Source organism: Adiantum capillus-veneris, chromosome 8, assembly GCF_014529385.1.
Source record: "Adiantum capillus-veneris isolate H3 chromosome 8, ASM1452938v2, whole genome shotgun sequence".
Lineage (NCBI taxonomy): Eukaryota > Viridiplantae > Streptophyta > Polypodiopsida > Polypodiales > Pteridaceae > Adiantum > Adiantum capillus-veneris.
In genome coordinates this window covers 31,639,006-31,711,094 of record NC_140938.1, presented here as the reverse complement: position 1 = coordinate 31,711,094, position 72,089 = coordinate 31,639,006, and the positions used below count along the sequence as shown (strand labels likewise).

At 40.5% G+C, this 72,089-nt stretch overlaps 1 protein-coding gene across 4 annotated transcripts; it reads right to left on the bottom strand.

Moving 5' to 3' along the window:
- Positions 1-14,824: 14,824 nt before the first annotated feature.
- Positions 14,825-52,664, bottom strand: LOC147451907 (MADS-box transcription factor 23-like). Of its 4 annotated transcripts, XR_015188851.1 has the most exons (9): positions 52,279-52,661; positions 47,409-47,487; positions 34,781-34,842; positions 34,599-34,698; positions 34,469-34,510; positions 33,780-33,821; positions 33,635-33,663; positions 25,416-25,537; positions 14,825-15,155 (listed from the first exon to the last, which is right to left on the bottom strand). XR_015188851.1 is itself a non-coding variant. In XM_086517792.1 (8 exons), the coding sequence occupies exons 1-8, from the start codon at positions 52,488-52,490 to the stop codon at positions 15,128-15,130; spliced, it is 687 nt and encodes a 228-aa protein (XP_086373918.1). In that variant the 5' UTR covers positions 52,491-52,654; the 3' UTR covers positions 14,825-15,127. The 4 variants fall into 4 exon arrangements, 2 of the variants coding, with proteins under 2 accessions (XP_086373918.1, XP_086373919.1); XM_086517792.1 differs by lacking the exon at positions 33,635-33,663 and having other exon boundaries at positions 52,279-52,654; XR_015188852.1 differs by lacking the exons at positions 14,825-15,155; positions 33,635-33,663 and adding an exon at positions 26,087-26,166.
- Between the last annotated feature and the right edge of the window lie 19,425 nt (positions 52,665-72,089).

Below are 72,089 nucleotides of genomic sequence, written 5' to 3'. Positions count from 1 at the left end.
CATGCAACATGCACAGCAAGCCAGTCATAACCGGATTAAAGGAGTACTCGAGACCTTTCAAACCCTGGTTATAATATTTTGCGGATCATCAAGCTGGAGGGTACTTCGGATGCTTGCCGACATGATGAGCACTCTCAAAGATCAGATATTATGTGCGATCAACCGATAACAGAGGTCTGTTCTAATACAGGTACCTACGCTACCAACCAGGATCAAAAGAATAGTCAAAGAGTAGAAGCAAAAGCTAATTTTTTTTAACCCACATAATGAGATTCGATGCTGGAGAAGCCGAAGAACAAGGACTACGAAGTAATGGCAGTTTTGGAGAAAGTATACCAATATGTCAACACCTATTAGCATCCAACAGCAGTTCAAAGTGCTGACCATTCAACAACTGGGTGGGATAGCGAAAACTTTACAGCAGACAATATGGCCACTATTGCGGCTTGTAAAGAGCTTCTCTTGCTAAACCGCGTGCAGGCGGTAGCCAATGCGGGTGCAGTTGAGATTAGCAACAACAATATACTGTAGTGTTGCTCTTCAGCAGCTACATACGAAGCAGGGAATGCTGGTGGTGTGGATTTGAATGCACAACAGTTACTGCTTCGGAGCTCCCTTCTTGCCAATAACCACGATTCAGTGGCGGATCCTATGAGCAAAGGTAATTGTACACAGTAGCTCTCGGATCAAGTTCAGATGGCTGTTGCAGATGGTAGACATCAATTTGGTATGCTATTCTAGGGTGGGCACTGAAAATCTATTATCTTCTCAAAGGTCTTTTGTGCACCAGGCGGTCAAGGTAGAAACTCCATATAGCAGCTATAGTATACCGAACGGGGCGAGTGCAATTATTGCCAACAACGACTTAACATTCCATAGCGTAGGGCATGCTACTCGCGATATATTGTTTGAGTATGGAACCAATTTCAGTGTCAAGAAGACACAGTTTGTCTACTGTTGAATGCATTTTGCAACCTCAAGATTCAAACATTATTTTATTCAGTTATACACTCAATATATCACAAATGTTTCGTGCCAAGCGTCCTCTTGTGCAAATACATTCCTCATGATGTTGCATCTTATCTTGATTTTCTTGTAGAGATGAGACAGCTTTCTTTGCATCTCTTATTGGCTTAGCATATAAGATCCATTACATTGAATTCGAGGAGGGTTGACTCGGGTGCTACGGATTGGAGGACCGCCAGGGCTTGAGAAGGAGAGTTGGCTGCATGGGGTGGCGGCGGGTGACATCAATTGGACTGAACATATGGAATCTAGTTTTATGCAAAAAAAGGGCTAGATTTTTGGCACGCTTCATACCGCCACCTCAATTGCATCATTAACAGAACTACTAGTACCTTTGTCATAAGCACTGGCTTCTTCATCTTTTGGAGGGATCGCACCTAAACAACCTTCAAGTTGCATCCTTTGACTAGAGATGGGGACACCGACCTCAAGATGCCCATTATCATGTGCAGTTAGGAAGCATGACACATAACACAAGTTAGTCAGCAAGGAGGCAAGAAGACATAATTGTTGAGCGAAACAACTTAGAGAGAGAGAGAAGGTAATATTGATTAGAGGACATAGAACATAAAGTTACATTTGCGTGTTTTGTGTATGGCAGGGAGGACATATATTCACAACACTGCATGTTCCAATTGCACAAGCGCAACTCCAGCTCGACAACACTGCAAGGTCCATTATCTGCATCCAATTTTCCATGCGCATGTGTCTGCTTAGTGCAACACATAAACACTACGGGGCAGGGTACGGCTTCCGTTTCTTATAATTTTTTGGAGAGACCACAGTGCCAGCTCTCCACCATACTTTTGTATGGCACCTCTGTATGACGTGCACTGTATACTTTGCACTTTCAGTCTGTGACGTTTTATTGCAAGATGATATGTTTAACTATTCACATTGGTTTTTTATAGCTTGACTCAAATATAGGCCTATAGATTGGACAGTCAAAAAGCAACAATACAACATTACAGGTCAGTAAAGCACCTCATTTATTGTTGCAGTTCATTCATGCTTTATCTATTTGCTTGTTTTAGAATTTTCTGTATTACTTCCTTTGCTTCGGTTTATTTGGATCTTGTTTTCAAAACTATACACCGATCAACATCTGCACATGTTAGTTACATACGCAACTCTTTGCATACGATTGCTAGCCAATGCATTTGATGTATTACAATAGTGAATACACAAGTATTGATGCATGTGGTGTATCATAGTAGTGAATTTACCTTGTGTATCTTTACTTTAGCTCTAAATAATTGATACCATACTAGATGTCTAAATAATTGATACCATACTATATATGTCCTCGTTTCTCCAAAACTAGGTGTCAGTATGAAGTTCTGAAGACCTAGAAGATTACGGTCCAAGCGTCGATAAGCTAGGGCGCAAACTGCAGCCAACTTGAAACAAGCTTATCGTCCATATGCTAGGTCATGTTTGAAATTACTGTATTGTATAAAGATTGGAGCATGCTATATGACATCTTTGCTCACAATCTAGAAATATGTCCTTCCTGCACGATGACATACCTCACATATATAGAGATAAATGAGATCGACAAACAAATGAAATAGACACTCCTGCTGTCCCCACTTCTGTATTATTGTTGGGTGCTTTGCCATCAGAACTCAACAACAAGACTTAGTAGCATTGCATCTACAATCCATTACTAGTTCAAGATACCAACCACAAATCAATAGTATCCCCTCTCTATTCATGAAACTAATGAGTGATATTATAATTATAGACGAGCTAGTTCATGTTAACCCAAATGACTTTTGACCTTATCGTAAGAAAAAATGTCAACTAACAAGCAGTACATTGGCAGATCCCTTCAGCAACAAATGTGTTCTCTTGCTCTGTGATCTTGTGAACTACCCCTAGTTTGTAGTCACACCGCACGGGAGCTTTGTAACACATGCCATATCACAAGCTCAGTCCACTCACTACAAACAATTTTGTACAATATGTCACGCTCTGTAAGACATGCAACGAACGCTGATTTGCTTCAGTTCTTGGCCATTATTCATGAAAGAAAACCATCCATATATGAGATCAATTGTACCTTGGGTGCATGTATTATAGATGAATCTCATGTGCAGGACTACATCAACAACTCTACTACAATAATTAATATGTACTCACAAATGAGACATCCAACACTATAACACCCTTGCCTTGAATAATTTGTACAATCAAATTGACATTACAAAAGTTAAAATGAAGACAAAAGCAGGTAACAATATAAATGTCCTTCAGTATTGGCTTCTAATGTCCTTCAATAGTGGCTTCTAGACCCTAAGTTCGATGAGCTAAATTCAATCGCAATTGGCATGTGCTACATGATTATTCTATAGATGTTATATAGCAAGGCCCGCCAAGCAAGACTAGTTATGAATCAAGAGCACTTTTGTTTTTTGTGTACTTTGCAGGCTACGTGTGGAAGTCTAGCAATTGTGTCAACTATATACCTTATGTTATATCTATATAATTGGACAATCAAACACATAGTTACTTTGCCATTACTTGTTAGTCATACCTCTAGCTACATTATTGCATGCATGTATGTGATTATTAAGGTCATATGCTAGTTATAGAAGGAGAAAGACATGAAGTACAAAGCTTGCCTTAAGGCTAAATAGTACATTTGAGACTGATGCCACGTCATGTATGCTACATGAAAGGATTAGTTGTCACATTTCTTGTTACATTGTGCAATGCTATAGTAATATAAACCGGTAATGTTGTAGATTTCTTTATCTTGGTGCCACACAAATCTTGAGAAGGAATGTGGGCACTCCCAACTTTGTGCTGGGTTAAAAATTGAGTCTTACTGCATGGGCCAAAATGCCTTTATGGCCCTCCCTCCCTATGTACCTAAGGGATTTGGCTCTAAAGTTTAGATATATTCAATCACATTTGTTCCAACCATTAAGCTTTCTTACAAACCATGGTTTGAGCTTCTCAAATGATCTCTGTTCTATCTGAATATGTTGGTTGGCCTCTTGAAACTTGGTGAAGTGCTCTCATTATTTAGGAAGCAAATGGGATGTAGGAGAGCCTCTTTATTTGCCATGGGATTCAATATGGGATTTAGAAATGAGGAAATGGGGGTCTTCCATGTGGACTGAAATGGTGGGTGTGGCAGGTCCTAAAAGTGAGTGGTCAAACTTATAGGCCTAGAGGTGGAGGGGTCTTTTCTTTACTAATAAAATAAAAACTAAAAAATTTTGAATCATTTTCCACAAAGTTGGGGTAAAAACCCTCTCTTTTTCTCTAGAGGCCACTGACTCCCCCCTACCACCCAAGGGGGTCTTTCAAAAACATGTTGACATTATCTCTCCCCTATTTACTCTCTCCAAGGCTACTACATTCTGTCCTCTCTCCCCTCTAGCTATGAAACCTACATATCCTTCATCAAGCCCACTTTTCCCTCCAAATACCTCTTGCAATAGAGGTTTGAAGCCTCTCTTCTCCATTGATCACTCAACCTCACCTGTATCTCCTTCTTAAAGGGCTCTACATAAAGCTGTAGATTTGCAGCACTAGCTACTTCTAGAGTATCTTCATCAACACCTTCCTTGGTCCTTCCTACTCATCTAGTTGTGAGGGAGAGGTTGATCACTCAACCTCACCTTCACACCTCTACATAAATCTATAGATCTAAAGCATTGGATGCTTCTAGAGTATCTTTATCAACCTTGCTGTCTGATGCAAAAAGCTCCCAAATATGTTCAAAATTTGTCGAGACTTTCTTTTCCAAAGTCATGGGGCACAAAAAATTGGTCAGGAACATGGATACAACATAAAAAGCCGCTTCTAAGTGGGTGAGAATAGATCTACAAAAATCTGTTGATGTGTATCCACGACATGCAAACAACCAAAAAAATCTATAACAAAATTGGTAATGAATTTGAGAAAATTTTCTTTTGCAAATTGTAGATTGAATGGAGGGGTACCATGGGCATAATTTTTGGATTTGCAATCTACAAGGAGTTTTTTTTTTCAAAATAGTGCTACCGCACACACATTTTTTAGGGAACCTTCATCTACACACTATCTTCCGCACTCTCTTCTAAGATTCCACAAGAGCATACATCACTCTCGACTAAGTTCACATGATGCCATCGCATTTTCACAAAGATTCCAAGATTTCTTGATCCTTTCACAAGCAAGCTATCACCTTGGAGCTCTCAACACCGCCATTTTCCCTGCCATCGTTAAGTCGTAGCTCTAGTACCAATTGAAGGGTGCGCAATTGTGGTGCATGTGCAAAGAGAGAGAGAGAGAGAGAGAGAGAGAGAGAGAGAGAGAGAGAGAGAGAGAGAGAGAGAGAGAGAGAGGTAGGAGACATAGGATGTGGGCGGAGCTCCTCACCACAATTTAAGAGAGCCTCTTATTTTTCTATCTAGTAAAACATAAGGTGTGTATATAAATGATGGGTAGCTAGATGCCTTTGCCACATGTAGCTGGGGTAAGAGGCACACCACCTTTACCTCAACAAGTAGTAAATTTCTCCTCCTATCCATTAGGAGGAAACTACTTCATTGGATGTGGTACCATCATCTTTCACCACTGCACTCAAGACAGAATAACCAATGCAAATTGATCATGCCTCATATGTGTTGAACACCCTAAAGAGTACAAAGAAAAGCAGCAAAGTCTCCTATCTTGGACCCCCCAAAGCTTTGACAAGGATTGCATACCACGTTGTGGGCATGGCAAGAATATTTTGATTACACTTGACCAAAATGCGTTTCTCATAGCCAGTGTGAATAATGAGAAGGAAGAAGAGGAAGAGGGCAAGATAGCTAAATTCCCTCCTACCCACTCTAAAAGAAAGCTAATGGAACCTTCTAAATATAAGGACAAAGAGGAAGGTGATAAAGAACCTAAAGATGAAGGATTAGACAATGTTAGGTATAAATCCCCAAGTGGAACCAGATGAAGGCACCCCAAGGACCCTAGAACATGAAGAAAGAGAAAGGCCACTAAGGGAAAGAAAAAAATGGGTGAGTGTAGCAGCAAGCGTATCAAAGTGCCACCTCATATTCAAGTCAAGGAGCCATCACAGCAAGCTACCCGACTCAAGAGAGAAAGGGAAGCATTTGAAATAGAAAGAGGCCTCCAAGGAGACTTTGAAGAGTTTTGGCAACCCAAATCCTAAGAAACTCAAAATGAAGACCCCAATGTTTTACCAAGAAGAAGATCCGCTAGCAGGGTTGGAGTTTTTGTATGGACTAAAAAAGAAGGAAAGAGCCCAAGAAGATGATGTTGAGAAAGGAAAATCCCAAGTTGACACACAGAGGTAGGGGGAACCACACCTACTATTTAGGATTCTAGCAGGGTTAGAGTTTTTATATGGACTAGAAGAGAAGAAAGAGCCTAGGAAGGTGATGCTAAGAAACAAAAATCCAAAGTTGACACAGAGGTAGTGGGAACCACACCTACTATTCAAGATTCTACAACCTAACATAAATCATTATCACATAAGGCTTGAAAAACCTCAACCCTCAAAAACAACACAAAAGGTGCATTAGTCTATAGCACGTAGCAACGGGCAATGACAAAGCACGTAGATTTGTAACATTATTAGCTGGGAAGGATGGATACAACATAGAGAGAGAGAGAGAGAGAGAGAGAGAGAGAGAGAGAGAGAGAGGAAGGACGCTTAAAAGAGAAGAAAACACTTAAAAAAAAGGGAGAAGAGAAACACCTCTTTATATAGACACAAAAGGTCTTTTGACTTTCCATCTTTATATGTATTTGGGTATTACACCTTCGATTGTGTTTTCATTTACTAAACTCATCCTTCACTTATGCACTTAATATCTTTTGATTTTTTATTTTACTTTTTTGAGATTGGGGAGACCTAATAATTGCAACGTTTATTCTAATGTGTGCAGTGAAATGGAAGGGAAAAACCTCTATTCCTATACCATTATCAATTATCTATGCATGACCTAATGCTTAAAATAGAGCAAAATTATATATGTCCAAACTAAGGTCATATCTAATGAGAGACAAAATCGAAAGATTTACCAAAGCATTTATTTTGGCAAACCTAAGAGGACGTAAAATTCTACGAATTACACTTTGAAATTGCAACTTAGTACTTACAATGATGTGTACCTTTTGCCTTGCAATTGGGATGAAAATATCATACAGATTTTTGCGATTCATGCAAATCACTTGATTACTCTAAAGGATGAGTATTCACAACAACGTACAAAAGCCCTCCTCCGTGAGGGGACCAAAATTGAAGCGGTTCCGAGCGGGCAATAAGAGAGGTGACCTCTAAACACCCCTCAAGATTCCTATGCTACTCAATTGGGACTGGGCAACCACAAGCAAGAAAAAAAAACAACCAACCCACATCCAAATAAGTGAAGGGACACCACCTAGTTATGGGATGCAAACTAGAATGCAAGAGACATTTTTTTACGACCAAGAAGAGGTGCAACAAAACACATACAAACAATCTCATACCAAGACACACATCAAATGGAGCAAGAGAGAGCTAGATGAAAGGAAAAGAGAGAGGAATGAAACTTGCGTATTACCTCATTTGTGGCTTGCAAATGGAGATGGTTTGTTATGAAGCTATCGCAGAGTTTGCACAAAACTAACCCAATGCTTAGTGAATGCTAAACATCGATATCACACACACACACACACACACAGTCTTAGGGTTGTAGGAAACCTCTCACCATCATACCCTCCTACAATGAGCAAGAACTTGGCATTGAAAACACACTAATCTCTTTCTCAAACAACCTCAAATGACAGAACTTAAAAGGTACAAGTCACCTCGCATTTGCCAAAGAACTTTACACAAGTAAAAGGACGAAGATTCTAAAGCCAAGAACACCTTCGAAGCACCAAAATCTCAATTGTTGATAGTGGAAGAGAATATATAATAATGGTTTCAAGTAGGGCACTCACACTCTCTCACTTTGCAATGTACAGCATCAAAGCTTCTCTTACACCAAGAGTGAAACTCACAAGGTGATGACTACACTTAAATCTCTCCTCGCATACAGAGTGTTGGGTTGTTTTGTGAGATATTGGAGATGATTTACAAGAAGGATATGGGCCTACTTATAGGTTGAAGACCCCTCATTAAGATTATCGAAAATCCTACTTTATAAGTTAATCAAATTGAGATCTTGTTTGTCTCCATGAGTCATGAATGTGGGCTCAAGAGAAAGGCATTATTGATGGTAGATACGGTGAAATTTAAGAGTTAAGGGGGGGGGAGGAGAGAGAGAGAGAGAGAGAGAGAGAGAGTTTTACTATATGTAGATATCTTGAGGTGATGTGATTTTTAAATTTAGATCAAAGTTAGTGTTAGCAATCACTAAAAAGTTAATGATATCTTTAAAATGCGTAGAATGAGGTGGATGGTTGAAGGAAGATGAGTGAAATAAGTGAGGAAATCTTTGTGATAGTGAAGCTTTGAAGAATTTTTGGACTTACTTGTGTAGCTTCTCAAAAATGAATGCCGATCTAGGATGACTTGTGCGAAAAAATTGGCAGACTTAGGTCAACCAAAAAAATCATACCTCACCGATTTTGTCTCCCACAAAAGTCTTCAGTGGTCCTCCGTTTGTTGAATTTGCATAATCCTCCAAGAGTGAGCCCCTCCTTGCTTCAGAGCATGACCTAATAGATTCTTGAGGGTTTGAAAATATGCATGGATTATGACTATTCACAAATATGATATATAGATATGATGGAAAAAAACAAGGTTAGTCTATAAACAGTTCATGGAATATAAAATAGTGTCACATATATATATAATAAAATATATAAAAATATAGAAAATCAAATAAGAGGGACTCTCATTTGTTTTCATTGATGTAGTACTATTTATAAAAAGTAAGTAAAGACGTATGTAGACAATGGTAATTTACTAAAAGGGAATAATATGGTAAAATGTATTTTTGTGATTTTTCCTTGAAGTGGATTCACGCCAGAATTTAGAGAGGCTTGGATGAAAAGGTTTATTTATGGAATAGAAAGAATGTAATATAGTAAGAGAATTACGATAATGGTGAGTCAATGTACATAACATGCTTAACCAAATAACGTATGCCTAAATAAATTTATTTAAATAAATATCAAATTAATTATAATAAAAATCCATATATTTAGGTCCTATATACAATGAAATATTTACACACAAATAGACCATGATATATTTTTATTTTTATTTAATTTTTGACTCAATTAGCCTAATGACTAGCTAGCTGAGGGTTTTAAGAAAAATTTTTGAGTAGCTAGCTACACTATTGTATCAATGTTAGGCTCCTTATTTCTTCCCTGGAACGATTGTAGCACAATTAGTTTCTCCAAAACACAACCAAATAAGTAAATCATTGGTTAAGAGGGCAATTGTGAATATCAAAGATAAAAACAACAATTAAAGAAACTCCAATAGACATCATACTAAGTGCTCTTCCCCTCCATCAATTTGATTGAGTATTTTCCTATGTCTTTATTCACCCAATTAATTAGGATATTAACAAGAGAGAGAATATGGGTAAATTCTTCAAGGAACTGATAGCGAAATTTAGTATATAAGAACAAAGATCAACAATTGCCCTGCCCCCCTGCGCGCACCAAAATAAAAAATAGAGGGTACCTAGAATATAAGTAGATACAATTTTTTTCATAAGAAAAAAAAGAGAGCATATAAACACTCCATACTTTGCCTGAAGCAAATACACCCATGCATCATTAGAGTAATCATCAATAAAAGTCACTAAGTACAAATAATTCCCAAAAGATGGAGTATGCATCCAACCGCAAAAGTCACTATGCGCAAGCTACAATTTTTAAGTAGCCCACACATAACCATCCTTGGGAAACTTGGAACGCTACATTTTGCCCAAAATATAGCCTTCATAGACATGTTTCGATGAAAGCTTAATAGATAGTGCAATCAATGCATGAGTTTGTGCATCTGTAGCATCCCTGCTCTGCACTAGGAAAAGAGATTCTAAAAGTAGAATTGATAGAATCACACCATTACCCATAGACCCCGTATGTGTAGAACCACGCATAATGTTCCAAACGTCCTTTGTACCAAGGACATGTTGCCTCATGTATGCCCAAAGTGGATAGTTGTCCCCATCGAGTTTGTCCTCAATAAACAACATATAGAAATCATCATTGTTGTTAGCCATGGCCGGTGACTGCACCTAATGCAAAAGTTTCTTGCATTGAAGGAAAATCACACAAATCCAACCTATTTAGATAGGACAACCCAATGCACACTGCAAAATGCCTATTTTACAAAAACCTGCATTGTCAAAAGATCTGCACAAAAGGAATAACTACCTGCACAATGTTGCTAGTAGTGGAAACAAAGGTTGAAATGAGCTTGAATCCGAACCTTGACAACCCCCAGATCAAACATCTTCCCCAAAGATAATGTCACCTTATGAATGCTTATAATAATTATCACAATATGAGAACGTGAGCCAAGAGGGTCTTGCTGATGGTGCTCAAGATGCCAAAGCCTACTCTGATACTAGTTGTTCAAAATATGGTTGTATGAATTCACATTAAGATGGATAAAATGAAGAAAAAGCTCAAGAACTCACAACACACAAAGTAGGTTTATTGAGTGTGGCAATACAAAGATAAAGCTTGCCTTCGAATGATGGGAATATATATAAGTTGGGGGTTTGAAAACCTCCTAATGGGGGTGGGAATGTCCTTGCAATCCCTTTTTTTTTTGGCAAAACTCACAATTGTGAGTGAATTATATTCATCACCCAAAAATTACAAGATCTTGCCATGCTCATGCCGAACCATGACATCATCGAGAGACCATAATCACATTGGCTAATTGGAAAGCCACCCCTAACGACCCAGCCCCTTATCCTTGATAGACAAGGTCAATTATCATGTTTCAGTCTTCAGAGATCTTCTGTTTTTCGATGGCCAATATTTTTTTCCCTCTTCCTAAGCACTCCGTCTGCTGACAACAAGGCATAGGTAATCCTAGACCAATCGTCCGAATTTTGCTTGCGCCCGAGCATCCATATTAGGACTTTGCTTTCTTGTATAATTTTTGTGAAGCTTGCCACCTCAGGATCTCCTTCAAACACACGGTGGTTCCTTGTCTGCCATACATTATGTAAGAAGAAGTACCTGACAATTTGAGTGCTGATGAGGAGGGTAGGACTTCCCAAATTCTTACCTCCAAGTAATAAATCAGTCTTGGAAAAACCAATTTTCCATGTCCTTTGGACCCACTTGCATATTTTCCCTGTGAGGCCTCTGATAGCTAGGCATTCCATGAATAGGTGAGCTAGATCCTCACTAGCCATCCTGCACCCCAAGCATCGATCTGTGCCAATCTCTCTCTCCTGAATCTTCACCCCCGTCTCGATAGAGCACCCCAAATTACCTTCCATGAAAATACCTTCATGTGTTGCGGAACCTTTAGCTTCCAGATGTTCTCCATTACTTGCTCCCACCTTTCCTCCTGCCATTGTTTTTTCCATATCTTGTCCTTGCAATCCTAGGCGTGTTCACACACATAACTACCATGATATGGTAACAAAAAACAATTGACCTAAAGACCCCAATGAGGCTATTCATACATAGTCAATCAAGGATGGCTACAATGTCAAGGAAGAATGTAGACGTAATGTCATCAATTTTTCTCCTTAATACTTTTGATACCTTTTAAAACAACTATAAGAGAAATGGTTATGATGTTGAGTTATTATCTTTGCAAAGTCAAAATGAATAACATATCAAAATTCTTAAAGAAATTAAAGTTTTTATAACCTTAAGTTTTTCCTTTGGTTGATAACTATTTTATATCGAAGGTTTTCCTTTTATAGCTAATAAGCACATCTCTTGTAGTAAAACTTGGTTGGGGTTTTCCCTTTCAATAGCCTAGAATACAATTACTATTTTGATTTTGATTGTATTTTGTAATGTGGGTTGCACTACAATTTTCAATTTTGATTGTATTTTCTAATATGGGTTGCATTTACATTTACAATTTTCCTCTTTTCCTAATATAATAATGAAGAGAATGGAATTCCATCTAGCTACTTTACTTGATTCAGGTTGTATTGTGTGGATGCCGAAATACCATATTTTTTGTTCAATTTTGCATGAAGGTACCAATACGATAGTAATGACAACCATTAATTCTTTTTCAACAATGGCTTCTGGAATATTATCTCTTCATGATTCTATAAAATCCCTCTATAAGATGTCTAGGATTAGTGGAGATGGATAAATTTTCTCAATTTCACCTCTATTTTCATTTACTGGCAATTGGTGTGGCCTATTAATAACCCTACAAGAGGATTTTGTGCATATAAAAGTGAAAAATGCAAAGAAATTAGAGTTACTTCATTTCATTTCAAGGTGCGTGTTTGAGGCAAAACAAAACTCTTGACGTTGGAAGTTCTTCCCTACTCACACATTTCGAGAGCTACTTTGGGATCATGCCTCCTCAAAGACTTGTATTGCTTGTGAGTTCATGGCACCTAATACAAGTATGTTCATCATTTATTCTCCCTTCTCTTTCTTTCTTCTATTGTAAGAATGCATCCTTGTAGATTTAGTAATTAAGTTTGTGACTAAAGTGCTTAACCTTTCTGCTTAATACTCAAGTTTCCCAATGATTGTTGTGTGTTGTTGGTCAAAATTGAAGCTTAAGTGTTTCGAGTGTAAGGATTACTAGGGAAGCAACTCATGCCTTGAGTGGGTGCTACATCTCCTCATCTAAGTACAGATTAGAGCTTCCATCAACTTTCTCATGATTTGCCTTGGTAAAAGATTAGGTAGAGATAGGGAGATTCAAAGTAGAGTGACAAAACTAGTGAGTGGTAATAGGGAGATGTTAAGCACAGTAGCTTCTTACACACTTCTCAATTTTAGAGGAAAGGACTTACCATAGCTATTCCTTGGGCCATTGACCTCAAACTGACATTTTGAAGGATATGCATGATAGCCATTAGTGATATGCTAGTCCTGTGGAAAACCCACTTATTTTTGGTGCCATTGTCAAGGAATGGTGCCCTTGAACTAGAAGGTTTGAGTTACTCCCTCCTCATCATGCCTCTCATATGTACCATTTCCATTGGCATCATTGTGTGTTCAAAAAAAACAATGCTTCTATGCTTGGTTGATTGGCAATAGATAGTTGTGAAGAGTTAGGCTGGAGTAAAATTAGGGTTTGTGAAGAGTTGTAGGTTCAATTGGAAATGCACACACATTAACAAATTCCCTAGTCATAACATTAATCAGTGGGTTCTCTTGAGAAAAATCATTCCCCCTTAAAACCTGTGTAAAGTGTGTAACTAAAGTTTTGGCCTTTGATAATCAAGTGTTTTCGCGGTTTAATCATCAAAATGCTTCTCCAAATGGTTGTCTTATGATTTGTTGCTCAAGTTGATTTGATCCATCTTTGGTAGTAGTGTTGATGATGGCTACACTTTGGTAGATTCCTTGGTAAGTTGTTTTTTACCACCACTGATGAGTTTTGGGTCTCATTGATCCATGGTGCTATGACTTGAGTATCTCCAATTATGATTTTATTTCCCATGGAGCTTGGCATTTTTGTTTAGGCCTCATGTGCGAGATTTGAGTCTAGTTGTTTATAAATTGTTAACTCCCATCATAACCTTCTACTTATCGATCTAGTTTATGGCATAGGACCCTTACATTCACGACCATGAAAGGTAGAGGCCTTCCTCACTTTTGCTACTTGTATACTTGCTTCTCTAAATGGGAGTAAAGTGTCATCCATGAAGCCCAAGTATGGAGGTCCAACTATCAAGTTGCCCCAACCTCTAGGTGGAACCTTACAAAACTATTTAACAATGAGCTTTCTTTTGGTCTCTTGAGAGCATATGGAAGAACAAGATCCCCTTTTTTGACTTCTTGCATCCTCAAGTTTTTTTGTGTCCAGCTTTTCTTCGACATTGCCATACATTCCATGCACATCCTAAAGTTGTCTGTCATTGTATTTCTCTAGCTACCCATGTGGGTTTATCAAAGCATGTCCACCCCACTAATGTTTGTTGTTATTCCAAATGTTAGAATTGTAAAGTCAATTGTGAGAACTACATTAAGACCATAACACTAGTTCAAATGGTGTTGTGCCAATGATTTTCTTCTAGGACGTCTTGTAGGCTCACATGACACTTGATGTTTTTGTTTCCTTCGATAGCCTTGGTCAAGGGAAAAAGATCTAGAGCATGGGAACTTTTACTACCGAAAAGATAAAGATGTGGAGATAATGCTACTTGGCCTATCCAATCATAAAAGGATAAGATACATATGCTCTTATTACATAGAGTAGTCACTATAAGGCAAAGCTTATTTGAGATGCCAAATCTTAATGGAAAGTGTATAGGTCTGTTTAAGTCATTTGCAAGTTTATTCAATTCTCCGTTTTTCATTATCGTTATCTTCATAATTACAATAGCTCTATTGTTGGTATCAGAGCTTGGATTAGTGCCTTTTAATCACATCAAGTTGTATAATTAGAGCTTGGATTAGAGGCTTGTAATCACAATGCCATATAATTAGTTTTTTATCGTAATCCATGCAAGATCCCCACATTTTCTATTGTGAACATGAATTTTGAAAATTCATGATATCTCCCTCATGCGATGTCGGATTCCCATGTGCTATCAATCTCTTTTGGTTTTTGGCTATTCGAACACTAATAGCATTTACCAATTTTTGAACTAAAGCATTTCCACTTTATAAGTTAGCACCTTCAGTATACTAGTTTATGGCAGCCAAAATCTACTATACAACATATATCTGCATTTCTACACAACACACTCTACAAGAGGTCCACCTTTCAGAGTAGTGTAGATAGACAGCTCATTTGCAGTAACAGCATCAAGAGCTATCGTCTTTGCATGTAACAGGGGGCACGTATAGAGCTATTACAAAGGCCAAAAAGCTATCGCCTTAATTTAGCAGAATAACAGACGGTATCCAGAATACACACATTCCAACTTGAAGGATAGCCTGACATGTTATCTCTACTCCACTTGTCCCATTTGCTGCTCCTGTGGTGGCATCACCAATACAAGCCAGTGTTTTACGAGCTTGCGTACCTCCGGTTTAGTCTGCACGCATACACAAGTCACCTATTAAAATTATAGATCTCCATACACTCCAAATCAAGCATGTCCAGATTGTGTCTGACTTTTCTAACCAAATATATCATGAATAAATCTTCTTGTTCTGTGGTCGTGTAGTTCCTTTCTACTAGATTCAACTGACGGCTTGCAGATATTCCACGTACATACAGACGGGAATGGCGATGCTATAGGGTGTATTCTAGCTCAAGGCAAAGTGTGCTTCCCTATTGCATATGGCCCATTCTGGTGCCTTCAGAATTGGCACATTAACTAGAGATGTTTTGAGTCTAAAATTCCACTCAAAGGAAAGAAACACCTGGTACAGGGTATGTAGGCAAGCAAGGTGTATGTTGATGCTTGCAAGCTTGCAGTGCTGTCTCTCTAAAACAGCCGCATCTCTATGGTTCAAATTTCCTAGAGTTCCCCCAAGGCAGTAGATAACAAGACAACAAGATACAAGCCCAAAGGTAATGATCTAGCACTATGCCAAAAAACTCTGAAACTGTATGAGCGATGTAGTCTGTTGAGGCTCAAGCCCAGGTCCAAGGCGAGGAGCGGAGCAGCTCACATGTTGCGGAGTCACGTGGGGCTCGAAGACAAGTTCCTTTTGTCCATGAACAGGTGGTTAGGATGCCTATTCCACAGGCTTTGCCAATTCAGCCCGCCACCTTTCAAAGTCCGCATGCTGCATTAAATGGACACGGAACTAGTTTGCAGGCTATGCAACAGGTTTTTTCACCACCCACGGTACATTCCTAGGTTTTTCGGGGGTGGATCAATGTTTCAAGGAATGGCTGGTTATGCGCTTGGAAACCAGCAATGTATGCCAAGAATAGTGTTTGGGGGTATGCAAGGCATGAAGTTGAACCCCATGTATGGTGGAATTGGCATGCAACAAGGCTTTCAGTGCAATCAGGGCCAGTTTGGGGTGCCACAAGGCAATTTTGCATGGCTGATTTTTCTGGACAGCAGCCAGATATGGCACTTACAACGCAAAATGTCAATGGCCACGGATGCCGATGATCCCTACTACATTGCCCATGTTGCAGAAATTCCTTATGAAAACTTGGGGGCACTTGAAAAGCCAAAAGCTTACAAAGAAGGTGGTGCAACTATAAAGTTTAGCACTTTCAAGTTTCAGTGGCTTTGAGGATAAGGCAAAGGCTCTTACTTTCCTCCAACAGTCTGATACAGCTTATGCAAGAGGGAATTTTACATAGGCCTCTAAGGTCAAGAAAGCTGCCACTTTCTTGAAGGCAATGCGCTCACAAGGTGGACAACACTGTTGATGCAAGGGCAGGCACCGGCCACATGGGTATACTTCAAGCAAATGTTTCCATCCGCGTGGCTGTCAAATGAATTTGAAGCCGATGTCATAACGGATTGACACTGACTCACTACAGCTACTTGCAAGAGCCTACAGGAGTACAATGGGAGGTTTTGTAAAGCGTTGCTCTCAGTAACCTCCTACAGGTTTGTGCCATTGACAGAGTAGATTGAGAAGTATTGTTGTGGGCTGCCTAAAGGGCTGGAAATTACTGTACAAAGAACAAAGGGGCTACCCTTACTCAGCTTATGGAAGTTGCCAACACTGGTCATACCTTGTTGAAGGGAGAAGACAGTGGGTTTCAGGGCAACACGAAAGGGGGTACGTCAAAGAAAAGACCAGCAAAGAGGTCCTTTGCAAAAGCGGCTCCTGCAGCTTCCCAAGAGTCTGAAAGAGAAGAGGAAGCTGAAGATTCAGCCGAGTCTTCTGGAGCACATGCCAAAAGAAAGAAAAATCAAAGGAAAAGTTGCAGGACAATATTTGGTGAAGTTCATGAACTATCCACCTATGGATGCAAAGTGGATGGAAGAGCTTGAATTGTCAGAGTCACCGAGTGTATTGCACCTTTACCTTGAGGCCTTTGGGTTACAGCCCACGTATGCCCCCAGCCAACGTGTGCAAAGCAAGGGTAATGATAGAGCTAGCACATCAAGAATACATATGGATCCAATGTGCATCGCTCTCCAAGTGTTAAAGGTTTAATGTTCACTTCTATAATAGATGAAAATGACAAAAGTATGAAGGTCTCATTAAGTCATTTGTATCTGTGTGTTATGACCTTTCTCGCGGGTAAAAGTGATGATGAAAGGGTGCTAGCAACACAAGATCATCAATGGCATGTAGATATGGCATGCAATCGAGGATGTTTGCAATTTCGAGAGGGGGGTATGTCACGAGGATGTGGCAACTACTAACCTTAGTTGTTGGTTTCTTTCCAATGATTTTTATTTAATTTTTGGGACCCTCTTTTTGAAGTCACAAATGGCCGGACATTGTGTGGCCAATGTGAAATGGCTGATGGCCGAGAGTTTCACACGTAGTCGGGAAGGGCAGTTCGCCACAAGATGGTCGGGCCAGTCGGCACTAGATTCCGAGCAGTAAAAGGGTGTCTAGGCTCAGTTCAAAGTTATTTAGGCCCCCTCAGCTAAACTTATAACTTATAAGTCAGTGGGTACTAGAAATTAACTCTAAAGAGGCAAATTGGCGGCTCCAAACCGGTTTGCCAGAAGCATCAACAAGAGGGGGTGCCCATATTGAGAGAGGAGGCACCTCATTGTGCTTTACAGTGTGTGGGTGGTAGTGGGTGCAAGTGATCACAGCTTTAATGGAAAGCTTGCCTTCTCCCTTGTCCCATGCAACGTGATGACTTGCTCTCGCATCTCTCTCCCCCCCTTTGGCACATATGGTAAGGCCCCACTAGATGGGCTACTCAGTTAACCATGTACAGTTCTCAGGGTTTATGCATGTTTGCCAAGACAAGAGCCTTCTGTACAAGAATCGGATTAGCTAATTGTTAATCCCCTTCAAGTACGCACAGTTCCATCACGAAGGAATGTGAAAACCGAGAGTTTTCTCGTGTGAAAACTCGTCCGATTTACAAAGGAACTGTCCCATTGCGTGCAGAAGCGTCTGACACACGCGTTGACGTCTTCACTCCGCCCAAAACGATCCAAAAAAGAAAATTACAGCCTGCTGTGTTTTTCTGCAGGTTTAGGGTTTCACACCTGAACTGCAAAACATTGCCAGGGAGCCATGTAGCTCACTGGAAAGCTTCCATACCGCAAGGGAAAGAGTCCTTGACGTGTACTTTTGACCTACAGGGATTTTTGTCCCGTTATGCTGGCGAAATTGGGTCAAAAGCCTGCAATTACAGCCATGGACAGGTTTGGTGTCGCAAACTGCTGACGTGTCAAGTCACTGAAGAGCAGAGCCAGCCTTTACATCACAACAGAGGGACCTAAACCCTAGGAAGAACAAGCAACAGCAAAAGAAGAAGTCCTACCAACTTATGGGACTCCGTCTGATGGGGCCCAAGTGACATGGAAATAAAATAAAGCAAGACCCACACACAAGGATTTTCGCTGACAGTGCTGACGTGGCAGCAGTACGGATTTCCACAACTCACGCTGACAATGCTGACGTGGCAGTTGTACGGATTTCCGCAAAGCACGCTGGCAAATTTTGGCGCTAATGCTTTTGAACAAGTTGCTTTTGAGTTTCAAGCTTTTCATGTAAACTGCTTTTGGGCCTAGGGCCTTTAAATATGAAGCCATGGGCTCATTCTCTGGCATGCTTCTGGACAAAGGTGCATAGCATGGAGTACCAGCTTGTACTGTGTTGATGCAATATAAAGAAATACCGAAAGGGGTGCCAAGGTTTGGGGCCAATACTCTTTGGGGTGGTATTCCACCACTCTGTGTCACATGTCGTCTCTCACTCTCTCATTTCAGTTGTTATTAAAGTGCTAAAAGTCTGTTCAGTCTATTCTTTTCTATTGGCACGTGGTGGTGCTCGTCTTGTGACAGTGGTATCAAAGCATCGGGCGTGTGTGAAAGCATACCGGTCCTACAAAAGAGCAGACGAGAAAACCAGAGACTGCTAGAATTTTATTTGAAGTATCTTCGGGTCCCGATCGCGGACTTCTTAGCCACTCCCACCCTTACTTCATCGCGCATCGAGCGCGCTCCCGTCTTCATCGCTCTCTCTTACAAGTCATAAAGCCATAAACAACCCAAGACATGGCGTTCGTGGATTCAACAGAATATTTGCAGTTTCTTCTCGACAAGCTTCACGATTTTCTTTCGCGGCATCCTTAACAGAACCTTCCGATGCTGCAAAGTTATCAACAATTTTTTAATTACATGTTACCCTCTCTGATGCCTCAGGTGGTACCTCCTCCTCAAGCTCCAGAAAGTACGAGGGCTTCTGACCGGCAACCTTCCCCGCCGTTTGTACCGATCAAGGGGGGGGGGGGGTTAGGGGGGTTTCAGAAACATGGTGTAGCCATTTGACCCTGATCCAATGCGGCCACATTTGCTCAATCGCGTCACAACCGCATACTCCAAGGACCCGGCAAGCTTTCAAGAGAGTTTTTGCACGTAGTTACATGACTGCTATGTTCTAAGTCCAAATTAGGTCAGAATGGGACAACTTGAAAATGCTTGCCACAGAGACCATGGAGAACTATAACCAAAGGTTTCTCGACGTCTACCTTCCGATGTCCTTCTTTAAGTTCATTCCCTTGGAGGACCAATGCAAGCGCTACACCATTGGATTACCATCACCATTGCAAGAATATTGTTTGCCCAAGCAAGTTTCAACCATGCAAGAACTTATGGACCATGCCGCGATCAGCTACAAAATGATGAAAGGAAAGTTGGAGTTTACAACGGATGCAACTCCAGCCACTAACCAGAACTCCCGGCAACAACGAACAAATTCTCGAGAACCCCGTGAAAACCAGCCTCAACGGCCTCGTCTGACACACTATCAACGAGACACCTTGTTAGAAGAAGGTCGATGCTTCGAATGTTTCCAAACAAGGCATACGTTCCATATATGTCCTAAGCGAGCCTCAACATCCTCAGAGCAACCTTCTGCTCCCACGACACACAGATCCCCAGGGCCACCTCCGACTAAGAGGGCTAGACCCGCTATTGGACTAGTCCCTCTATGGCATACGCCTTGAGAGGACCAATGAATTGTGTCAAGCATATGGCAAAGTCAACAACTTGAAAGCCCTTATTTTCTTTGACCTCGAAGCTACAGAAACTTCATCCATCCAAAATTCTTGAAGAAGATTCACTTTGATTATGATGCAGAGGGTGGAGAAATTGAAGCTGAGCTAGCCACGGGGCAAACTCAAAAAGTGGTACCGCTCATTGGTGCTCTTCCAGTGACTATACAAGATTATCATGGAAAAGCCGATTTCCACATTATGAAGTAAGGTAATTGCGACGTTCTCCTGGGCATCCCCTAGCACGACAAGAACAATGCGACTCTGTAACAGACTTGGACACTCCAAGTCAAGAATCAACCGCGACAGCACCAAATAACCACTTCAAAACAATTCACAGATCACAATAGATTTGCACTGGCCCGGCGGAGTTCCGTGCCTAGAGATATTGGCCCCAAAGACTGGCGCCCCTTTCGGTTTTTTTTTTTGTATTAATCAATCATCAAAGTACAAGAGAGCGGTTAGGGTTAGAACCGATAAATCATGGTCTAAGATCCGAATGAATGTTGAATGTCATGTGATGTCCTGTGACGTTTGGTGATGTCCTGTGATGTCGTGTGATGTGACTGTCGATTTTGTACATGTGCTAGATGTGTGTTCCTAGTACGTAGGTACTAACAGTCAGTGTTTGCTAAGACGGTTTATGGCTTTTGTCGGTTTTGCAGGCGTAATCGCGGTCGATTACAATGCTTTCAAGAGGGGGGTATGTCACAAAGTGATGACGTAGCGGACAGTAGAAACCCTAATTTTTGCCAGAAACCCTAATTTCTGGAAATCGTGGAGGCTATTAAAAAAAAAATTTGGAAAATGATGAGCGACGCAAATTTTGTTTTTTTTTATTAAAAAAAGAGAAAAAGACTCTCTAAGAGAGAGAGAGAACTGATGCTTTTTATTTTAAAAGCTTTTGGGGCTCTGTGTTTGGGCATCCCTTGTAACCTTTAAATTAGTGGTGAGGGCCTCACTTCTCAAGGCATCTGGACACAGAGTCTGAGAGTGAAACCCTAACCACTCTCTTGTACTTTGATGATTGATTAATATAAAAAGAAATACCGAAAGGGGCGCCAGTCTTTGAGGCCAATATCTCTAGGCACGGAACTCCGCCGAGCCAGTGCAAATCTATTGTGATCTGTGAATTGTTTTGAAGTGGTTATTTGGTGCTGTCCCGGTTGATTCTAGACTTGGAGTGTCCAAGTCTGTTACAGACTCTCCAGGTTCGGAACCGAACCATCACCGTGATGCAGAAGGGCAAGCCGGTTGTCCGAACAAAGCCCTCAATGACCTCTCTAGTCCACACACGCAAAACTGATGATGTGGTAGCTGTACAGACGCTCCGCGTTTTGCACTGACTGATGATGTGGCAGTTGTACGGACTTCCGCAAATCGCATTGGCAGCTTTTTGTCATTGCTTTTGGACCAGAAGCTTTTGAGTTTTGAAGGCTTTTCATGTAAACTGCTTTTGGGACCTAGGGCCTTTAAATATGTGCTAAGGGCTCATTCTCTGGCATGCTTCCTAGAGAAGGTGCAGAGTCTAGAGTACAGGCTTGTACTATGTTGATGCAATATAAAGAAATACCCAAAGGGGCGCCAAGGTTTGGGGCCAATACTCTCTGGGGTGGAATTCTACCACTCCCTGTCACGTGTTCTCTCTCTCTCTCTCTCTCTCTCTCTCTCTCTCTCTCTCTCTCTCTCTCTCTCTCTCAGTTCAGTTATTATTGAAGTGCTAAAAGTCTGTTCAGTCTGTTCTTTTCTATTGGCACGTGGCGCCCATCTTGTGACATGTGCACAAAGATGAGCAAGCACTTGAATGAAGATGGATTCACAGGGAACTTTGAGGAAAAATAGTTGCTTTTTGAGAAAGCACGTCGCTTTTTGGGAAAGATGATTTCCCACGAGGAAGTCTATGTCTACAATGCATCTGTGTATGTGATTGCATCCAGGGATGCCTGGGAAGTGTGGTGCAAGCATTGTTTTCAGCTTATAAGGTTTTATTGAGTTTTTAACAGGTTCATACCATTTTATTTAGAGGAGGCCGGCCGCCCACTTAATAAGTGGGCAGCCATATTATAAATAAAGCACTAGAAAAATTGGGCGCCTCCCCTTGGCCAAAAACAGCCAGCGTAATGTTTTTTGATAGGGGGCAGCAGCCAGCGGAAAAGAAATGCCGAAATGCTGCAGCGCAGGAAGAGAGAATGCCAGCGTTTGCAAGGAGAAACAGCCAGCGCTAGCAATGGAGGAGGGGCTGTCGCAGATTTCCGCCATGAAGTTGATGTTGCCGGTGATGCCCATGGCTGCCCCGAGTGTACAAGATGTCGTCAAGACCCAGAGGGCGAGTTCCATCACGAAGAAGTCCCTACAAAAGGAGATTCCATCGCGACAAGCTGCTGTTTTTCTCTGTTTTCAGCCCGTAAACGTCGTACACGGGGCTGATTTACGAGAACAAACCCAAGAACACACCTCTTCTGTGTGTAGGATTGGAAGAGAGAATCCTTTGTGTCGAGATCTCTTCCGGGAAATTGCTTTTCGGAGAACCGAGTTGCGTTCCGAATGTCGAGACTTTGAAGGTAACGTTTTTCGTGTTATGTTCTCTAAGTATTTGTTTGCACGTGTACTTTTTTTTGCGAGGGAGTAGACCCACGGGTAGACTCTCGAGTTGGGATCCAGAGGAGGAACCAGAGCCAGACCTGCAAGGAGGAACCAAAGCCAGATCCGCCCAAGGGTTTCGCACCCTAAATTTGGGAGTAGACCCACGGGTAGACTCTCGAGTTGGGATCCGGAAGTTGAGATTCCCAAGGAAGGACTCCGTGTCCAAGATAGCAATGCTATTCTGCAAGAAGAGGACTATAGGAACAGAGTCGGAAAAGAGTTGCAGGGATGTCATGCCCTGAGTCTGGAGGTGAGATCCAAAGGCGGGAACCTTGATTCTCGAGGATTCGGAATAAGGAACGGAAGTTCCTTGGAATAGGGTTTTGCCCTAGGAATAGGAAGCCGAGGCTTCCAAGAACCATCAAGTCTTATTCTAAAACGAACGTGGTAATACGTTCAATTCAAGTGCTTGTATAGACTTCTCCCCAGTAATAAAGATACTTTTACAAGGGGGGGACCAGTCCATCTTCTGGTCCCGAGTATAGTGTCAATCTTCTCACTCTCTCTCTCTCTATCTACTTCTCTCTATATCCTCTGGCTTCAGTATTAAGTGATAAATTCTATTTATCCGAGTATAATTTTATATTGTTACGCGCTCTTGTTTGTGACATAGGTACAGCTTGTCCACATGCACATAGGATTAGATCTCTCTCTCTCTCTCTCTCTCATCAAGTTCAGTGATTTTGCAGTTTCTGTTCGTGTGTTGCGATTGATTTCTTGCTTGGAGTGTCCAAGCCTGTAACATAGTTATACAAAGTGGGCAAAAGGAGAACAAGAAAACCAGGAAATCAAGATAAGGACTTGCCATACAACTCAGCCCAGCAAAGGATATCAAAGTTCACATCTCAAAATTCTTGGAACACCCGAACCAATAACCACAAAAGTGAACATAGGAAGCATGCACATTGGAAGTTTCGCACGGAGACCATAAACAAACACAGAGTGCTGAAAAACCTACCAAGAGGAGGAGCCCACCAAGCACGAGTCACTGCTAATGGAGCACATATGGAAGGCCAAAATGTGTATAATAGTAATAAACACCAAAACTAGTAAACAAGGAAAACAAAGAACCAGAGGACAAAAGAAATAAGAACACTCACCCACACCTGGCAAGACAGGCAATACACACCCACCCTTGCACCCACACCCCGACTCACACTCTGAAGTGTCCCAGGTCGCACGTGTGCAAACCAGCACACACACAATCACAGTAAGCAAGGAAAATCCTAGAGCCAACAAAGGGAAAAGCAGAAAGAGGAAATTGAAAAAAAAAAAGGGTTAAGGGGGGGGTTAATAGAAGGTTTCCTGGCCACCTACAACGGAAAGGACCTCTGAAAGGGATAGGCACTAGGCACCTCAAAGAGCAGAACCTAATACTCAATGATCTCCAAAGACAGCAATGGCCATCATTTGGTGAAGGTGGCACAATCAGGAGCCTTAAATGAGCATCCGCTATCATCAACAGTCAAAGGCCAACCAAAGAGGACAAAGAGCTGATGACTCCGATGCACTAGAACATCATATGTGCGATCACTAATTCAGGCATACATGCTTTCACAGATGCCATGCACTGCACAGATAAAGTCCATGCAAGCACGTACCAGATAACATGAAGTCACATAAACTGTGTAGAACAGGTCTTCGGATTTAATTGAGGCCAAAAGAAGAGAGCCGGTAACAACTTCCAACCATAAGCATGAGTGCTCCGATGTCATCCGACTGTTATGCCAGGTCGAGTGTATTATCCAACCATCAGGTCTTGGGATAAGATCCAACCATTGCAAAGAGTCGGAATTTCAAAGTGATCCGTTTGCCCAGGTCCAATATGGTAATGATCCATTGTCACACAGCAACTCTTATCCTTGGATGAGATCCAAGAAGTGGAGTGACTTTCCTTGTATCTGTTATTGCTAACTTTGCTTCAATTTGTGTCCCAGGGTTGTTGAAGTCGATTCCAAATCCTTTGACGAAGTCAAAAAAGAGGACGCTCTCTAAGGCTCCAGGATCAAAGAATATCAAAGAAGCATGTCCTTGATTTTTGCTTTATGCTCTGCATAATTCTTTAGCTGAGTCATGCACGGACACACTAAAGGCATCCCGATTCGAGGCTTCTTAGGTGGAATTGCTCGAGTGTTGATTCCTCAAAGCATAAAAGGCATCATGGTATAGTATGAACACTCTGAAAACGTCCATAGATACGTACTTGCTTGGATAAACAATACTCTTGCAAACTATGGAGCGCAATCTAAAGGATAGGGACTCTTCACAAATAACTGCCCTACCAGTCATTCATGAACTGCAATCAGTGTGCCTATTAAACTTTGTGTTTTCTATGAATTGCTCATGCACGAGCACATGTAACTTGGCGTGCACACACAAAAAATGTGTCTTTCATACTAGCAAAATCTAAACCAAATGCACCCCACCACGCCCACACATGCAAAATTTTAACCACATCATTAATAATCTGGTTATAGCATATGATAGCAGAATGTCATGTTGTGAAAAGCATGGACAATTGAAGAGATAATCTCATTACCCTAGTTCAAGAGTGACATTAAACTCCTTCGAGCCAGATTGCTGTCTTGTCAAATCTACACCACCTTCACTTGAAGGATCTGATGATTCCATTCTGTGTCGCTTTGACTCCAAATCCGCAATCTGCAAATGTTGCACATATATAACAGCTTACTATAGAAAGATGTGCACGAAAGAAATAAGAGAAATAACCCTAACATTTTGGCTTGGGCCAGGAGTAAATACACAAGAGAAAGTGCACGAAAGAAATAATAAGAGAAATAACCCTAGCACAGGAGTAAATACACAAGAGAGACTTCTTGCAATTGAATTCTACGCCACTTGACTGCACCAATGCAGTTTGTACATTTATAATCTAGGAATGCAATTTACAAGTAGCAAGACCGCTGTTGTCGGAGATTTGCACCAGCTGAGGGAAATGTGCACCTTTGAGACCCCCCCTTCCCTCCCCCCCCCAACCCCCTTTCCTTCCCTCCCTCTGACTCCAATAGCGCGTGCATAGGCAATGTCCTGCTTAATGGCATCTGCAAAGAGGCCATCGTCAAACTCTTATGAAAACATTTACTCGCCATGCTTGCAAGCTTTTCAATCCTGTTCTCTCTCTCTCTCTCTCTCTCTCTCTCTCTCTCTCTCTCTCCAAACAGCCCGAGTCGGCGGGAGCAGAAGCTTTACCTCCAATTGTTTTAGAGACCCTCTGCTGCCGTGGCACCTCGTCTGCCCATCACCGCCAGGCTCCGTTAAGTCATTCCTACCTACATGAAATTTGAAGAGGAGAGAGCCTCAGAAGCCTTTAAATTAACCCTTCAATTTCTCTTTTTCGGGGGGAGTGGGGGTGGGCTCGTACTACACCATCATAGTGTCCACGAGCAAAAAGTTTAGGAGACAATCCGTGGTTTGCAATAGGCCTAAAAACTTAGAGAATCTAAACATGGAAAATTTCCAAGATCCTTGGAGAATTTTATCTGTTTTTTTCATTTGTAATTTTATCAAGAACAGAAGACCTAAAGAAACAAGCTAGTGCACTCAAATTGGTAATGTGCCGGCCCAAAAGAAACATAATGAAAGGAAGGCCAACATCATTAGAGAGAGAAAGATCAATAAGAGAAGGAAAAAAAGGCAGAGACGTTATTTGAGCTTTGTGTTAAAATTTCAATCGAGGTAATGATGTGGATGTCTTACTCATATCAAAATTAGAGGATTTTTAAAAAAATAAAGCGTTGCTAGGAGGTGTTCTATTAACTTTTATATAGAGGGGTGGGACACCTTCTCATCTGCACTTTTAGATGGTGATATGGATATCAATAAGAATAAAAGGCTTTCCTAATGGCTCTAAAAACAATAAAAGGCTTTCCTAAAGGCTCTACTACTGCCACCCCCTTCTGGCTGGATCTTCATTTTATTCAAGATTCCTCTGCGAATCTCATTCTCCGCCTCCCAACGACCTCACCCTTTAAAAGAGCTTAGCCAAGAATCGATCTCAAACCCTCTAAAGCGTGCGGCGAAATCTGCCACCAAGGCTAAACACAAGCGTCGGCAGCTGATGTTGCAACTGCTGGTCATTCGTAAATTTAAAACGGGGGGGGGCGGGGGGGGGGGGACCTTTCTTCTACTCTTTTTCTTCAAAGAGTGCATCACCTGCTGTCTGCACGAAATAGAAAAATGCATTGAAGAGAAATATCCTCATTTATATCCGCTTCTCTCTCTCTCTCTCTCTCTCTCTCTCTCTCTCTCTCTCTCTCTCTCTCGCGCGCGCGCGCGCATGCACGATATCTACAATCTAGTCTTCCCTCAACGTAAAGCTCAAAAATGCCATGGCGATGGGGCCTTGCCCTCTGCGTCACTATGCTCTAGACCTCTACGGCTGCCCACCTACCTACCACTACCCTCTCTGCCTACCTCACCTGCTACATCCATTGCAGATGCTATCGGGCTTGAACTCTGCAACGTTTGTGCAGTCTCGCCCCTGCAACACCGCTTGCAAGCTGTCTCTTTTTCCAAATCTTCTTTCCCACCCTGACCTCGCCCTTCTACCTTGATGGAATTCGGAGAGAGAGAGAGAGAGAGAGAGACTACTGCATGCAAGAGAGGGGAAAGAAAATCATGCTGACCTACACGTGGCTTCCCTCCCGCCTTCTTCCCAGTGATCCTCCTATTCCCACCCTTCCCTTTTCCATTTCAAACTAATGAACGACTTTTCAAATTTTCTCCAACGGGTAACCCCTACTGCCGGCTCTAATGGCTTGAAAACGCTAGAGGAAAGAAAATTTTTAAAAAAAACACAAATGCAAAAGATTCGACCATCTCTATTTATATGGACACAAAAAATCTTTTGACTTTCCACCTGCGTGGTCTTTTCATTTCCTAAACTCGCACTTCACTTATTCACTCAAGATGTTTTGAAAGAATTTTTAATTTTTCGAGATTGGGGAGGAGACCTAATTGCAATAAACTAAAACATCAAAAAATACTTGAGATAGGAGGTTAGGAACCCCATTGGTTCCCATGCATTATGCAGGGCATTGAAGCAAAAGAATATGCACAGTTCACATGATGATGATTGGTTATTGCATGAAATTTCCCTCATTTTTGAAGTATCACATACAATATATATACCAAGATGAATCCAAGATAAGCACAAATTTACCCTTAACAGAAAGTCCAAGGTATAGACTCAAGGTTCCAATATACACTCCCATACATGACCCACACCCCACACACACACGAGGATACATCAATACAAAGATCTGTGTACTAAGTTTCTATCGTAACTCCCCTCCCCCTTCCCTCAAACTCCAATAGCTCGTGCATTGACAATGTCCTGCTTAATGGCATGCCTACAAGCTTCTCTCTCTCTCTCTCTCTCTCTCTCTCTCTCTGTGAGAGGCTCACGTAAGCTCTCCTTGATGCCAAGTCGTACCTCTGTCTGCAACCTTGAGTTGGGCGTAGAAGATTCACCTTCGTTTGTTTGCAAGTTAGAAACCCTAAAGACTGGTCTGCTTCTTTGAAATCCGTGTGTGATGTTTCCTATTGCTAAGGGCTCGTGCATGCTAAACTACGAGCTATGAGGTCATGGCCTCGTGTGACCCGCCTCTTAAAGATTTAAAAAAGAGAGAGGCCAAGTGTTAACTACCGGCGAGTTGGTAAGGTTGGAGGGCGGCACCATCATGAGCCCATGATGGGGATTCGGGAAGTGGTGAAACAACTCGGGGTGTGTGTGTGTGTGTGTGTGTGTGTGTGTGTGTGTGTGTGTGTGTGAGAGTGAGCGAGCGAGCTAATAGAAGCTCGATTTACTGCTAGCTCGCCATAGCACCTCACTAGCTCACCATGTAATACTGGTATTAGATCTCGCTTCATTCTCAATTGATGCCTTTTGCTGCCCCTACACCCCAACTCTTTCGGAGCCTGCACGTCAACGCATCAATCGACAGCTAGCCTATAAAAAATTTATGGGCAACCCATCCATGTTCCCACCATGGCCAACCTTGTAAGTTCCCCAAACAAACTCAACTACTAGGGTAATAGTAGGGTAATAGTAAAGGGCTTTATGACAGTCAACAAGGGAAAAGGTAGCTCCATAACTGAAGACCAGAAGCTGACGTTTGAAGTAAAGTACGACAAGGTGGCATCAATAGCGAACGAGAGCATTAAGTGGCTCTCTAATCAGACAGACCTCAAAGGTTGCAAGGCTAGATGGGTTGAAATCCTTCAAGAATTTGATTATGAGCTAAGGTATCGAAAAGGGAAATACAATACAGTAGCAAATTCCCTTTGTAGGATGCCTATGATGTATGAGTTAAGTCTTACTCATTTTGCAAGTAATTTACACAAATCAATCAAAGGAAAATGTCAAGATGATCTTGATATGGGAAACCACTTTTAAAAGGATCCAAATGAAGAGGTTCCCAATAACATTGAAGCATCAATGGATACTCAAGATAGATTCAGGTGCAAGAATTTTGCCATAAATGATGGTTATCTGCTCTACAAGGATAGTGTGTGTGTTCCAAGGGATCAAGAATTAAGATACTCTCTGAGTGTCATAATAGCCCTAGTGCGGGACACCTAGGTATTAATGAGACTTATAGTCTTATTAAAAGACAGTTTTATTAGTCAAGAATACTTAAGGAAGTCCTTGACTATGTTACAAATTACAGTAAATGTCAGATCAATAAACCTGAAAGGTTAAAGATCGGAGGTCTTCTCCACTCATTAGACATTCCTTCAGAGAAATGGGAAAGAATCTCTATAAATTTCATCATCGCATTACCTAAAACACAAAGGGGGCACTCTGTGTGGGTAAATCGAGCTTCCCTCAACTCTCTCTCTCTTAAATCTTTAAATGGCGGTTCACACGAGGCCATGACCTCATAGCTCGCATTGTAGCATGCCTGTGTCCCTAGCAATTGGATACGTCGCATTCCTTCCCCCTTAAGAATTTTGGTCCTCAAAAATTCCATTGGAAGGAATAATCCTAAAGTTAGGGAACCTTTTCCGAAGAGAGCTTACTCGCTCCCATGTAGAACTCTCTATAGAAGAATCTTTTTACTTGACTACACATTCTTTATATATTACATGTCTAGTTCTCTTTTGTCGAGTGTCTAGTATTTTCTCAGGCTCATGAGGAAGAGACTTAGTATCTATGAGTACCATAATTTGATGATCTGGAATTTGGAATCCCCCAAGTCTTTTCTTAAGCCTATTAACATAAAAAAACGTGGATGTCTCTTGTCGTTGGAGCTTGTAAGCTCTCTCCCCTATGTTCTTAAGTATCGTGTATGGTCCACAATACATAGGAGATAAACTGTGGACATACTCTACGTCTCATAGTTTTTTATTTTTCACGCACTTTACGATAAACTTGTTTTCCTTCGTCAAAGGTAAGAGGTCTCCTACGAGGATCAACATAGGCCCTAGCTTTATCTTGGACTGTCTAATGTTGCTTTGAGCAAGTTTAAGCATATATGTCTTCTAGGAAATCTTTAGCTGTCCAACCCTTCTCCTTTTGCAATCCTACCGCATAGGGAGCTCTGGGTTGAAATCCATACATTAACATGAATGGACTATACCCCATGGAAGAGTGTCTGGCCCTGTTATATGCAAACTCTACTATAGGTAAGTACTCTTCCCAATTAATTTGTCTTTTATTGACATATGCGCTTAGTATATCTTATAGGATTTGGTTAACACTTTCACTTTGACCATTTGTTTGAGGATGATCAGTTGTACTCATGTAAAGCTTGGCCTCAAGTCTAACAATAATAGCTCTCAAAGGTGCCTATTAAATTTTATATCCCGATTAGAAACAATGTTTCCAGGTAGATCATAGGGTTGGTATAGATGCTCAACAAACTAGCTCACCATGTAATACCGTGGCATCTCATTTGCTTCTATGCAAGGAAAGTCATGGCACCTCATATGCTTCTATGCAAGGAAAGTCGTGGCACCTCGTCTACTTGTCACCTTTGTTTGTAGCCAACACCCCTCCCTTCGATAGCCATAGCCTAGTGTAATCCTACCTACAAAATTTGAGATTTCTTTTGAAATCTGAAATTTGAGGCAATTAAAACCTTCAAATTTAGAGAAGTTTATTGTAAAAGCCTTTAAATATAGTCAATTTACCCCTTCAATTTCTCATGTGCAAATATTTCAAGTTTTAGAGTACTAGACTAGCCATCCCTTGCAATGGCACATTCAAAAATCAATGCAAGAAAGTTTCAAGAGAAAATTGTACAAATTTTATTTGCACTTGCTTGCAAGCGCCTAGGTATAGTGTTCACGAGCAAAAAGTTTAGGGGACAATCCCTCTCGCAATAGGCTGAAAAACTTGGAGAATCGAAACATGGGCAATTTTTGAGATAAATTGTTATATTGAATGTGGTTTTTTCACCTTCCAATGAAAGTGGTGTTGGGTTTCAATACACTTAGGTTTTTTTCGAAAACTCCAAAACCTTGTAAATTTGCAAAATTCTATGAGTACTTTTGATTTGAATGTTCACCAGAACAAAATTTTGCCAAATAGGATTTTTTGTTAGGAAGTGGGAGAGAAAGAGAGACCATGAAACAACAATAGTACACATTTGTAGCAAGAAGGTATTTTATCTGTCTCTTTGTTTGAGAAAATTTTGCAACTGCTCATCTGAAATTTTATCAAGAATGGAAAACCTAAAGAAACAAGCTCGTGAAGCACCTACCACTCAAATTGATAATTTGTCGGACATAAGAAATTGAAAGGAAGGCCAAAATCTTTAGAGAGAGGAAAATCAATAAGAGGACGAAAGGCAGCGAAGTTATTCAAGCTCCGCATTAAAGTTTAAATCGGCTTAATGATGTTGATGTCTGACTCCTATCAAAATTAGAGGATTTTTTTAGTGTTGCCAGGAGGTGTTCTATTATAACTTCTATAGAAAGGGGTGGACAGCTTCTCATCTGCACTTTTAGATGGTAATATGGATATGCCTCCCTCAATAAATGCAATAAATTAAAACATCAAAAAATACTTGCGATGGGAGGTTGGGAACCCCATTGGTTCCAATGTACTATGCAAGGCATTAAAGCAAAAGGATATGCCATAATGAGAAAAGTCCAAGGTATAGACTCATGGTAGTCAACCACAAGACAATATGACCATCAGCTACACCCCACTCACACATGAGCATACATCAATACAAAGATCTACGTACTGAGTATCTAGCAAACTCTAGAGATGCACAACAAACTAGCCATAATGAAGCCTAGCACTAAAAGAAGCATTAAATAGGAAAAATTAGCATAAAACTTATTACATACAATATATCTATTGAGTATATCAGTCAAGGAGTGGAGCTCGTGACCTAAAGAGCAAAGAGTGTTTAACCCATGCAAATATATTCAATCAAGCAATTATGTACTAGAAGTTTAACATCCAACATTCCACAGGGCACAATTTTTTCTCAACTCTTCAAAAAATGATGGACATCAAATTCCATCCGTGCTATCATTCGATAACAGCATTTCAAGGACGCAAAATGCCAAACAGCAATATTAATGCGTAATGGAGGTGTATGGTTGAACCTTCAAAGGTTACCTAGAAGAAGATGACAAGAATGACATACAATGAAGTGTGATTTTACTTAATTTTAAATATTTACCTACATGTTTTTAAGTTAAAACAACTAACTTATTTAATCTTTTCTTTATTTTCTTTTCTTTTTTCAACACACCAGAGGGCCCACAGGGGGAGGTGCTTATCCCTTCCAAATATTAGCCATGTTACATGGTCGGGCAAGGGCCACGTACCATCGGGCAAGAGCCACGCGTCGTCGCATAGGCCACCATGGCCACCTAATTGATGCACCACGTGCTAGGAACGACAGAGAGAACCAGCTAGGAATCTCCTCCTTGGGTGACAACTAAAGTACATGATTTAAAGATAAGTACAACTAACTTTCATATTCTTTTCTTTTAATTAGTATTAGTATAATATTGAAAATAGAAAAGGAAGCAAGGATGGCACAATTGTCAGTGAGGATGGTTTGGAAGAATTGGACACCACCACCACCAACAATAAGCAAAAACGAATTCAGCTACTCTTATGGAGGATACTGATGGTGACAACCAGAATAATGCACAATCCTAATTACATGAAGCTGTAATGATGATGTACCAAAAAATAGGAATGATTTTTCCAATTGTTTGCAAGAAAATCTTGAGAGGTTGATGCATTATAGAATAAATTTAGTTTTTTTCAAGAATTTTAAGTTCGATATTGGTCAATAGCTTTTGTATTTGATAAAAATACTTTATAGTTGAAATTAGTGAATCAAAATATTGTCATTTCTTATTCCAAGAAACAATGGAAAATCATGAGATTGTGGAGTGATAAGTAGCATTGCTACCATTTGATGATAATTCGGCAAAAAAGCTTGTAAGAGTATTTAGTGGAAATTTAGAAACGACTGTGTGGATCGAGTGTTGATGAAACAACATCATTGGGCAAGCTTATTAGTAGATCTTTTGGGATATAGAGGTTCTTAGTAGAGACTTCTCAAATAAATATATCAGATACACATAGCCTTCTGCTCAAGAAGAGCAAGTAAACAAATGTCTAAAGAAATTGCAATTTTAAAGAGACATATATAGATTGAATGCCATGTAATGAATAGTTTGCCAAATATCTAAATTTGAGCTAACATGAAAAGTTTAAATGTTTTCCATGATTGAATGTATTGAAAGCATAGTTACCTATCAAAAGCCTCCTTGAAGAAATGGGGCTTTTTATTTTTTTGCAGTAATTTTGCAGATACATTAAAAAAAAAAACAATTCAGAGACAAAAGAGTGACTAAAAAATAAATAAGAAAAATCAAATTAACAATATCTTTGAGGTACCTTAAGTCTTAGCATGGTATTTTCTGCAAGTAAGAGGTGTTCCTGCACAAAGACAACAACCCGAAGAATTAAAACTTCAGGTTTGATCACGTACCAATGTACCTCTTGTGACTCAATGAAATTGGATTACATCTAAAATTCCATAACTATGAAAATCCTATTGGATGAAGACTCAAATACTCAACAACCAAAGTTAAAAGACCCTTACTTTTAGAAATCTGTTAAGGGGGGCAGAAATGTTCTTGATTGTTGAAATGGTGGTCTTAACAATTTTTTCAAGGAGGAAGATCGATAAGAAAATGACACCTCAAAATGAAACACTTTTGGAGCAAGAAAAAGCTCCATTATGGGATGAACTCGTATTCAAACTAAAGAAATTTAGAGAAAACCACAATCTTTCTAGAAACAATGGGTGCTAGTTACCAAAGCAACCAATCTCTCCTTACCCGGCCCCTAGGGCACTCAAGTTGATTTACATACAGATGTTAATGCTAGAAGTCTTTAATGAGACCAAGAATATTTTTTGCAACCAACAGAATACTTTTTATTGGTTTTTTTAAAATATATTTTTGCCAACAGAGCAAGAAGTGAAGAAAACACACACAAACAGAAACAGAGAAAATTCCTAATTACAAATCACCTCCATTGCTGAATTCGATTCAAAGAACGTCTCAAAAGTTGCGTATTACCTTCTTAGCCATCTCTTGGGCATGAAGCTGAAAGCATTCCACCTGATGCATGTGTACAAAGAGCACGTCGATACTCTTTCACCATAAAAAAGGTTTAATGAGGTTAGATTTGAAATATTGACAGGCAAACCTTCTTTTCTTTGATTTTATTGATTGCGACACAAAGTCTTGATTCTAGTATTTCAAGATCCTTAAGTTGGAAACATGTCAGATTCTCACCCATTACATAACTGCAAAAGAAGTACCAAGCACAATTATGACTTATAAAAATATAAGTTAAGTATGAAGTAATATAAGCCTTTTGAGGTATACCTTTGTTGCAATTGCAGAAAATCGATTTGTTTCTTTAGGAGGACAGCTTCATGCTTCCAAAACTTCAAACAGAAGGAGAGCCTCTTCTTATGAATACGACTAAATCAAGAGTGTGAACAGTTATATAGCCTATGGTTATGGAAAACGCAAAGCAAGGGTGTTTACAAAACCATGCTGCCCAAACCATGGCGGTGACTACGGTGAGGTTTAAAATAGCAGGCAAGTCTTCAAATCCATGGTGACACACCACCAAACTCAAAAACATGTCAAAATGGACTAAAACTTCTTTCAACACAAACATGGAAGAGCCCAAATAAATTAATTATTGTCAAATGTTGGGTGGCACTCTAGTATGTGACCTACGTAAGTCTCAAGAGCGAACATATGTGTGAACCATGCACCCATGCACACGCTTTTTAATTATTCCATGCACGGACATAAACATGAGCATAAAAACATGGATCCATGATATCTTCTTAGTGTAGGAGGTGTGTGAGACATCAAGGTGAGCTACAAGGCCATCATGTGTTGCAAATGATAGTCGTGATATGATCCTCATCACGTAAAGGCAATCTCCTCAACTTCTTTAGTCTAGTTAAAAGATGTTCCTTTACTTTAGGAAGGGGAGAGAGAGAGAGAGAGAGAGAGAGAGAGATGAAATGAAATGAAATGTTATATTAACGTGTTCAAAAGGCCAAAGTGACCTATGAGACCAAAAAGTTACAATGTGGTGATTCTGATACAAGGTTTGAGTAACAAAGATAAAAAGGGTGTTGAAAAAAAGGGGGTACTACTATAGAATCCTATCAAGACAAAAAAATGTGGGTGTATCCTCAAAAAGGGCTAAATCGATCCATCATCGCTCGTTGGCGGATCTCATCAATCTCCTCCATAGTTAATAGTCTGACCTTGCGTCATGCATGTCTCATAAATCTGTGCTGTCAATTCCGGCCTTGAGAACAATCGGCTCTCGTAGGCAATGACATGGCCTTCTTGCATTGAGACCGCACCCAGACTACAACCACAAGCATCACAATATACTTCAAATGACTTTTGCAAGTCCGGCAAAGTCAAAACCGGTCCCGTAGTCAATTTCTCTTTCAAAGCCTGAAAGGTAGTCACCTCAGTCAATCACCTCAGTGGGTCCCCACGAGAAAGGGACTTCTTTCTGTGTCAAGATATGCAAAGGGGAAGCAACCTCTGCAAACTTTCTAATGAATCGCTTGTAGTACGAACACAATTCCAAGAAGCTTTTAACTTCATAGACATTCTTCAAATCAGGCCAATCACGGATAGTCTCTATCTTGGCCGGGTCTATCTGCACTCCCACTGCTGAGACAATGTGTCCCAAAAAGTGTATCTCTGGTAGGAAAAATTCATTTTTCTTTGCATTAATCACCAACTTGTGATCTCGTAATGCCTGAAAGACCTGAAGTAGATGTTCTCTATGTTATGCCTCATCCTTGGAGAAAACAATGATGTCGTCAAAGAAAGTGCCAACAAATAGTCTGTACTCTCGAAAAATCATGTCCATCATCCGGTTAAATGTCACAAGAGCATTGGTTAGGCCAAAAGGCATCACCAAAAACTCAAATAACCCAAAAGTCGTCCGAAAGACTGTCTTGTAGACATCTCTCGGCGCGGATTCGGATCTGATGATATCCACTTTTCAAGTCGATCCTTCTAAAGCACGAGGATCCCTGAAGTCGGTCAAGTATATCATCGATTCTAGGAATCGGAAATCTGTCCTTGATGGTGATTTTGTTGAGAGCTCTACAATCCATGCACATTCTCCAAGATCCGTCTTTCTTCAAAACCAACAACACTGGAGAGCAGTATGGTGAAGTACTAGGCTGAACAAGATCCTTTTCCAAGAGGTCTTTCACTTGATTTCTTCATTCTGGGCTCGGCATACACGATAACATGGCCGGTTCGGTGGTGTGCTTCCAGGTATCAGATCAATGGTATGATCTTCAAGACGAGTGGGTGGTAACTCGCCTAGCAGGCCCTCTGAGAAGCAATCGGCATGAGTGTGGAGAAAATCTTGGCGTTCTTTATCAAGTTCAGACATATTTCGCCTATCCTCATCAATCAACTCTTTCAAAAAAATCGAGTAAACAAACAGATTGGATTTCTTTAATTTTGAAATGGACGAAGCTGATACAATAGGGAGAGACTCGCCCTTAAGTTTTACATCTAGTACAATAGTTCTGCCCTTCTCTTTAGTCAAAGTCGCTTTTCTCGCCCGATAGTCGAGAATGGCGTTGTTCTTGTGGTACCAGGGAATTCCCAAGAGGACATCACAACCCACCAAAGGCATTATGTAAAAGTACTCATGTCCCAAATACCCCTGACAATGCAACCAAAGTTTGGTTATGACAAGTGTAATGGCTACGTCCCTGTCGGGTGCCGCTAGAACTGCCTCTGCAAGTGGTCCCATCCGATCGGGAGTGATCTCGAGCCGCGCCACCAATTCCGGTGAAATGGGGTTGGCCTTGGCTCCTGCATCAAAAAAGATCAGGGCTTCTTGGTCTTTTACTTTGCTCCAAGCTCGACAAAGTTCTGTACTCTCGTCCATCGTGTTGGGATCAGTACCCACAGAATCTGGAACCAGTCCTATTTTCATCTTGCCTTTTCTTCCACGTTCCTCAGCTGCTCTTGAACTCTCAGGCCTCTCATCGTCCATGACGTTCTGTTCTTTTTGTGCCTTTTTCGAGCACTTAGCGGAGATATGCCCAGTTTCCCCGCATCCAAAGCACTTCCCCTCCTTGTTTCCCCGCATCCAAAGCACTTCCCCTCCTTGATGTAGAGAGCTCACTCCTGAGGAGTGAGTTTGGGTCGTGCATCCTTTTCTTTCTTTTCTTGGTTGCTTTTCCTCTTTCTACTTTCATTTTTCGAAGTTTGTTCGGTCCGTTGCGTCATGATTTCATCTATGGGGTAGGTCAAACTGCCTGAGTGAATAGCAAAACCCATTTCGAATGACTCATCAACTCCTAAATGGAAGTTGACTTTTGTTCTAAGCAGTGATCTCGGAACTCTGTAGGAAGATCCAAGGTAAACCGCTCAATCTGTTCTTTGAACGAGATCTTCTTAAATGAAGAGGCGGGTAGAAAAGAGCTCCAAGAATCTCTCGCAATAAGCGTCCACTGTATCCTTCTTGGTCGTCCGAAGATGGTTCCAAGCAATTCGTATGTCGCGTTCATACTCTCAAGTCAGCCAAGAAGAAATAAAAAGCCTTCTGAATTTCAATCATTTAATTGACGTTGTCTTGTTTAATAGAAGCGTGGACCACCCAGTTCGAGCATTCCCCTTGAAGTAAGAGGCAGCTCTTTGAATCTTGGAGTGCTCTGAGTAACGCCCTCCAGAGAAAGCTATGTCAAACTGCTGTACAAAAGACAAAGCCTTCGAAGCATCTCTATAACGAGAAAATGTGTCAAATTCTATTGACTGTCCACCTTTCTTAAACTCTCTAACTTTCTTGCTTTTATCTTCCAGAAAGTCATACTGGTTGGCTTTATAAAAATTCTTCTTCTTTGTGTTCGCAGAGCGTATATGTCCAGACACTTAGATTAGATGCATATCCTCTGGTTGCACACAACATGATCATCAGCATTACCATCAGAACCCATCAGGAGCATTTTTACAATGCATAGACCTATTTTCCCTATTTTGACATTTTTCACTTATTATTTTTAAGTGACTTTTGTTGGAAAGTAAGTAGGGCAATTTTGCTAAGTTTGTATAAATAAAAACCTAGCGCTAGCACTTTCTCGCAGCAGGAGCACACGCTCAACAGGCAACTTCTCAGCAGAACCCCCGAGAGGCCTAGCGTTTTTGCTTCACAGCATCAACCTAGCGTTTTGGACCAGATTAGCCAACGTTTTTGGATCTTGCAGATTCCTGGCGATAGCAAGAAGCAGATCAGCCCTAGTGTTAGCAGATTTCCACAGCAGGACAGTTTTCAGCCCTAGCGTTTATGGTTTGCAGATCAACCTCAGCGTTTTTGCAGATCTTCGCAACGGAATCAGTCCTAGACTCAGCGTTTTCAGTTTTCAGCAGTCAGTTTCCGCAGTAGAACCCCCAAATCTCGCAAATCTCACCTTCCCGCAGTAGATCCTCGCCACACGGTCAGATCCATCGAAGTTTGCAGTTTCAACCCGGAAAACGCAGATTTCAGCATCTGCGTTTTCAGGGCGTCGTCGTCGCAACGTAGTCATCGCCGTCGTCATCGACATAGAGTCAGAATTCAACAGATAAAGATTTGCAGATTTCAGCCCTTAGCATTTTCAGATTTCAGCCCGTCTCGTCGTCGTCGACATCGTCGACAAGTCTAAGCATTGTAGAAATTTGTTGCAATCATAAGTAGACCGCTCTCGCCATAGAAAGTGGGGCCTTCGGAGGAGGGTTTTACAACGTCTCTGATGTCATATTCTCTTCTCTATCTCTTAGTCTCATGCACCTTCACGCACAGTGTCCATTCACTTTGTTTCTGTCCATTGCACTCTCTCACTAAAGGAACGGAAGGCTCTCCCTTCCGTAAGTAAAAGGAAACCTTGAGCACAGTTCGGAGCAAAGTTCAACATTCACTTCCGCTGCACCTTACATATCATCCTATCAGTATTCTAAAATCTCAACAAGAAATTAGTGACTTTATTCAATCTAGGCAATCTGTGACAAAGGAGTAGAGTGACTCTCCTCTTGTGCAATCCGCACCACACCAGATTCAACCTGTTGATTCATTGATAACTTTTGGCATAGACACTGCTCACATTCCAAAGGCTTAAAGGTACAACTCTCTTTGAAGAGAATTTCTCCTCCTCCATCCACTTGCATCGAGGGACAAAAAATTCCGTTGATCAAATTATCTAGTGAACCTAGCTTACCTTCCTTTTCTTTTCTTGTGCCTTCTGACCTGTTGGTAGCCTTGTTGGGCTTCCCTGTCCTTGGCATGTCAGTACACTATCAACTAATCCCCTCTCTTTTCCAGAATCCTCTAATCAGGTTCCCTTAGTTCGTCGACACCCTCGGATGCGCGACCATCTAATTCCCTTACAACTCCAAAATACAGTGATGAGCTTTCATCCGGTTCTCCCAATTCACTCTCTGCACTCAAAGACTCGTCCTGTTGAGGTGGATTCTGATATCTCCGTAGGAAAAGTCAATGTATTCCAAATCCTTGCTTAGCATGTCCATAAGTCTTTGAATAGAGTGCGACTTCTGTTTAATGACAATATTGTCGAATCTCTTTCAGCAAACCACAACAAAACCGCTCAATCTAGTCCCTCAAAGTAATATTCCGGAACGAGAACGTTAGCAAATAAGTATCCCAAAACCTCTGGCAGCAATCATCCAACGTGTCTTTCTTAATCATCCTCAGATGATGCCATGTCGTGATGACATCTTCTTCATATTCGTCTGATATCCAGATTGACGTAAAAGTTCTCTTGAATTTTACCCACGCTGTAGATGCTTCTCTGCGTGCCGTAGATGCTTCTCTGCGTAACAACACAGTAGACCACCATATCTGGGCATTTCTTTTTAAGTAAGATGCCGCCCTTCGCATCTTTGAGCGTTCCGAAAACTGACTTGCTGACTAGGCGATGTCAAACTCCTGTATAAACTCAAGGGCTCGATGGGTGTCTTAATAGCCTGAAAACGTGTCAAACCTGACGGCTTGACTCCATCCTTGAACTCCTCGGTCTTCTTGCTCGTTTGTTCACTATCAAGGACGAGCTCTCCTTCTTCGAACTACTAGATAGCTTCTCATGCCTTCTATACTTTTTGCTTTTCTTACTTTTTCTCCAGTTCTTCCGCCTTTTCTCATCCTTACTAGAACTAGAGGATGACGAACTGTCAAAACTTTCTAAAGACGAAGAAAAATCGGGGTCATCCTCGAAACGAACATGTTTCTTGGACCTACTTGTTACCTTGAAAGTCGACTTCCGGTCTGCCGATTTCCTCTCCGTATTTGGTGAAATAGCTCTCTATTCACCCGATTCATTGCAAGAATCTGTGTGCTACGAAAGAAGGGATCGGATCTTCTGTACAAGAAGAATCGTTGAAGCTCTGATACCATTGTAATAGACTTGGATACCCCAAGCCAATGATCCACAGCAATACACGTGAGAAAACTGCAAGCAACACACATGAGAAAACTGCAAACAACAAAATTAAACTTAAACAAGAGAGAGACTTCAATACCCCAAGCGATTGTAATAGACTTGAATATCCCAATCCATTGTGATAGATTTGGATACCCCAACTCCCAAGCCAAAGATCTACAACAACACACGTGAGAAAACTACAAACAATAGAGTTGAACTTGAATAAAGAGAGAGAGAGAGAGAGAGAGAACACAGAAGCGGCAAAATTCCGCTTCCACATGCACTCGTCCCAAAGACTTGTGACCAATTTCTTTATTATTGCTTCATAAAGATACAATGTCTAAGGGTCCTCTCTCCACAGTACTCCCACGCTAATCCACCTAACAGAAAGTACCTAGCTATGTATTTAAATATACAAGAGGGTCCATAGACAAAGCGCCTCCACAAGTTATGATCTCTAAAAGCTCTACATAGCACCCTCAGGGTAGTTTATAAAACACGAACATTTGTACATGCCACATCAATATCCTCCATAATTCGCGAGCTGTCCATGCGAAAGTGCCATATCAACAATATCTAATCATAAATGTTAAATTTGCCTATAATTTTCTAAGAGATTTAAAGAGACGTAATGTGAAACCCAGTTTCTTCGTGTTGATTGTTTTAGTTCTTCTTTATTGTCGCCAACATTCTTCCGAATAGGATCGTCCTAATGCTTTTGGCATGGTCCATGGTTACCTATGATTCTCTCACGTGCACATCTAACCCTACGTGTACGTGGACAAGCTACTTCATGACATGGGTTCAGTTCAGTTAGATTAGGAAGTGATCTGGCACTTTTGTGAGTCTGTTCACAGACTGTGCATGTCCAGACACTAGGAGTAGATGCATATCCTCTGGTTACACGCAGCATGCTCATCAGTATTACCATCAGAATCCATCAAGAGCATTTTCCAGTGCACAGAACCTATTTTTCCTATTTTTGACATTTTTCACTTATTATTTTTAAGTGACTTTTGTTGGGAACTACGTAGGGTAGATTAGCAAGTGAACTATATAAGAAAACCCTAGCACTAGCATTTCTGGCAGAAGAGGCAACAGGAACATTGTGTTCAACAGGCACCTTCTCACCAGGAACCCCTCGGGCAAGAGACCTACCGTTTTCAGCCGAGACAAAGTCAATGTTTTTTACCATTGCAAATCCTCCAGCATTTTGCATTGCAGATCAGCCCGTCGACAGCAAGACATAGCAGATCAACCATAGCGTTAGCAGATTTCTACCGCAAGACAGTTTTCAACCCTAGCGTTTTTGCATCAGCATAGCGTTTTACAAATTCACAGCGACGAAACACGAGAAGCACCAACATTTTCAGTTTTCAACAGTCAGACATCACAGAAGAAGTCCCAAACCTCGCAGATCTCACCTTCTCGCAGCAGATCCTCGCCGTACGGTCAGATCCAACGTAGTTTACAGTTTCATCCCAAAAAACACAGATTTCAACGTCTGCGTCTTCAACCGCGTCGTTGTCGTGTCGTCATCATCGACATCATCACCGACATAGAGTCAGAATTCAGCAGATAAAGATTTGCAGATTTCAGACCTTAGCATTTTCAAATTCCAGCTCGTCTCGTCGTCGTCGACAAGTCCAAGCATTGTAGAGATTTGTGCAATCAACAGTAGACCGCTCTCGCCATAGAGTGGGGCCTTTGGAGGAGGGTTTGACAACATTCTGGTGTCGTATTCTTCTCTCTCTATCTCTCAGTCTCAGCACCTTCACGCATAGTGTCTTACCACTTATTGTGATCACTTGCAATCTCTCATTAAAGGACAGAAGGCTCTCCCTTCCATAAGTAAAAGGAACTTGAGCACAGTTCGGAGCACTCATCTTGAGCAAAGCTCAACACTCACTTCCGCTACACCTTACATTGGTATCAGAGCTTTGGCAGTGTTCTGTATCACACAAGAAAAGAACCACATTTTATTTTTTTTCTTGTTGAGGTCGCACGTACCCAAGTCCTCTAGGGCGTGTCAATTTCTACTCGTGTTTTTGAAGAGTGATAGGAAACCCAAGAAGGAAGGGCTTGTCCAACCTCCCCTTGTGTCTCTTTTCACTCATTGAGAGCGGACCGTGCACTTAGCGATCGGTCAATCGACGTGAGGTGGGAAAAAGCAACCTTGGTGTGAGCGCAAGGCCGCCAAGGGGTGCGCCCGCGGAAAAGACAAGAACTCGGGTGAAGAGAAGATCCTTCTCTAACACAGATTGCAAGCTAAAGAAATAACCTCAAGACCCTCAAGAACCCAAGAACCAGAAGAATCCAAGTTCCTCGTGAACTTCAGAACCCAAGACTTCAGTGGATGGTCATCACCCACAGCGGAATGGATACTTCGCATAAAGGTGGTGAGCATGGGAGTGGCGAAAAAGATTTTTCCCCACCAGGAGGTTTTTCCGACCCTCCCCCTTTCCCATCTACGCCAAAGATTGCACCAGATCCTATGGCAGCTTTCTACAAGATAATGATGGACAGGAAGTTAGAACGCGAAGCAAGAAAAGCAGAAAGAATGATTGACTTTGAGCGTGAGCGCGAGCAAGCACGCTTGGAGGCCGCAAAAAGAAAAGCAGAAATACAACGTGAACATGAAAGAATGGCAGCCATAGAGCATGAACACAAAGAAAGGAAAGCCGCCTTGTTCCGATTCTTTTCTCAAGTGCAGGCACAGATGCAAGAGATTCGGAAAAGGAGACTCTCCATCTCTTCTTTTCCAAAGCATGACACATGATTTGTGTCATGGATGCTTAAGAGTCAGTCGTTGCCTGCATTATCGCCTATGTCATCGTCTACATCATCGCTAGAAGGCTCTAGAAGAATCTAGAAGATTCTAAAAGTTCTAAAAGTATCAAGGAGATTCTAGAAGTTTCTAGAAGCATGGAGAAGATTCCGAAAGAATCTAGAAGTTTCTAGAAAGCTCTAGAAAGTTGAAGAAGGTTCTAGAAGAACTAGAAGGATCAAGAAGCATGGAGAAGGATCAAGAAGTTGAAGAAGGTTCTAGAAGAACTAGAAGGATCAAGAAGTTTCTAGAAGCATGGAGAAGATTTCGGAAGAATCTAGAAGTTTTTGGAAAGTTCTAGAAGAACTAGAAGAATCAAGAAGGTTCTAGAAGCTTCTAACCTCCTCAAGAAGAACCTAGAAAGTCCTAACCTCCTCAAGCACTAGTATAAATAGGGGTCTTAGGCCACAAGGCCCTCAGTCTTGCCAACGCCAGTTGTGAGGCTCCTATGAGGAAATCCATCTTCTAGTTCTTATGTTCAAGTCTTGTCCATGCAATCAAGCCTAGTCTTGTACTCAAGTCATGTAATCCAAGTCTTGTATCTAGCTCTCTTAATAAAGTATTAAGTCTTATAATCAATATTAAGCTTATCATCAAGTCCAAGTTCTTGTACATTGTGAGCGCCTCCTCTTGCTCTCTTCTAGCTCTATACGCGCTCATAACAATTTGCACGATAATCATAAGCATGATGATTCGCATGATCAAGATGTGATTATTCACGAGCATGATGATTTCCATGATCAAGATATGATTATTCACGAGCATGATGATTTGCAAGATAAAGCTGTGAGTGTTCACAAGGATGATGGTTTAGTTGATACTTTGTCTAGTGAGGTTAACCTCCTTGCAGATTCGATCGATCACGAAGAACCGATCTTGGCTCTCAAGTCAGTGCAAAGAACCCCCACAGAAAGTATTATGTGTTCGAATGATTAGTCAACGCGCATTGTTCGACTGTTTCATTCGTGATGCTTTCCTGTATTTTAGTCAAAGTCCTTATGTGATCCCTTTTCATAGGCATCACATATTGTACGATGGACACGATTCACTCATGAATAAGCACGGATGTATGCGGATTTCTCATGAAAAGCTGAAAAGTATACATTCAAGGAAGTCACATTCCATGTCTCTTCCTTGGCATGACACAATCGTAGAAAGAGCACAAAAAGGATTTGAGCATCAAGCATCAGCATTTCGATTATGATTTGCCGCAGTTGATAGATTTAGATCAGAAAGACAAGCTTGAATTTCGTGTTTGATGAACGGTTTGACACTCCATCGCTATGTTCATCTACATTGCATACACAGTCTTTTAGAAAGACTAGAATTTTTCCAGTCACTTTACATGAAATGGGTATGTTTATGTTTTGTGTTGGAAGTGGTTTCACGAATTTTCATCCTCGGAGATTCTTGGAGAAGGTAAACGCATGACTCTAGACGAAGCTGAAGCATTAAAGGAGCCACAGATGATTGTCCCTTTTGGCGCGGCCCAAAGAAGCAAGCGTTGCAGACCTTTATGAAGTTCGAGTATCGTCCGCGACCCACACTTATGAGTGGACGGACGAAGAGTCCTTCCCAGGACTCATCCAGACGTTGTTGCCGATCTCCCTCGACGCCATACAGTTAGGTATCAGTACCTCACTTTGGAAAGGAGTAGATGTCACGTGCACATCTAACGCTATGTATACGTGGACAAGCTACTTCATGACATGGGTTCAGTTCAATTAGATTAAGAAGTGATCTAGCACTTTTGTGAGTCTATTCGCAGACCGTGCATCTCCAGACACTTAAGAGTAGATGCATATACTCTGGTTGCACACAACATGATCATCAGCATTACCATCAGAAACCACATGGAGCATTTTCCAATGCACAGAACCTATTTTTGACATTTTTCACTTAATATTTCTAAGTGACTATTTAGCAAGTGAATTATAAACAGAAAACCCTAGCGCTAGCATTTTTGGCAGAAGAGGCAGCAAGAACATTGTGTTTAACAACACGCACCTTCTCAGCAGGACCCCCGGGACAAGAGACCTAGCATTTTCAGCCAAGACAATGCCAACGTTTTGCATTGCAGATCAGCCCGGCGATAACAAGACATAGCAAATCAACCATAGCATTAGCAGATTTCTACCGCGAGACAGTTTTCAGTCCTAGCATTTTTGCATCAGCATAACGTTTTGCAGATTCACCACGACGGAACACTAAGAAGCACCAACGTTTTCAGTTTTCAGCAATCAGACATCGCAAAAGAAGTCTCAAACCTCATAGATCTCACCTTCCTGCAGCAGATCCTCGTCACACGATCAAATCCAACGTAGTTTACAGTTTCAGCCTAGAAAACGCAGATTTTAACATCTACGTTTTCAACGCGTCGTCGCATTGTCGTCATCAATATTGTCACCAACATACAGTCAAAATTCAACAGATAAAGATTTGTAAATTTCAACCCTTAGCATTTTCAAATTTCAATCAGTCTCGTCATCGTCCTCATCATCGTCAAGTCCAAGCATTGTAGAGATATGCGCAATCAATAGTAGACCGCTCTCGCCATAGAGAGTGGGGCCGTCGGAGGAGGGTTTGACAACATTCTGGTGTCGTAATCTTCTCTCTCTATCTCTCAGTCTCATCACCTTCACGCACAGTGTCTCATCACCTTCACGCACTCTCATTAAAGGAAGGAAGGCTCTCCCTTCCTTATGTAAAAGCAACCTTGAGCAAAGTTCGAAGCACTCATCTTTACCAAAGCTCAACACTCACTTCCGCTACAGCTTACAGATTCAAATTGTCTGAAAGAGCTTACGAAAATAAGTAAATAACGGTATTAAAGAACATGGGTATATAAACTTCAATGATATATCAACAGAATATAAAAAACATAACTTTGATCTACCTTTCTAAATATCCCAAAAACAAAATTGTGAGACTAAAGCAATTGTATGATTTGATGACCATTCAATTGAAGTTTATGAGAAAATTTATCTTTTGGTCTAGAAAAATCTTTAGTCTTCTTAGTGTGCAATTCATCGAGATAAATCATTGTTTTGAGCTACATGCATTAGTGCTTCAACTTTGAAAACTTTCCATTATCAAAGCGTGAGAAATTTTTAAAACGCTCATTTTTTCAAAAGTAGTGTCCTATTAACATTAAGCACAAATAAGAATTTCTCAAAACAAGTACTTCTCTTATGAGATTGTAAGTTTTTTTCAAAACCTTGAAAAGACACTTTTATGTCTTGCTAAGTTACCAATACTCTTAAAGCCTGTATACACATGATATCAATTTCCATCTCACTAACCATAAACGGCTATATTAAGATTCATTATGTCAACAATAATGATCTCAAGATTAACTACATTGAATTTTTCCTTGCTAGATAATTAACAATATTGATCTAAAGATTAACTACATTGAATTTCTCTTTGCAAAATAATTAACAACTTTGATATGACATCTCTCTCTCTCTCTCTCTCTCTCTCTCTCTCTCTCTTCGTAAAAAGAGGTATGTTTTACAATATCTTTGTCGAATAAAACCTTATCTTTGTGATTCATCACAGTTGAATCATAAGTAACTGACAGTATTTATCTAATCTTTATCTCTATATAATGCTTATTGTAAAGCAAAATGGTTACATACATGGATATTAAGCATAATCTTGTGATATTAATCTACTAGAAGATCATTACTCATACCTCTAGATTTTGGCATGGATGTCCAATTGCTTGCGTCATTCCAGGAGTTTCATGATATTTCTTCAAGACCTCAGACATACTGAAGTAGCAGAAAAAGAAAGTAAGTAACAAACTACGATCGAAATAAAATTCAGTACTCATCTTATGATATGTTGTCTCATCTTTGTCAACAAGAAATTGACAAGAAACTTTTATATTATAGTCATCACTATTACAAAATACTTGTTGAAAAAAATTCAAGAAGCGAATACAAAATAAGTTCTTAGACAAGTGAGAGTCAATCAAAGGTAAGTAAAGAAATGTATACTAAATAGCATGTAAGACAATAATTTACTTACAACTAATATTAGCTCATTAGTTTTTTAAAAATCTTACAAAAAATCATACCTAAGATCTATTGAGTCCAATATATAGTATTAATTAGAAAACAGTTATCTAGATATACTATCATCTTGTAGTAAAATACATATATAAAAAAAAATAGAAGATACTATTGTCTTGATATAGATTTCTTAATCTTAAACAGATGTAAGTGTCACAAAAGGTATCAATATTGATTTTAAAATAAGCTAGACATGAAAATATTATTTTTTAATGAAAATAAAGTCGATTTCTGAGCTTTGTATGAAGAGCTTTTATTTTCTTTAATATAAATTTTAATCATCATGCCTTCTTATTAGATAAATATTTCATAATATTTTTTAAAATATAGTATTAAATAAAGTAAGATATCTCTCATATTTTTAACATTTTAAAAATAAAACTTTGCTTGTTCTTTTTCTATATTTCATTCATACAATCTCTACAGTAAAAGAATATTAAAAATTTCAATTTTACTTATGAAGCTCTTTCAAAGCATAGCTTACATAATGACGCTTTGATCAAAGATTCTAAGACTTTATCATACGTGTATTTTTAAATAAAAATAATGTTTATCATTCGACTATCCATGTGTTAATTCTAAATTATATATAATATTAAAAAAATTTATTTTATAGAAAAATATTAATACTAAAGGATGGAGAATTTTTTAAGCTACTTACTCATGGTTTGCTTCATTTAACTCATGTACAAGATATAGAAACATATTTCTATTGAGTAAAAATAAATATATAATAATGATACATTTTACTGCTTTGTCGTCTATCAACTCTCTTCTTACTTTTACTCTTGTTGAATCCATTGTTGTGTTATCAAAATCATTTTTAATTTCTTTTGTAAGCGCTTTACAATATAAAAACTAAATTTAATATGTAACTTTGATATACATTTAGGTGTTTCTTGTAATATATATGATTAAAGTTGTTACACTAAGACTCCAGTTAGATAAATTACAAATGTAGCATGCGTAAAGATCACATAATAAGCATAATTTATATACGCAACCGTAAACTTTAGAATTATTTAAGTTCTCAAATAAGTTAAATACTTATTTTGTAAGTGAATAACAAACTGTACTTATTTTTAAAGGAATGTACCATTACCTTAACATAACAATAAATTATTAAGAAATATGATGATATTCTTCGTACAGCATCAGTAAAGTTATATATAAAAATCATAATATTTTTTCGTACTACATATTTTACTATCTTAATACGTATGATATCATGTTTAATTATAAGATAATAATTTATCGTAATTTGATGATTGATCTTGATTAAAAAATAATCATTTATTGTCATTCAGAATAAAAATCGATATCAATATTTTATATTAAGAATCAATAATTTTAAAAAATTATGCAACATGTTTTCATATATCGATCAATTAGTTTACTTTCTAAGATATTATGCGACACGACAGTTATAACTTAAACTAATAAAAAAATCGATGATTTACTTAGATGATGTATTTACGTAAGTTACTTATCAATTTTATGTATTAATTAAGTTTGCTTTGAAAACATATATCATCACGTAGATTTACTTTAGAATATATCTTTAGCTATCGAAAAGATCAATTATCATTCAATTAGTTATCAAATTATATTAACTCTTTCAAATTTCAATTTTAAAAGTATATAATAATAGATTCAACTATTTATATATGAAAGAATATTTACACTTTTAAAAAATTGATTATTGAATAAATAACATCAAAATATAATATATATATCATAACTTTTTAAAAATTTATTCAAAATATAAAAATATTTTAAATAATTATTTAATATACATATAATATTTTAAAAATTTTTATAAAATTATTATATAATTTATTTATTTATATTTTAATTTTAAAATTTTAATATATATAAATAATATATTTTTATAAATTAAAAAAATATAAAACTTTGTTTCAATTAATGAGTGATTACTCCTTGAATATAGTTGAATACGTCATGATCCTGTAAAAAAAATAAAAAATCATTACATCATTCATATTCACTTTATAAAAATCCTTAAAATCTCTAACTTTTAATATAAGATCTTTTTTATACACAATATAAAACATCTATGATTTAAAAAATAAATATTATTCTTAGTTTTTAATTATCTTATGAATTTTATATTTAGTTAATAAAATCATACATAATGATTTTACATAAATAGTTATTAGCAATAAATTTTATAAATAAACTTAATTTATTATAATATAAAAATAAATTAGATTCTTCATAACATTAACAAAAATCTTTTCTACCCATGGATTTTAGTTCTCAATCTTGTAGTCAAATCTATACTCATAATCCTCTTCTTTTGTAGCATATCGTAAACAAAGTGAACATACAAAAAGACAGATATTGCTATGAGATAATCTTATCACTCATCTCTATATATACAGTATTGATTGATATCGAGAAGTATTTTTTATTATCGAGTTGAGTAGATACTTGTCTCCTCAAGCTTATACATGTACAGGTTCGCATGTCGTACAAGCTTTTGTATCTGCAGGTTCGAAAGCCATAGATAATGTGGCAATCCGTACGATGATGATGTAGTAGGCTATTGATGGGACATCACATTCTTACACAATTATTAAGCAATTGACGCTAAACTTCTAGGAGCGCTATATTTTTATCAAATGTAACTTTTTGTCTCCATAATGTGAACCTAGAGTGAGGAGATTAAGTATATCTAAACATCCATGAGAGATCAAAACAGTCTATATATGATGGCTAAATAAGTCATAATAATCACAATTCGTGTCTAAGATCTTAACGAGGATAGTAATGTCAATGTGACTGTTATTATTCAGTGACTTGCGTCTTTGTGTCCATGCATTCTTTACAATTATATATATATATATACACACACACATAAGAGTAATCAAGGGCGATTACTCTTTTCTTTAAGGAGAGTGTATCACAAAATAATGACATGATTGCATTTACGATTGGACAAAGAAGAAAATGCAACCCAACCTGAAGAGAGACTCTCTCCGTCAACCGGACAAAGAAGAGAGAATGCAACCCAACATAATGACGCGGCATCCCAAAATCCCACCAGATTTTGCAATGGATATCACGAGTCGTACAATTAACGTGGAAGTTCATACAATGATGATATAATAGACCATAGGACTTTGATATGACATTAATAACAATTTTTTGGACATTAATCATAAAACCATCAACTTAGAGCTTTTCAAAGCGATCTGCTCGTAGCATTAGAGATCAATAAATAAGCATCGATGCAACTTGCAATTAAAGGAAGGTGATGGACTGCTTCTTAGATTTGAAAAGTGACGCCTTAGGTAGAAGAAGAGTAAGGAGAGGCTATTTTCAAAGCTAAGTATGTGATATTATGGACCCTTTCAAATTTTTGAAAAGATCACAATGCACTCTTCATACTAAAGTTGTTAAATACTTTAAGCTTCACATGTGAGTCTATTAAGATCTTTCAAGGATAAAGTGTTAAGAGGACAAGGAGCCATATAAGCAACTAGAGGTAAGAGAAACCAAGGAGATTCTTATGTCTCAACACGTCCTACCACACAAAGAAAGAAAAGTTAAGGATAAGCTCGTCCGCAAAGTATTTAGTCAAGTTCAAGAATTATCAAACTCATGCTGCAAACGATGGAGGACCACATAGATAGTACTCAAATACTAGAGGTTTGCCTTGAAGCTTTTGACTTAGCTCCATCTATTTCTAAAGTGCATGTCGAATTCACAAATTGAACCTAGTGTCGGGTATGTTGTACAAGATTACCTAGAAGACAACAAAGTCAACCAAAATCACATTCAAATTTTGGAAGCGCTAACCTATTGACAATACTCTACTAATTGACTTTGATATGTATATAAAGTGACCACAATTTTTAAGTTATACTAGAGATTTCTTGATAACTGAAAGATTGTCACAAGAGCCCAAATTTAGGAAAAGTCTCGGACAAAAACACAACCAAAAGTAGTAGCCTTCTTTCTAACGACCAAAGAATTTTGAACAACATCCTTCATCAAAAGATACAAGAGTACAATCACACCACAACCAAAGAGAGACCAATCCTCACAAAAGAAAGCATGACATCACACTTCAATAACCAACTCTACAACGATAGGTTTACAAAGCGCAACTATCCCTCCACTAGATTTTCCAAAAAATCAATTCATCCTCCATGCATGGTAAAACGCGTCCTTGGGTTCACTTCAAATTTTCAATCCCTTACTTATGAGACCATAATTTTACACTCAAAATGTGAAGCCACAATTAACTAGTACCAATACCCTTGAATTCGCATCATCCCGCACATCATAACAATCAAGGCAACCTAGTTTTAATCTTTCTAACCATATTTAGGAGTTCTGTTAAGAAGTAGGATGGGGAAAACTTGAGATGAAAGAGGTGAAAAAAGAGGGTAAATCGAAAGGGTGGAAGAGAAAGAGGGCAAATGTTCTAATGTTCCTCAAATATCTGGGGTACCTTACCTGGGAGCGGCAAATTCGGAGAGGCGACCGGTAGAGGAGAAGATAAGAGTGGCCACCTGTGCGTCACAGAGGACGGAGAGCTCGTAGGCCTTCTTCAGAAGCCCCGTGCGCCGCTTCGAGAAGGTCACCTGCCGGGTGCTGACATTCTCGATGCGTCGCAGCACCTTCCGTCGCTTCTCTCCCACTCCTACTCCTCCTGCCTCTGGTTCCATCTCTCTCTCTCTCTCTCTCTCTAAACGCAGCCCATTTGCCCGAAGGCTACTCTGTAGCAACCCTAAAACAGCCGCCCATTTCCACCAAGCTCTCTCTCTCTCTCTCTCTCTCTCTCGCACGTACTACCCCGCCTCTCTCTCTCTCTCTCTCTCTCTCTTTCTCCCTCCCTGGCAACCTTTTAAAACCATCACATGGGCTGATGTGATTTGCCTGCCCGCTGCCCCCCCCCCCCCGGGGCCCCGCCGGCCTCCTAAACTAGGCCTAAGCCCAACATTTTGGGCCAAAAAAGACAAATGGAATGATCTCGATGCCCCTTCAGAAAGTTAAGAGTCGTCTCACACCAACGCAGCTTGAAGTCCTATCAGCCTTAGCTGAGCATTTGCATGGAGTGACCCGTTTGCTAGCTGCGAAACTTTGCAGCTAGTTTCATAAGAGGTGTTCCGCACGGCATCGTCTTTGTCCTCTTGAGGATGAAATTGCATCCTGTGGTGGTGGTTTGTGTAACTCTGCCTCTTTTGGCAGAGTTACTAAGAGAGGGCGGGGTAGAGAACTTCAAAGGTGACGCCTCTAATTCCACCAGTTTTGGAGGAGTAGAGAATGGAAGGGCAGGGTTAACTATGCCCGCAAGCGCAAAATTGAGCAAAGGTATTCGACACGGGTTAAATCCAACGTTTTGCGCCCAAACTTGTGAAGCATAAATTCGCTGCATTCTTTGCAGTTTTGTCATGATACAAGATTATTATGTAGTAATATAAAAAACCCCCACATCCACTCCTACATTATCCATTATGGAAATAGCTCAATTGGTAAGGCGCTTGACCAGGGTCCTCAGGCTTGTTTAAGAACCGGTCTCTCTCTCTCTCTCTCTCTCTCTCTCTCTCTCTCTCTCTCTCTCTCTCTCTCTCTCTCGGGGTGAAAAGCCTTGTGTGCTTTCTTTAGGAAAATACATAACAAAAACACATTAGTAATTATTAAAAACGTAAACTATTATGTTAGAGGAAGTGGATAGCAGGTGTGGTAAGTTTTGTTTTGTGGACTCATTTAGTGGAATTTTGCTACAGCTTGTATGCTTTGAAGGCACCTGACACATGGAGGAGAGAAGGAGAGAGAGGTAGAGTGAGAGGGAGTTGCCAAGTGTGAGGGCCAAGCCCCACAAAGACACAGAGATTATATTTTTTTCGCAAGATGCAAGTTGTGAGGACCAGGGCAGAGAGACAAAGAGTTTTCTTGTGCCGTTGTGGCAAGAGGGAGTTGGCGTGAGCGGTCCCCAAGTCATGATGCTATGGTCGACAGTTTGCAAGTGGGTGCTAGCTTGTCATGGCAAGTATGGCGAAGGGGCCCACATAGAGAGGGGGGGATAGAGACACAGATCTCATGTGCAAGGCCCAAGGTAGGGAGAAAGAGACAGATTGTAGTCGCAAGGAGGAGAGAAGGCCCGAGAGAGAGAGAGAGAGAGAGAGAGAGAGAGAGATAAGGCACGCAAGGAAATGATAAGTCCGTAGAGGCAACCAAGGCAAAAATACAGGGGGGACATTGTGCAGAGGAGTAGTTGGCAACATGGCGGGTCATCTCCCTTTGGAATTGAGAGATTCCTAGGGAATCTGATAACGAATTAATTAATGTTTTCCAAACGAGAAACGAGTAGGTGAGTATGTGCCAATAAGCTTGAGTTCATTAATTAGAGGAAATCCTGTTAGATGCCTTGGATTTTATTTAAAGGAAAAGGAAAAGCATCCTGACATTGACATCTTTTGGAAAGTTCTGTCGTCATAGTCTCTCTCCCTTTGTCTCTCTCAGAGGTAGCACATATGCAACCCTGAGTGCAAAGGATCCCTTGCTCTCGTGCACAGAAGCGAGGGTAGGGTAGCCTAGCACAAAGCATGGCAGGGCACTAGCATGTTCTCTCTCTCTCTCTCTCTCTCTCTCTCTCTCTCTCTCTCTCTCTCTCTCTCTCTCTCTCTCTCTCTCTCTCTCCAAACGTAGGCACTGTTGTGTATGTCCATTCAGTGGAGCCAACATAGTTTGTTCATGCAGGTTTGATGCAGAGACGAGCTCTATGGACCATAAAGCCAAGGAAGGGAGGATTCACCCCTAAGGGTGCAACCTCCTTCTTCTTTTTGTGAGTGTAACGCTTCTGCAAAACGAGCAACGGGCCAAGGGGAGCAACGTGTGCTTTTGCTTTGGAAAAGGGGGGGCGTAGAGAGAAAATCTTGAACCATTGAGTTAATAAATTTGAAGTAGAGAGAGTATGTAGAAGAACATCCACTTTGCATATGAGCCCTACTTTTTGTAGTGATGATGTAAAAATTACACAATTTTCTATAAGGTGATGAATTCATATCGCCTACTTGCCTTCCATTGACACTTCTACTACTCGCATTGTTCCCAAAAAAATCCATTACCTCTCCATTCCCCCCCCCCCCAAAAAAAAAAAACACACAATTTCTCCTTCCAAAAATGCCTTATGAACGATATCCTCCTTAATTCTTGGTAGTTCTTAGCAAGGTATGGAGCTATCGCGAGCAAGTTGTGGCAGAGGTATGGGCGAGAGAAGAAGCAAGGGATTTTCCATGGGAGAATTGGCAAGAGAGGAAGGGAAGGAATTGTTGCCACTCTACATATGCTTACTACAAGAATTGCATGTCATGTTGCGAGAGAGAGAGAGAGAGAGAGAGAGAGAGAGAGAGAGAGAGAGATCTCCCTAGATTCTAGTTATTTACAATTTTTCCCTACTTGCCTTCCATACAAACTCGCAATAGAGAGAGAGAGAAGGGGGGGGGGGGGGGGGGGGGGGAGAGAGAGAGAGAGAGAGAGAGAGAGAGAGAGAGAGAGAGAGAGAGAGATCTTCCTAGATTCTAGTTATTTACAATTTTCCCCTACTTGCCTTCCATACAAACTCTCGATATCTATATATATATATATATATATATATATATATATATATATATATATATATATATATATATATATATATATATATATATATATATATATATATATATATATATATATAGAGAGAGAGAGAGAGAGAGAGAGAGAGAGAGGCATCTCCCTAGATTCTAGTTATTTACAATTTTCCCCTGCTTGCATTCCATTTTCACACTATATACTTTCTTGTTCTGTGTTTCACCTTCTTTATCTTTCCTTCCCAAAATCGGTAACCCCTACTTCCCTTCAATTTTCACACTATATGCTTTCTTGTTCTTTGCTTCACCTTCTTCTCTTCTCCTTCCAAGCTTGATCTCCCCTCTTCATTTCTCATTCCTTTCCATATGGCCTTTCCCTTCTCGCAAGATCTATGAAACAAAAGGTACATTCCATTTTGTACACATTGATGAAAGTGCAAGATTGTGTAAGTGGCAATCAAGGACCGTGTTAACTAGAATATTTATTTGGTTGGCATAAGGGATTTTTCATAGATCTTTTTCTCAAAGACCTATAAAACAAAAGGTGCACTCCATTTCGTACTCCGCATTGATGAAAGAGCAAGATTGTGTAAGTGGCAATCATGGACCGTGTTAGATAGGATCTTTACTTGGTTTGTAATGGAAATGGCCTATGAACTTTGAGAGTAGCAGAATTAGGAAAGTAGGTGAAGCACTTTTAAGAGATTACTTTGTGAGCATAGCGGGTGAACTTAATTGATGGTAGCAACATAAACATGGTACTTAGTTAACTTGGCATGAACAATACTTTTGCAAGAGAGAGAGAGAGTTTAGAGAACATGACAATAGTTGAGGACCGGATTCATATGGAGCCGGTTCCCCCTCCAATAGGCATTTGTATTATAGTTTCTCCCATCAAGAGAGACTTGGTACAATACAATCTTTGTGTTCCTTGTGACCTTGGTGATGCAATGAAGATGGAAAGCTTCATGCATCACAAACATAACATAACATAAACTTGAAGAAAGCATTAACTATCCCAAGCCTCAGTCCCAAGGCCTCAAACACCTTCGAAGGTGGAGAGAGCTAGCGGGGAATGAGGATAGGAAAGAGGAAGAAGAAACATTCCATAGAAGAAAGAAGTAGTTCCTCACATATCATTACTCTTCTTGCTAGCATACATAATAGCATAGTAATGGAGATGGAGAAGATGGCAAGCTTAAGCATTGAAGCATGGCTCTTGGTTGGATTTGCATTCCATAGCCAAGAGTGTTGGTGTAGTCTTTCACTCTCACAAGCTTGGAGAAGGAGGTGGTGTTCCTCAACTTCCACCAAGTGAGAAAATAGTCTTGCCAATGAGTGTTTGTGATGGTGTATACCCCCCTAGCACCCCCCTAGCTTGCTTTGGGTGAAATTTGTTCATATTGCAAGCTCATTGGACCCCTCTCCCCTTAGCCAATCACATGCCACATGCAGTCAAGCATATGGGTATTCTTTTGACAAGTGTCCTCCTTACCCCTTAGAGAGAGATAGATTGAAAATATCTAGATATTTGTTAGGTGGAAGTGAAATCTCATTGGACCCCTCTTTAGCCCAACCAATAGCATTCAAGCTCCCATGTGGTTAAGCTTAGTGAGAGTCTGACATGTGTCCCATGTGCTCTTTTAGAATTTCCCTAACTTTGAGATTTTTATGCATAGGAAGTTTCTCAAGCAACTTCCTCATTAAGTGAGTAGGTTCTCTTTTTGACTCAAGCATCTTACCCCCCATGCATAGGAAGCTTCTCAAGCAACTTCCTCATTAAATGTGACAAGTACCTCAAGTACCTTAGTCATCAAGCATGACAAGCACCTTAGGTGGGGTTCCCACCTCAAGCACAGCCTTAGCTTTCTTAAGATTAGGTCGGGTTCCCACATCAAGCATAGCCCTAGCTTGCTTAAGGTCAAAAGACTTTTAACACTAACCATTGGAGGTCTTTAATGAAGCTAACCCTAAGGTCTTTTAAGCTTCATTAGTTAACCTTGCTCTTTGACAGACCATCTCTCATTTGGGCCCCTTTACCATTGGCCCCGTGTTGAGATAGATCCGTAAGCACATGTCTATATTCTAACCCTTGTTCCCGTTTATTATCCCATATTAAGTGATCAATTTAATATGAGAAAATCATTTGGGTTGGTTAGATATTAGATATTTGATGACATTACCTCTCTCTTGAAATCATAGTCGTCCTCGACTATGAGGTAAAAGAGATAAAGTCATAGTCATTAGTCAATTTGTCTTAGCGGGTAGAGGATCCCTTTTTACCCTACGACATCATTCCAAGATGGATGGCTAATCCATTTGGTGCTTGGGAGACATAGTTGCCGCAAGCATGTCTGCTCTTTAGTCCATTTCCTCCTCCCAAGTAGAGTGACAAATTCTACATGGTGTTTGAGAGACGTCGTCATCTCAAACATGATTCTTAGTATGCATACTACTTAAATTTGTGCACAATAAAGAGAGAACTAGTCTTATAAGACAAAAACATTAATCATTTCAAAGAAACATGTGCATTTGGTTACTCTAAGGTAGCATTGTAAGCATTGACAAGGTTCATATTATCCTTAAGCTGGATTCCTTGTATCCATCTAGCATCTTCAAAAGGATAATTTTTGAACTTAATAAGATACCGTCGGATAATCTTACCATGTCGTAGTACCTTGTCTTCATGTCGAAGGATAGCTTCGGGTTGTAGTACCTCTTCTTGATCTTCGATTTCGGGAGGGTCTTCAATAATTGGTTCATTTGGAGGCTCTCCTTTGTAGGGCTTGAGTAGGCTCACATGAAAAGCATTGTGTATGAGCCAATGGCTAGGTAACTTGAGTTGATAAGTTACCTCATTGATTGGCTTCAAAATTTGAAAAGGACCATAGTATCTTTTTGCTAGTTTAGCATAATACTTTTGATGGCCCGTAGGGTTTTTTCCCGTCGTTTGCCTCAATCGAGCCTTAGGAAACTTAAGTAAGACCCAATCATTTTCTTTGAACGTTAAGGCCCTTCTGTGCTTGTCAGCAGCAGCTTTTTGCCTTAGTTGGGAGATGGATATAGCATCCTTAATCTTTTGAAAAGATGTTTGGAGGTCACGGCTATACTTATCGGCATCGAAGATCTTCCCATGTACTTTAAGTAGCAAGGGACTTTTAGGTCTTCCTTCTATGATTTCAAAAGGTGCTTTTCCCGTAGAAGTATGGATAGTATTATTATACGCATACTCTACAAGAGGTAAGTACTTTTCCCATTGTGAGCGTTGATCTACTTCTGTAACATATCTCACTTTGGCCATCCGTTTGTGGGTGATAGGCCGAAGAGAAATTCAATCTTGTACCTAGATTTTCGAAGAGACCTTTCCAAAAATTACTTGTCATTGTAGGATCTCTATCTGACACGATGGAGGTTGGCAATCCATGGTGTTTGAAAATCTGTGATATAAAGAGAGTTGCCATTTGGTGTGCCTTAATAGTCTTCTTGACAGGGATAAAGTGTACTAAACCTGTCGACTATTGTCCATATTCCCGTATTCCCATGGATAGATTTTGGTAATCCAAAGATAAAATCCATGGATATACTCTCCCATGGTGAATTAGGAATTGGCAATGGTTGGAGTAATCCACATTGCTTCCCTCTATCATACTTGGTCTTTTGGCATACTACACATTTTGAAACATACTCTTGTATGTCCACTTTCATGGTAGGCTAATAAAAGTACGTCTCTACTCCTCGAAGAGTAGGTTGAATGCCTCTATGGCCCGCATAGGGAGGGGCATGGGATTCATACATGACTTTCTCACGAAGGGAGTGGGTAACACATAGCCTATTTCCATGGAGAAGATAACCATCCTGCAAGGTGAATGGTTCCTCTTTCTTCCCCAAAGCAAGCGCTGACATTATATCTTTAAAGTCAGGGTCAGTAGCATACTCATCTATCATAGAAGATAGATCATTATGAGTTGCTATTGACACAGCATTAACTTTTGGTCGTCGCGAAAGTGCATCAGCCACTTGATTGTGCTTACTAGCAATGTGAGCAATGTGGAAATTAAATTGTGAAAGAAAATTTGCCCACCTCATTTGTTTGTCGGAAAGCTTTGTTTGCGTCATGAAGTACTTGAGACTTTGATGGTCTGTTCGTAAGATGAACGGAGTCCCCAATAGATAGTGCTTCCATGTGTCTAGGGCATGTAGAACAGCTAACAGCTCTTTCTCATAAATGCCTAAGATCCGTTCATCCGTGTTAAGCCTTCGGCTCTCATATGCTATGGCATGCCCTTCTTGAAGCAAGACTGCTCCAAGGCAATCACCACAAGCATCACATTGGACCTCAAATGGCTTTGAGAGATCCGGAAGCATGAGGACTGGTTGGGAGATGAGCTTCTCTTTGAGCTTGTCAAAAGCACTTTGCTCCTTAGCAGTCCATGAATACTTAACATTTTTCTTTGTTAAGTCATGTAATGGTCCTGCTATTTGAGAGAATTTTGCTATGAAGCGTCTATAGTATGCACACATACCAATAAAGCTTCTTAGCTCATGTAGATTCCTTGGATTAGGCCATGCTTTTATTACCTCCAACTTTGATGGATCCATACGGATACCATCTCGAGAGATAATGTGACCTAAGTATTGAATCTCTTGAAGGAAAAATTCGTTTTTCTTTTGATTGAGAAAAAGCTTATTCTCCCTTAATGCTTGAAAAATCACTTGGAGATGTTGCTTGTGTTCCTCCAAGGAATTGGAGTAGATGATGATATCATCAAAGAACACTCCAGTGAATTTGCGATAGGGTCTAAAAATTTTCTCCATTAATCGATTGAATGTAGCTGGTGCATTAGTCAAGCCAAAAGGCATGACTAGATATTCATAAAGGCCAAACGTTGTTCCAAACGCAGTCTTTAGGATATCTTCATTCACTATCCTTATTTGATGGTAGCCACTTTTAAGGTCAATCCTACTAAAGTAGGTAGAGCCTTGTAGCTTATCAAACAGATCTTCTACCCGGGGTACGCGAAATCTATTTTTGATAGTGATATGGTTTAGTGCGCGATAGTCCACACACATGCGGTATGTACCATCTTTCTTTTGCACTAAGAGGACTGGAGAGCAAAAGGGAGAGGAGCTAGGCCTCACCATTCCTTTGTCTACCAATTCTTGTACTTGCCTCATGATCTCCTCCTGTTGATCTTGTGAAACTCGATAGGGAGGTTTGTTAGGCAGTGAGCTTCCTGATAGGAGCTCAATTCGATGGTCATCATCCCCTCGTTTTGGAGGTAAGTCCATAGGGATATCATCAATGAACACATCTTGGAATCCTTTTAGAAAGTTAGACAAGTCTAGCTCTTCTTGATTCCTACCATTCACCTTTGATGAAACATTAGGACCTTTTTGGGATTCTTTGACAAAAATCATGTACACAGAAACTGAGCTTTTCATTGATTTATCAAGGGCGAGAGGATTTACAAGTGGTATAGTATGACCAGACTCATTAGCATCTATATACATATTCTTTCCCCTGTAGGTGAAGTAGATTCTCCTTTCAGGGAACTTCATGTTGGCAGCCATGCGGTTGAACCATGGTATCCCTAGGATAACATCCTCATGTTGGAGAGGAGAGATGAAGAAGCCTTCTTTGTCGACATAGCTTTGGACATGAAGCCTCAACTTCCCAATCAAGGGAGTAACGGAGGCTTGTTGTCCCTTGAAAGCAGCATCAGCCGTTACAGCATCTCCCATCTCAAAAGCTTGAATGCCCAACTTGGTGGCCAACTCCATTGATATGAAGTTGAGACCAGAACCAGGGTCAAACAGGATGAAAGCGTCATGCTCCCTTACCTTTCCCCAAGCATAGGAGAGAGGTGATCCTTTGCAATGAGTATCCTCTTTTGAAGCTTCGATAGTGGAAGCTCTAGGAGTCTCATTGCGAGCATTTCTTTTGGGGCAAGAACGATAGCCATGTCCTTGCTCCCCACACTTAAAACATTTGTGATCCTTGCGAAAAGTTTCAAGCTCTTCACGAGAGAGTTTATTTTTACCTTTGTAAACTCCTTTCTCCTTGGACCGATTGTTGTTGTTGTTGTTGGAATGGCCGTGGGAAAAATTTTGGGCATTAACTTTTCCCTTTGCATCACTTTTGTCTTTATTTTCCATGGGTTTGACATTCCATCTAACCCCTTGTTGGAAATTGATGCGTGAAGCAACCATGGTATGGTGGATTACTTCGTTGATAGAGTCAGGCCGTTGAGAGTTGACATACTCCGCCATCTCCTCAGGTAATCCTGCACAGAATTGTTGTTTTTGCTCAGCAAATTCTATCTTTTGAAAGACAGTAGCCTTGAGATGTAAATCCCAAAACTTGTCCACATATTTGTGGATAGACTCATGAGAGAGAAGCCTTAAACTCCGCCATTCGGTGAGCACTTTGTCCTTTGCATCACTTGCAAGGAATTGCTTCATGATGGAAACTCGTAGAGTTTTCCATGTCTTTGGTGCTTCGCCATTGCCTCAAAGACTAGCCCACCATTGACGAGCCGATTTTTGGAAGTGCATAGCTACATGGCGTAGCTTGGAGGACTCCGTGAAGCCCTCGTCTCCAAAGGCCGCATCAAATTGTTGGATGAAGGCTAATACTTTGTCGGTAGCACCAAAGGTTCCATCATAAGTGAGAAAAGAGATACTCTTTCTTCCCTCTTTGAACTTCTTAAGCTTTTGTGACCTTCGCCATGCACGGTAAGATTTGCGATGTCCTCCCCTCTTATATTCTCTAGGAGAATAGCCATAGCTTTCATCGGTATAGGAGGAAGGTGAAGAAGAAGGAGAAGAGGATGACCTCTTTCTTGCCCTTTTCTTCCTTGGTTTCCTCTCTTCCCTTTTGGAGTGACGAGGAGAAGGACTATGGGTTAACCGTTTCCTCTTAGGAGGAGTTGGCGATCGTTTAGTCCTCCTTCTTCGTGGAGCCACATCTTCGGAGGAATTTAGGGATTCATTGCTTTCTTGATCTTTGGATTCCTCCTCTCGTATGGGAGAGAGTCTTCTTTTGGGGGTCTCTTCAAGAGGCCTCGTAAGCTCTCTCTCCTCTTGGAGAGGAAAGGAAATCCCATAAGCACGAAGTTGTTGAGTAACTTCGGCTTGCAAAGTGGGGTTGCCCATAGCTTGTTGCAACCTAGTGACAAGATAATTAACAAACATGGGAGCATCATCATTGGCACCTTCATGTGCAAAATCAAAGTTATCAATGTTCATTCTCCTCTCTTGATTATTGTCAGCCATGCTAGTTATACTTACGTGTTTACTTAGTGTATGCTTTGGCAATTCAAAACCTTAGTTGCTACTCCTCTTAGTCTTTGAAAATAGGCACTTAAGTATCTACGCCCACGGCTCGAATTGGTTAATTATAGAGAGTAGTGGAGTGAGTTTAACATAGCGAAGTTGTCGAGGGATAGCTCCTTTCGGACTTCTTATGGCTCAATAATGGTAAAGCCATAGGCAAGTCTAAATAGACTCCATTATTAAGTCCAAAGCTCCCGAGGTGTGCACCATATCCCACATAGTGGGCTCAACAAAACCGATAATAGATCCCAGTCCCACTTACCCTAATATAATTAACAAAATCAACCATTAATAGGCTACTTAAGGACCTCTCTTCTTAAGCAAGAAAAGAGAAACCAAATGCTCTGATACCAATGTAATGGAAATGGCCTATGAACTTTGAGAGTAGCAGAATTAGGAAAGTAGGTGAAGCACTTTTAAGAGATTACTTTGTGAGCATAGCGGGTGAACTTAATTGATGGTAGCAACATAAACATGGTACTTAGTTAACTTGGCATGAACAATACTTTTGCAAGAGAGAGAGAGAGTTTAGAGAACATGACAATAGTTGAGGACCGGATCATATGGAGCCGGTCCCCCCTCCCATAGGCATTTGTATTATAGTTTCTCCCATCAAGAGAGACTTGGTACAATACAATCTTTGTGTTCCTTGTGACCTTGGTGATGCAATGAAGATGGAAAGCTTCATGCATCACAAACATAACATAACATAAACTTGAAGAAAGCATTAACTATCCCAAGCCTCACTTCCAAGGCCTCAAACACCTTCGAAGGTGGAGAGAGCTAGCGGGGAATGAGGATAGGGAAGAGGAAGAAGAAACATTCCATAGAAGAAAGAAGTAGTTCCTCACATATCAATACTCTTCTTGCTAGCATACATAATAGCATAGTAATGGAGATGGAGAAGATGGCAAGCTTAAGCATTGAAGCATGGCTCTTGGTTGGATTTGCATTCCATAGCCAAGAGTGTTGGTGTAGTCTTTCACTCTCACAAGCTTGGAGAAGGAGGTGGTGTTCCTCAACTTCCACCAAGTGAGAAAATAGTCTTGCCAATGAGTGTTTGTGATGGTGTATACCCCCCTAGCACCCCCCTAGCTTGCTTTGGGCGAAATTTGTTCATATTGCAAGCTCATTGGACCCCTCTCCCCTTAGCCAATCACATGCCACATGCAGTCAAGCATATGGGTATTCTTTTGACAAGTGTCCTCCTTACCCCTTAGAGAGAGAGAGCTTGAAAATATCTAGATATTTGTTAGGTGGAAGTGAAATCTCATTGGACCCCTCTTTAGCCCAACCAATAGCATTCAAGCTCCCATGTGGTTAAGCTTAGTGAGAGTCTGACATGTGTCCCATGTGCTCTTTTAGAATTTCCCTAACTTTGAGATTTTTATGCATAGGAAGTTTCTCAAGCAACTTCCTCATTAAGTGAGTAGGTTCTCTTTTTGACTCAAGCATCTTACCCCCCATGCATAGGAAGCTTCTCAAGCAACTTCCTCATTAAATGTGACAAGTACCTCAAGTACCTTAGTCATCAAGCATGACAAGCACCTTAGGTGGGGTTCCCACCTCAAGCACAGCCTTAGCTTTTTTAAGATTAGGTCGGGTTCCCACATCAAGCATAGCCCTAGCTTGCTTAAGGTCAAAGGACTTTTAACAATAACCATTGGAGGTCTTTAATGAAGCTAACCCTAAGGTCTTTTAAGCTTCATTAGTTAACCTTGCTCTTTGACAGACCATCTCTCATTTGGGCCCCTTTACCATTGGCCCCGTGTTGAGATAGATCCGTAAGCACATGTCTATATTCTAACCCTTGTTCCCGTTTATTATCCCATATTAAGTGATCAATTTAATATGAGAAAATCATTTGGGTTGGTTAGATATTAGATATTTGATGACATGGTTGGCCTAAAATGAGCCCTCACAGTCATCCACGTAGCTCAATCACAACCATTGGATTCTACAAAGCTTCAAACGATTGAGATTCTTTGATTGACAGCAGAGCCGCGACCCGCCTAGGCTACTAAGGTTCGTGTGTTGCTTGTGTCGCCTAAGGCTCTTTAGATCCTATGCTCTCTTTTTTTTGAACAACGTAAGAGACAACAACTAAGGCTTGCTTTTGAGAGGAACTTAAGCAACATGCATCACACACAATTGCATCTCACACAACAGCCTATGTTCTTCGTCTAAGGCTTTTCAAAGTGTCATAATAACTAATATCTAATTCTCCTGATAAGTTTCTCATGTTAAACTGCTCATTTAATATGGGGAAGTACCAGGGGAGAAAAAGCTAGAATATTGGTTAAGTTGGCAAACCCGCCACAGTATGGATCCAAAGGAGGGAAAATAGGGATCCAAAGGGGGGGCCATCTGAAGACCCTAAGGTTCAACGCATTAAGACTTCCAAAACGCTAAGGTTCCAAAATTCAATAAGAAGTCCAATGGTCAAACCTTAGGAAAATTGGATGCCTTTGGAAGACCTAAAAGTCTTTGCAAATCCCTAGATGGGAGGAGGCGAGCCCTTTTAGTAGGGGATGAGAGAGAAACACACACACACAGACACACTCAGGCTCCCTTTACACAAAGGGAATAGGGGACACATGTCAGCTCCTAGCCCAATTACCCCCAAGATGCATTCAAATCCTATTGGATGGCCATAGAGGTGGGCCAATGAGAATTAGCCTAGAGTACATTTAGTTTAATTCATTTTAAAACACTTGATAAAAGAACCAATAGGAATTAAGCTCTCTAGAAGACTATTGGACAGTCTCCCAAGGGGTCCAATGAGCATTCAAACAGCCCAATTGATTGCCTGATTCCTATTGGCCACAAGACAAAGGGGTCCAACGAGAGTTTAATTGCATTAATTAAATACCTAAAGCTCTCACAAAAGGGGAAAGAGGGACACATGTCAAAAGGCTATCACTTATGCTTCTCAATTATCATTGGCTAAGCTTTGCAAGGTCCAATGGGGTGCCAGCATGAGTAAAATGCAAGAGGGGTCGACCAAGAGAGAGAGGGGCCTGATTTTGGTAAGGAATTATCACACACACACCCACACAATCTCATGTGTGAAGCAAATAAGACTCTCTCTCCTTCTCAAGCTCTAATGGAAAGCTCATCATCTACTCCAAACTTGTGAGAAGGGAGGCCTACACCAACAACTCTTGGCTTTGTGATGCAAATCCAACCAAGAGCCAAGCTTCTTTCTCGTAAGAATACTCCTTCTTCCTCTCAATATACTCTCATACCCCGCTAGCTCTCACCATCTTCGAAGGTGTGTGAGGTCTTGGGTCTAAGACCGTGAGGGAATTGATGTTGTGTTTTATAAGTGTGTGCATGGTGCTTGAAGCTTCCATCTTCATTGCACCAACAAGTTATTGAAGGAACACAAAGTATTGTATTGTAAAATCTCTCCGTTGATGGGGGAAACCTATAATATAAAGCCTTTTGGAGGGGAGCCTGCTCCATGAAAATCCAGTCCTCAACTGTTGTCAGTAGCTTAATTTCTCTCTCTTTTGAAGTATTGTTCATGCATGTTTAACTAGGTGTTATGCTTTTTGTTGCTCTCTCCATCCAAGCACTCTTGCTATGCTCATTAGGAATTTATTCTAATGAAATTCTCACTATGTTTATGCTATTTTTCGATACACACAAGTTACTAGGCCATTAAAAGTTACACAAAGCCTGTGATTTTGAATCAATGTAGCTTGCATACACAACTGTCCTCTACATACATTGCCCATATTGCGCCATGCCATAGAGACAGTGAACGAAGACCTTCCCTTGATACAACCTTGTAGTGTTTTCATACAGAGTAAGGGATAAGTCTTGTATTCAACATGAGTCCATTTCTGTAGAGTCTCTCTCCTAAGTAAAGTCTTTGCTCCACTGGCAACCTCCAATCTCATGCTTCTCTAGGTTTTTTGTCCTTGATGACCGAGGAAGAAACAACGATTTGCAAAAGGAGCATAAGGTGAAAGAAGAGCAACATCATAGAAGCAGTGGTGATGGTAGTCATGGTAGTATGAGTGACCATGACAGTGGACACGATGATGGAGATGGAGGTAGGCACGATCGATATGAGAGAAGATATGAAAGACAAAAAGACCATGACATGGGTTTGTAGCCACATGGATGGAGAATGAAGGGTTCACAGAGAGCATGATGATTGCAGGGATAAATACAAGGGCATGTTGGCACTGATGAATATGATGAACACAAAGATCGAAGCCGGAGGAGAGCAAGAGGAAAACCCTAGCTCTTTAAAAGGGCATCAACCATAGTAACTTGAGTTGTTCGATGTTTAACAAGGTAGGGTATCACATGTCATGGATTATGGTTGCTTTGTGGAGATTACGAGCTATCGTGATTGAAAGGAAGGAGTTGTGCACATGTTGCAAATTGCCAAACGTATGATCAAGACATATGGGTTAAGGTTGTTTCCATGTCTTTCCATGAAGGAGGTGGACCAAAAGATAGGGCAAGATCATCTATCAATGAAAGAAGATCTTTGGATGAGGAATTTGGTCCCTCTTGTATGAATCCGCCTTCAATAGGTCACAAGGGCATTTTGGGATCATCATCACAAAGGAGGATGAAAAGGGCTTTTATAGGCGACCATTGAAGAGAATGATTTCTCCTAAAAGATGAGAAGTATGGAAAACAACACAGGTTACATAGTATCTAGCTTAAGCAAGGGTATAAAAAATGATCGTTTTGCATGAGTGGGTGTAACAAGAAGAAATGGCTCCAAGAGCTAAACTTTCTATACATTCAAGACAAGCTTTGCAAATTGAAAACAACATATAAATTGACTTACAAAATTGTGCATCAACACATCATAAAGGTTCGTTTTCTACTTCAAAACTCCATGTCTATGCATTTGCTTGGATCACATAACTAAATTATGGGGCATGGCATGCTTTCGTTCCTTATAAATTATGGGGAGACATAGTGCTGACTCTCCACCATACTTTTGTATGATGTGCACTATGTATAGTCTATAGTTTGTGTATTTTCTCATTGCAAGACGAAAAGTTACTACTCTCATGGTTTTTTTGTAGCTTCACAAAACAATGTTTCCCTACCTTGTACACTTAGATGAGACACCTATTTGATTACCGAGTCAATAGTCCATGTTAATTTCTTCATTTCTCTACACTACAATCTATTATATGTAGACTAACTATTTTATAATTCACAACAACACATTAATACTAAACCGCATCAACACATCAATACTAAAACATCTCTAGTTGTCTCATGCGTATATACTAGTCACATACACTGGCGTGGGGTTGTGCATTGAAATGAACTCAGAGGCCTCGCATATGTGTAGTACACATTGTAGGCTGGTTGTTTATTTTTGTGTATATTGTTTAATGAATTGAACTCAGAGGCCTCGCACATGTGTAGTACACACGGTAGCCTTGGTTTATTTATTTTTATTTCTTAGTATATCATTTAATCACTTAAGATTTAGAAAGAGTTAAGGACAGATGCAAACGATCGTTTTTGAGATCTCACGAGATCTCTTCTTGTTCTCCAAGAGGCCATTGGTGTAACCAATCTACCCCACTTAGGCGATCAAGAGATATCTCCAAGTTGCTTTTGTCAATCAGAGACACACACACACTTTGTGTACGTAATAAATAAACATACTTGGGTAAGTGCCTACACATGGGAGATTACTTCGAAGTTTGTCCTCGTGTGGGCATTGAGACGGACATTATATACAAAAGAGTCTGAGTTTAGTGTGTAGGTAGAGATTGTTGTTTTTTCATTGTATCCATTGGAGTAGGGAGGCATGTTCGATCTCAGGCACCATCAGGAGGTCGTGCACCACACTCTGTCTCCTCTTGCATTGCATGCATGGACACCTTACTCTCTCCTTCATGTTAACCGAACCTTTTTCCACTCACAATCTGCAACTCAACATTATGTATTTGGGGTTTCATAGTTGTATACATCTTCCTGCGAGCTCTGTTCATTCATGTTGCAGTTCATCATTAAAGCAGATATCCCAACCCTTTCCCACAGGCAATTTGTAGTTCAATCCCTTTTCCCGCTCGCAATCAACTATTTACTAAAGCAGATAATAAATTGAGAGAGAGAGAGAGAGAGAGAGAGAGAGAGAGAGAGAGAGAGAGAGAGAGAGAGAGAGAGAGAGAGAGAGAGAGAGAGAGAGAGAGAGAGAGAGAGAGAGATCTTATTGGATGCTTGAGAAGCAGTGTTGAGAGTCACGTCGGTTGCAGAGGGGAAAAGGAGAAAATCAATTGCAAGGTGAGCTTCTCGAGTACCTCGTTATGCTGCATTTGGCCAAATTGCAGACAAGAAGAAAAGCGACAATCGAAGCATGAGCTCCCAAAAGCATGACTATGGGCTACGCACGCTATTGTTAATAAAGAAGTTTGGTGAAGCGCCAACTCCCAAGCCAATATCGATGAAGTCAACTAGCTGGAAGGTGTGGGGTGCGGTGCTTTTGGCTTGTGACCAATTTAATGTGCATTGATGTTGATATGGACTCTAGAGCTAAAAAGCTACGCAAGGAAAAGTTGGTTGTTTGATACCAAGGGGAAAAGTTGGATGTTTAATACCAGGGCTATTGCTTTTTGAGGATGGTAGGCTTGTTGCTTTTAGACGATACGTACTGAAAATGCAAGGTGGCAACGTTGTTTTTACTTGATATTTTTTTGGGTCACTCTCCAACATTGGATTAAGATCCCCATTCTATGGTCAGGATTGAACCAAGTGGCTCAATACCCTTGCCTTATTTGAAAAAAGGACCTTTGTCTCACCAAGTAACGAGGGGGTAACTGGCGCGTGAAGGGGGCACATGGTAGCTAGGTGACTCCCGTGAAGGGACCAAGTGGTGACTGAGGCAAATAAGGCAAGTCGGGGGGGGGGGGGGGGGGGGGGGGGGGGGGGAATTTCAACAGCAATGTTCGTTGTTGGTCATTTTTATACAGAAAAGCATTGCCTCCAGGCAACGTAAGGCTATCGTCCGACCTGTTAGCTCAAGGGACTATGAACACTGTGTCTAATTGGGTCAGCGATCGATCTGTGAGCTATAGTTGTTCGGCTCCTTGTTTAAAGTCGTCGCTAGGAAAAACAAAAGGCATCCCACAAGATTTCAACTAATGAGCGAGATAAAATGGAGCTAGAGTAGGTGAGTATAATAGGAATAGGCGGTGAAGGACTATGCGAAGCGCTGCCATCAAAAGGACCCAAAAAGAAGCAAGCAAATCTAGCAATACTAACTTTACAAAATGGAGCTTATGCTTAAGTAGGCGAGCACCATTCTTCAAATCAAGTTTTTAACCGGAATCTACGAAGATACTTCCCCAAGCTTTGTGAATGAAAGGAGATGCAAAAGAAAAGGGGGGGGGGGGGGGGGGGGGGGACAACTAGAGATGCAAGGGCATAATCCAAGCGGCAAAGCAACATGCATCCCCAAGAGAGGTCAAGGGCGATGCCTTGGTGGACGTTGCATATAGTCTGTGTGTGTGTGTGTGTGTGTGTGTGGAAAGTGGGGACATCTGGCAACACAAACGGGGTACGTATATGTCTCACAAGCGAGTCAAGCAGTTTGTGGGGCTAGAGCATGTACGTGGCTAGGTAGGTAGCAGTTGAGTGAAGGGGGTAGAGCAAAGGCCTGCATGACGACGGTGGGAGCACCCCGTAGGTGAAGGGAGGCATTCAGGGGTTCTTTGCATCACACATGGGCAAAGCAACGCACACGAAGGGGATGAACATGGGGCGGAGCCTTGAGGTGAAGGGGATGCACTAAGGGTGGAGTCTTGAGGTGTGAAAGCGTGACAAGGGGCGTGTGAATACCCTACATGTGAAAGCATCTCAAGGATTCTCCTTAATGAAGCAACTGAAACAAGAGAAAAAAAAGTGATAAATCATGAGGCCTGCCATGCCTAGCTGAGATGCATGCCTTCATTGTTTGTAATGATAGATTCAAGAACAAGTGGCAAATGAAAAATGTCTAGATCGGTAGAAATTTGATGGACAAAGTGAAGGGACACTGGAGCTTTGTTTACAAGCTATCGAACTCTCTGATCTCCTTAATTTCTCTCTCTCTCAACAAACAAAACACACACATACACAAACACACACACACAAAGTAATGGAAATGGCGTATGAACTTTGAGAGTAGCGGAATTAGAAAATTAGGTGAAGCACTTTTGAGAGATTACTTTGTGAGCATAGCGGGTGAACTTAATTGATGGTAGCAACATAAACATGGTACTTAGTTAACTTGGCATGAACAATACTTTTGCGAGAGAGAGAGAGAGAGAGAGAGAGAGAGAGAGAGAGAGAGAGAGAGAGAGAGAGAGAGAGAGAGAGAGTTTAGAGAACATGACAATAGTTGAGGACCGGATCATATGGAGCTGGTCCCCCCTCCAATAGGCATTTGTATTATAGTTTCTCCCATCAAGAGAGACTTGGTACAATACAATCTTTGTGTTCATTGTAACCTAGGTGATGCAATGAAGTGGAAAGATTCATGCATCACAAGCATAACATTAAACTTGTAGAAAGCATTAACTATCCCAAGCCTCAGTCTCAAGGCCTCAAACACCTTCAAAGGTGGAGAGAGCTAGCGGGGAATGAGGGTAGGGAAGAGGAAGAAAAACATTCCATAGGAGAAAGAAATAGTTCCTCACTTATCATTACTCTTCTTGCTAGCATACATAATAGCATAGTAATGGAGATGGAGAAGATGGCAAGCTTAAGCATTGAAGCATGACTCTTGGTTGGATTTGCATTCCATAGCCAAGAGTGTTGGTGCAGGCTTTCACTCTCACAAGCTTGGAGAAGGAGGTGGTGTTCCTCAACTTTCACCAAGTGAGAATGCCCTTGCAAATGAGTGTGTGTCTGTGGAGTATATCCCCAAAGCACCCCCTTAGCTTGCTTTGGGCGAAATTTGTTCATATTGCAAGCTCATTGGACCCCTCTCCCCTTAGCCAATCACATGCCACATGCAGTCAAGCATATGGGTATTCTTTTGACAAGTGTCCTCCTTACCCCTTAGAGAGAGAGAGCTTGAAAATATCTAGATATTTGGTAGGTGGAAGTGAAAGCTCATTGGACCCCTCTTTAGCCCAACCAATAGCATTCAAGCTCCCATGTGGTTAAGCTTAGTGAGAGTCTAACATGTGTCCCATGTGGTTAAGCTTAGTGAGAGTCTAACATGTGTCCCATGTGCTCTTTTAGAATTTCCCTAACTTTGAGATTTTTATGCATAGGAAGTTTCTCAAGCAACTTCCTCATTAAGTGAGTAGGTTCTCATTTTGACTCAAGCATCTTACCCCCCATGCATAGGAAGCTTCTCAAACAACTTCCTCA

Excerpts from the sequence above, each read along its gene's own strand:
- LOC147451907 (XM_086517792.1), bottom strand. The coding sequence starts at position 52,490 with ATGGAACCAGAGGCAGGAGGAGTAGGAGTGGGAGAGAAGCGACGGAAG. Across the intron at positions 47,488-52,278 it reads TCCGAATTTGCCGCTCCCAG|TATGTCTGAGGTCTTGAAGA; the intron begins GTAAGGTACCCC and ends CTGCTACTTCAG. Across the intron at positions 34,511-34,598 it reads ATAAAATCAAAGAAAAGAAG|GTGGAATGCTTTCAGCTTCA; the intron begins GTTTGCCTGTCA and ends CACATGCATCAG.